Raw genomic sequence first — 72,089 nt, 5'->3', positions numbered from 1 at the left:
AAGAAATTTGACAATAAAGTGCTTGAGCACATAGCTCAGCAAATTGCTATCCATCAAGTTGAGCTTTCCTCAATTTTGACCAATCTTGAAACCTCTTGCACTAATGTGACATCACTTTTTGGAAAGTTGTGTGATGTTACCGAGTTAACAAAGGAGATAAAGAGAAAACTGAAAAATATTGATGAGGATCTGAAAGCCAATGCACAACAATTGCAACTTGACTCTAGTTCAAACTCTGCACATCATATGAAGATCAGATTTTTGACAGGCATGCAGGTAGAGTTGTTGAGAGAAGAAGCAAGGATCTAGTCTACATTGATAGATATTCAGAATATGATCCTTCCTATCATGGATACAATGCAGAAACATATTGTTTATTCAAAAACTTTGATACATGACAATAACTTCTCTATTGCATATCACATGATAGAACTCTCAGCAAAAGTTCAAATTGCTCTACATAAATGCAAGATTTTGCAAGAAAATTGGGATAAAACCCTGGCACTTATTCTTAAGGTACATTTTGAGTTTCTATCTCATTTTTGTGTCTCCATGTAAATAAGTTTGAATACATCTTTGGCATTATTGTCAAAAAGGGGGAGAGACTATGTATAGTGAGACACTATATATATTTTATGGGGGAGAATCATGCAAAGGGAGAAAATGTATATAACAAAGGAGAATTTTGTAGATATGTTGTATAGTATACTGTATATACTTTCAAAGACAAATTTTGAAAAATCTCAAAACGTTATACCCTACCAAGCCAGTATCACATGGTGATGTATATAATTTTTGGCTAATAAGTGTTTTTGTCACTAATGCCAAAGGGGGAGATTGTTGACATATCAGTCAAGTTTGTAATTAGTGACAACACTTATTCAGATTTTGTATGGCTACTAAGCTCATTGAACAATCTACAATGTTTTCCATGTAATTCTGTAGCCACTGAATTCTACAGTTGTAACTGAGTCTTCTGGACTAATTTTAGTAGCCACCAAGCATTCTAGTGGTTACTAAGAAAATTCAGTTAGTGTGAAGTGCAACAGTTCAAACCGAGTAGAATCAGGGAATGTGAAGTCTAGCAGTTCAACCCGAGCACTCTAGCGGTTACCGAGATTTGCAATTTCTACTGAGCTAGCAGTTCAAGTGATACGAAGCTAGTGTTAACCAAGCCATATGCGAAGTTAGTATTTACCGAGTGAAGTCATGGTAAACTAGTAAATTAGTTTATGCCAAGTGACACAATATCTACTGAGTCACCATTGAAGACCAAGTTCGAGACTACTTTGAGGTGATTAGTATGAAACAAGCTTCTACTCTTACCGAGTGCATGACAATGTCGAGTAATGACAGTGGGTGCTGAGTATCAGAACTTCACCAAGTCAGTCTTTAGAACCCGAGTGCCTTCATATGGGCCAACTTTGTAATTTTTTAATTTGGATTGGTATATATATGTAATGTATTGTATCACATAAAAATGTAAGATAATGAAAAAGTATATGAAATGCAAGTGCATGAATGTGAATATAAGTAGCAGATAAAGATTTAAAGGCCATATCAGCATAAGGAGCAGCAATGAAAAATCTATCACAAAAAGGTGATCAGTGTAATCAAGGAATCTCTATTAGCAATCCAATTGTAAGTCAAAGATTTATTGTTTCATCCTAACAAGTGAATCAATCAAAATCCTTTCACAAGGTAGACTTTACAGTCTTTCTTAAATCTCTTAACAGAGTGCATACTTTATTGTGTTTGTAAAAACCTCTAACGAGGTGGACCTAGCAGTCCTAATTACTCCTAATAGGGTAGGTCATTAGAAGTGATCAATCTAAGCCTTAACAGGCCAACTTATGTTGCAGTATTGAAGTTTTGTGGGTATCATCCCCACCCCAGTTTTACTTTATATTTGGAAGGTTTTTGGGTCACCAAATTATTGTGTTCAAGTGTTATGAATGTTTTATGTTTTTAGTTTCTCATGCATATGATTATATCAATAAATGATAATTGGTATATTGCTATAAAGTGTTGAGTTTGATAAAGTGTTAGAGGTTACTGATTCACCCCTCCCCTCTTAGTAACCTAGCATAGTATTGAATATTTCCAACACCTAGGTGTCCTTTTTGTGGCCAACCAGAGTCTTTCCTGCATATTTTTTGGTTTTGTAGACATGCTCCAAATTATTGGTATTGGATTCATGATTTTCTTAAGTCTTTTCACCCTAAACCCTTTTCTTGGCACATGGTTATTTTGAGGGATTCCCCTAGGATCCCTAGGAAATTTACCCAAATCTGGCATACCTTTAGGATGGAGATTTTGTTCACTCTATGGAAAGATAGAAATGTTGTTCTTTTCACTCATAGTTTTCTTGATATTAATATTGCTATGTATACGAAGGTGTGCATTTATAATAATCTAATGATGTAGATTCAAGTACAAGCAAACATGATGGCCCACCTTCAAGAGCTTCTTAATCACTAGGGAAATGCCCCTTGTACTATTGCTAGGGTACCTCCAAATGCCTTGGTTGATACCTCAACACCTAGAGGCTGCCACCAAAGGTGCACTTCTTCAAGGCGTCGCTTGCACACATCGCATTCCTAGGCTTCCTACCACCACTCTCCTAGCGGTGGCGATGGTGGGTGGAGGCACCACTTGGTTTCCCTACCCCATGGTGGCACTGGCTAGTCCCTAGCTCCTCCTCCTGGTACTCATTGGAAAGTGGCCTTTTCACCTAGAATTGGCCATCTCTCCTCCACGACCTGATACAAAGGATGCTGATCTAACCCCTGATGATGTTGTTCATAGCTAGACTGTTCCCAGCCCACCTACCAACCCCAAGGATGACTAGAGATTTTATGATTGAGATGAACCACTCCCCTTAGCTGGCACTACTTTAGCTGCCCAAGGGGTTTCTTCTTATATGTTTTTTTGATGAATAGTTTCTAATTCTAACTTCGGCTATGTGAACTCTTGCGGGGTGATCTAGTATCCCCTGGCCCCTTTTTTGTGAATTGTAATCTTAGTATATTTTTATTAATAGAAAAGGACTATTCATCAAAAAATAACAGTATAATGCATACACATAAATTTTATATTAAAAATTGAACTTACAATATATATATAATTTATAAGTTAATATTTTTAAATCTTCAAATTTAAAATGGAGTCTAATAAATCATAGACTATATATTTTGTCCCAAAAAATGTAATATGAGAAACTTCCAAAAAAAGACTCATATAACACAAATCAAATCAACTTATTGTACTTGTCGCATGCAAATACTATTGCATTTAGTTTGCCCAAAATTTAATTAGTTTTACCCATTCACATATAATTAGTTTTAAATTAAACATTTTTTCTAAAGTTTTATTATTTAATTATATATTTTATAAACTATATAAATTATACGATTGGCTCAATTCAATTTGTCTTATAGGAGCCCTTTTATCGGAGTTCCTCCATACTGCATTTTTAGCAGAATTTTTTTTGGTATGTAGAGATTATAAACTATTTTTAACCTTATAATAATGTTTTTCATTTAATAGAACTCTACATATTCTTTACTAGTTTTTTTGTGTTTAACCAATTTTGGAATAATTTTTTTACACATAATTTAATATCAATTTTTTTTAAAAAATACAATTATATTTTGATTTTGCCCCTATCTTTCATTACAACCTTAATCATACAAATCAATTGTAGTTAATTTTGTAAATCATCATATCTCTATTATATTTCATTAATATAATATGTATATGAATCTTTATATATTAATATAGTTGTATGAACGAGATCAATTATATACTATAATACTTATATCACCTTTTCAATTTAATTGTCTATTATTAAAACTTTGAAAGCTAATGTATAGTCACTTGCAATATTCAATGTAAAAATAAGTTGATGTCATTTATTATTATTTCATATATTACATTTAATATATTCAAGAAAATAATTAGACCATCTATAACTTATAAAATAAAATTTAAAGTATTAACTATAACTACATTTGTATTTTCTTAAGTAATAACTACATATGTATTCTATTAACTATAATTACATTTGTATTTTATTAATTATAACTACATTATAACTATATGAAAAGTACACGCCACTACTTGGCACTTGTTATAATTGAGATTTTTTTTTGATCAGTAATAGTTTTTTATTTTATTAATAAAAGAGTTTTTACATCATTTCAAAATTGCCTCCATAGGTTAGCCTTACTTTCTCCTATACACTTCACTTAAACAACTCCCACCTAAACCTACTATAGCTTTTTACATCAAATACCACTTTAACATCTATATCATTTACATGGTTCATAATTTCATCTTAAATTTACAAAAACAAAAGGCTTTAAGCCTTACGCCAACTATCCTTCTATTGTTTCCCCGCTGCTGCCACTTGCAACTCGCACGATTCTCATTATCTTCCATGAGGTTGCACTGCACTTCCATCATTTCTTCACACCTTTGGCCTCTATGAATAAAAATGCCCCACCATGCTAATTCCTGTTCTACTTCGCCAAAAAACTTCACAAAAAAGAACATTTCCAAAGCGATGTTGCATAAATTCTTTGTTTATCACTTGCCGTTTTCAAATTTCCTTAGCATTGTTTATAGGCTCATGAAAATAAAAATGAAACAAAACAAAATTTCATCACCTCTTACTGCCACCCTTCCTTTCAATCCTACACTCTTACTAGGAATCTAACACGCACCACTCGTCTTCTTTTCCTCTTCCCCGCACTTCTCCACTGCTTCAAATAGGCAATAAGGAAACCCAACACCTTCCTTCCTTTTCCTTCTCTAAATTTGTTGATTTACTCCACGAGCTTTGTAAGGAAACTTGAAACAAATAATATAACCATTTCCACATAACCCATAAAAGATCTGAAATAAATATGCAATTGAAATCCACATGCAAGATAATAGACAACATACCCACAAAAAAATGTGACACAAGATATACCTTGGGAAACCCTCATTGAGGGAAAAACCCAGCCTCCAAAAGCATCCATCACCATGTATTATTCAACAAAAAAACCATTGCAATACAACCATGGAAGCCTTCAAAGCCATAGCCACAACTGAGCAATCTATGTGAACAAGCATGAATCCACAAATCCAATGCCATGCTTCCAACCTTCACAAATGCTCCTTTGGCTAACCTGTCAAGCCTTGTCCCACTCAACTCTTTCCCTTTTGCCCTTATGTCTTGTCACTCACACCAACAACTACCCTTGTGGTTGCTTATATAGTAGCAAGTCCCACAAAACCACCAAGTGTTATTACACAAACCATGTGCTACCTAACCCCTTGACCCCACATTTAATATTGGAAATTTAATTATTTTCCCCAATATTAAATAATTACATGAAATATTATCACAATGTCATAATACAACTCATCAAAAAGTATCTCCCATGGGAATCTTTACATGTTGCACATCCATCTAGATGCAACATTACATAATATAATACTATAATACAATAAACAATATTATGCAATGTGTGCAACACCCATTATTTCAATAAGCTTTACCCGTGCCCCTTTAATCTTGGCTTTATAGGTGTCTTTGTCAACCCCCGTTGGCCACTAGACAAACCCAAAATTTTCATACTTTCTGCCTTCCTCCAAATTCTCAAAGCATTCACTAAAGTCAAAACCCAGTCCCGACCACACCCATTCTAGCAGGGAATCAATCCCTACAATTAGGTCCACTAGAAATAACATCTTCATTACCCATTCAACCTCCTCCATAGGAAATGCCAACTCTAGGCCCCAAGCCATCACCATTGTTGCTATGTTGACATTAATCTTCCAATGGTGAGAAGATTTTTGAAACAAATCCCCCACCACTACCTTCACTGAATCTACAACTCCTTTCATAGGGCATTTTAGCACAATTTCAACCTCATATTCTAAACTGGGCCAAAAAGAGCTTTCAGATATGTTGACATTTAAAAAGTAAATGTAGCTTCCATCCTTTTTTTTTTTTTTTTTTTCTGTCACTTTCACCACTATTTTGATTTACTATTCAAAATGTTGAAAAGGACCTTTCTAACTCCTCTAATTAAAATTTGTCATTGGTTTCCTTTCTTTTAAAACTTCCAAACATCACTTCAATTAATCATGCTTTTTTGTTTGTGTTTCCTTTCATTATGAGTTCATTTATTATAGATTTCCCAAATGCGTACTTTTCACTTTTGCTAATAGTCCTTCATGGCATTAGTTTAATAAATGCCTTAGTTGTTATCACCTAATCCTTCCCAACAACTACACCATTCAAAACTTGACATTCCTTCCACCAAAAAGCTTGCCGCCCATTTTGAAAGGGTGTTCGCTTCCCTATTAGCTTTTCTGTAGACATAATAAATTTTAAAATATGCCAGTACATTTAACTCTTCATTTATACAAACTAACAAATTTTCTAAGTGTCATGCTAAAACTGAGTTGTTTCTTATAGCTTGCACTACAACCATCAAATCTCCCTCCAAAATCACTTTACCTCCTCCTACCATTTTTGCACATTTTATTGCCAAAAGTGCAGCCTAAAACTCTACTTCATTGTTTGTTCCATTAGGTAAGCTTATTGCACCAAACACCAATGTCTCCCCTAAATGGTCCCTAATAATACATCCTGCACCTAATTTTCCAATATTTCCCTTTGACGCCCCATTAAAACTTTGATCCAACCTTCTTCTGGAGCTTCCCACTTTGCACATTCCCTTTGATTTACCTTAGAAGAATTTTTCCCCTTCACTCCTGCCACTCTAATTTTTATCCCAAGCCACTCTTTCTGAATATCTCTATCACAACTCATAAACAAACATTTTGACATGTTTTTCCTAAACACTGTAGCACTAACAACTTCTTTTATTGAATGATTGATCCTTTTCATTAGCCTGTTAATTGTCTCTATTACTTTCTGAAAGATCCGCATATTCCTCTCCTTCCACACTTCCCAAATGACAATTGAGGGACTCATCCCCATCCTTGGCCATTAGATAAAGAAAGCCTTAAGAGAAGGGCTCCATGGTTCAAACCAACCCAATTTTCCTTGAATATAACTCCTACAAGTAGCTGCAATTTCACAATTCAACAACAAATGATCAATACTTTCCTCCTCTTTTCCGCACATAACACATTTTGTAGGTCCCTAGAAACCAAATTTCCTTCTTCTATCCCTTGTTAGGATTATGCCTTGTATTGCTAGCCATGAGAAGGTCCCAGCTTTTGGAAGTGTTTCTTTATTCTAGCATAAATCCACAGCTTCAAAATACACTTCCTCTTTATTTTCAATTATTTCATAACCAAGTTTAGCTAAGAACTTACCAGATGCTGTAGCACACTAACTTATCCTATCTGCATGGTTAATGATGCACACTTTTCTTCTTGTGAAAATCTCTCTCAGAGATTGTTATTGTCCTTTAGAAAGACTTTCAACTCTCCAATCTTTCCACTCCCATCCTTTACCAAGGATTCCATGTTTTTCCATAACATAGTCCTTTACATTCTTTCCCCATAAATCACATAGTTTTTGTTTTAGCTCTTTATCCACACCCTCCTCATCTAAAGATTTATAACCATTCCAAGAGTCCTCCCAAAATTTTGCACAATTACCATCGCTTATGACCAATGAAATATGGTCTGTTATGGCATGCCTGCATGATAAATTAAAGTTTCATATTGATGAACCTCTTATCTAATTTTGAATTATTAAAATCCTTATGTTCTCATTTGAATCTAAATATTTGGCCTTCAGGATCTTTATTCACATTTGGTCTACATCATTTGACATGTACCAAACCAACTTATCACCTAGGGCAATGTTCATAGAGTTCCAATCTCTAATTCCTACACCTCTAAACTTTTTTGGTTTGCAGATTTTCTCCCACTTCAGTAATGGCCATTTTTTATCCTCTCTCACACCACTTCAAAAGAATTCCCTCATTTGCTTCTCCACTCTATTAATCAACTTCTTCAAGATTTTTAAGTGCATCATTGAGAAAGTAGGCACAATTGAGACTAAAAATTTTAACATCAATATTCTTCCTGTATAAGATAACTATTTACCCTTCCATCCTTCCATTCTTCTAAAGCACTTTTCAGCCAGATCCTTCCACACTTCACTTCTATTTCTCCCTTGAAATAAAGGGATCCCCAAATACCTACTTGGAAAATATCCTTGTTTAATATTCAAAATTCTACCAATTACAAATCTTTTATTAATAGTAGTGTTAATGAATTTTTTTCCAAATTTTGCCCAATTGATTTTTTGTCCTAAAACTTTCACATAGATTTCTAAAGTCTTTCTCATCAGTCTGGCTTCCTACTTTGAAGCTTCCCATTAAAAAAATTGTCATCCATAAACTGCAGATGTGAAATTGGGTCCACACCCCTAGCAACTTTAACCCCTTTTCATAATCCTCTCACTCTTTTTTCTCTTGTCAGTCTCCCTAAAACTTCTGCCTGAATTATGAATAGGAAAGGGGATAAAAGGTCCCCTTGCCTATTACCCTTTTATAGCTCAAAGAAACCTTGGGGACTTCCATTTACCAAAACAGAGAATTTGATAGAGGTTAGGCATCCCTTAACCCACTTTATCCATTCCTCATTGAAACCAAATTTTTTTTAGAACTTTGAACAAAAATTCTCTATTTACCTCATCATAGGCTCTCCTTATATCCAATTTCACCATCATTTTTCCAAGTTTTTTATTCTTATAGAATAGATCATTTCATGAGCAATTATCACTCCTTCAAAAATAGATCTTCTTGGGGAAAATCCACCCTATTCCTCTAAAATGACATCATTTACAACCAACTTTAGCCTATTGGTAATCACCTTCGAAATGATTTTATATGGGATGTTGCACAAAGATATAGGTCTGAAATCTTCAAAAGTTTCGCACTCTTTTTTTTTTTGGAACTAGAGAAATAAAAGTATTATTTATATCTTTTAGAATGAAACCCCCTCTTCTTGACTCTTCAACCATCTCCCAAATTTCCTCCTCTATGCAATCCTATATTAATATGAAAAAACTCCTTGTAAAGCCATCCAACCCTAAGCTCTTGTCTTTCTCTAAACCCCATAGAGCCTTTTTAACCTCCTCTCTTGTGACTTCAACACTTAATATTGAATTCTTCCTATCTATTACACAAATTGGAATGCACTCCAAAACCTCATCTACTAAGGCCTCCCCCTCAACCTCCAATCTCCCTCTACCTTTGAAAAAATCAACCGCTTCTTTCTTTATCAACTTTGGATCACTTAGCACTACTTCTTTCATGCTCTTTATGGAGAAGATCTTATTATGAGCTCTTCTAATCTTAACCAAGTTATGGAAAAACCTTGTGTTCCTATTGCCCTCCTTCAACCATGTTTCTCTAGATTTCTACCTCTAGAACAATTTTCTCAGAAGGATTTCTTCATATTCCTTTTTTAGCTTCTTTTCTTCTTGGAAAACCTCCTCATTCATCCCTTGCTAAATTATTCTTTCATTTAGAGTTTTGAAAGATTCTTCCAATTTACCTTTTCTCTTAAAAATATTTTGGAAAGACTCTTTGTTCTAGACCTTCAACTTACCCTTTATATACTATAGCTTCTTGAAAATTTTAAAAGCCTTATTTCCTTCCCATTCAAGGGCCTCTTTGCACCATTGTTCAACCATCTCTTTAAACCCATCCACCTTGAGCCACATTGTCTCAAATTTGAAAGGGCATTGTTCAGGAGCACATTCTTCCTACTTTCTCAGGCTTATAAGAAAGTGGTCTGAAGCATAGATAGGTAAAATTTTAACTTCAACCATCCAATCCATCCTCGTCCAGACCCACCATAAAAGGAACATGTCAAGTTTTTTAGCTATATTAACAAATCCTAGCCTCCTATTATTCCAAGTGAATTCCCCTTATTTAAAGGGAATATTAATTAGACCATTTTCAATTTGAAAAATCTTCTTGTTTGGTCTTTTTCCAACCCTTGCCCCCTTTTTCTCTTTCGAGTAGAGGATAGCATTCAAATCCCTCCCCCTTCGAAAATAGTAGTTTCATCTTGTAGATTTTCTAAAACATCTGTTAAGGTTTTCCATGATTCTCTTTTCTCTTGGCTTTGAACTGGGCTATAAACATTAAGAACATTAAATTCAAATCCTAATTGTTTTGAGGTTACCTTAATCCATTGCCAATCTACATTACAGTTCCAACTATTGTATCCAAATTCCATAAGACACAAATCCCTCCTGAAGCTCCTTCTGCTACAACCCACTCTCTCTACCATCTTCCAAACTTCCTCTTAACACCTTCCACATGTTTAGCCTTTATCTTTGTTTCTTGCACTAGGACCACATTTGGTTTTTCTTGACCAAGACCTCTCTTGAATAGGCACATTTTGTTAGGGGCATTACATCCCCTGATATTCCATGGAAGGATCTTCATCCTTTTCGAGAGGGGTTTTTTCTCCTTCTCGTTTTCAATTTACTTTGGCCCATTTGGATCAATGCATTTAGTGTTCTTCTCCCCCTTTTTTGGCTTTCCCCAATTTGGGCTTTATGCTTTTTACTTTTTATTTTTTCAATAGTTCTTTTTTCTTTGAGGTATTCTCCTTTAAACCAAAAAAATTATCTCCCCCTTCAGCCCTCCTGTCTGAACCTTCATCATTCAAGCTTTCCTTCAAGCTTGTGTAATGTCCCCATTTTAGCAGTTGACCAAGGGTGTGTGCGTTAGCCTTGTTCTACATGGTCCCGAGGGCTAACGAAGGTTTTTATGGGATCTTGGAGTGTTTTGGCCTAGTCATTTCCAGTTTGGGCCAAAACGAAGTTGATTTACTCAGTTTCAGGCATACTTACTATTTTTAGTAAGTCGACATGACACAGTGCAGATCAATTTTGGTGATTGGATTCGATACTCCTCGGTGAGAGCTTTCCGATGAGCTATCACTCGCATTATTCGGAGTTCGATTGCTAATATATTTTAATGCCTGAAGTTTTATTAAAGTAACGTCTAATTTAATTGTAAAATATTAAAGTGTTACTTTAATATTTATTTTATGGTGATGTGTACCCAAGGGAGACATAAGGGGTATTTTAATATATGTTTTATATTACACATCTTTTATCCCACATTGCCCATATGAGTTGAGCGGACCCGTGGGAATAGAATAAAAGGAAGCATCTGTGGCTTCATTAGGCAAAGGTTGAATATGAGAAGAAATTGGTGTGTGAGTTGCAGCTTTGTTCTTGGCATTTGAGGACGTCTATCCTCTCTTGTAACATTCTAGACGTCATTCCCTTGGGGTTTGGCCTTTGGAATTCTTTCTTATTGGCTTTAGTATCAGGCAGTTTAGTTGCATTTCCGGCTACAGGCAGATTTGATATTTTGCTCATATCTTCTTCACTACTTGTCCGACGCTTATGCCGCTTGGAGGGAATGGTATTATGAAGGTAGTGGACTGATTGGAGGACAAAGTATTGTAGCAGCAAGTTCGTAAGCATGGGCTGGAGTATTATGACAATATTGCTGAAGTAATTAAGTTATAAGGGGTTTTAAGAGGTTGCATGCAAACTGTTTGACAAAATTCATTTCAGCAAATTGGTTTAGTTTTATGGGACATCCAGGGGTGTCCATTACAACTTGACTCCCTCAAGCCTCCTTTTAGGTTTCAAATTGGAGAGATTTCAATGTCCTTAAAATTGTCTCCCAACCCTCTTTCTTTTTCCCCTTTCGAAACTGTCTCATACCCTTCATCTTCCTCCCAACCCTTATGTGTTCCCTCCATCCTTTCAAACATCTATTTAACATTTCTACCCTTGACATTAAAATAAGGTCCACTATTCAAAACCCAATCTCTATCTTGAGCCATTTCTACCGTAATCATGCAAAAACCATTTTCTAAAGTTTTGAACTCTTTCACCTTTCCTCATTTCTCATCACACCAAATTTTAATCTTACCTATTTCTAGCTGTGGTCCTCCCCATTTCAGGAAAAAAACATTTCCCTCCAACAAATCTTTCTTCTGCTTCATAGGACTGCTATCAAGCACCACCCTTTCTACTGTGCATCTTGTCATTTGTTGTTCCTCTATCAACTACTTCTCTTGGTTTTCCACCATCTGTAGTTTTTGCAGTCTTTTGGTAATATTTTCAAAAACCACATTGCCCCCAAGATTGATTGATGTGAATCTTTGCATTGGGTGACTTCTGAGGCCATTTGAACCATGTCTCTCTCTATCCTTTTGCCACTTACCTCCATTTTGTTGTCCCACTCTTTTCCACTAAAAACTTCCTTGAAAGTTTTGGCTCCCATTCTACCATCTCCCATTTCTATTTCCCCAGTAGTTCCTGCCTTCATGTCTTCTAAATGACTTTGAGCATCCCCCATACTGACCAAACCTTCCATTATTTCTGTAACCCTTAGTAAACTTCTTCAAGAAACCATTTCCCCGACGCTCCACCATCTCCATGACAACTATGTTGAGATAATTTTTATATAACATATTTAATTATAAATAAATATACTTGTCTAATAATTACTAATTGTAATACTTTGATTGAGTGCTTATTGTTGAATCAAAATTTATTCATATTAATGTTTCTTGTATAATATCTTACATACAATTTGATATATACAAAATGTATATCCTACCATATAATTTGAAATAAACTTGACCTACTTAGTTGCTAGCGACTATTCAATTTAAATTTTAAATTTAATGTCTATGGTTTATAGACATAAATTTGTATATTTAGCCACAATAATAAGAAAACAAGATTAAGACAATATCTAGATGCAACCTTAAATTGTGAACCTCTCATAGAGGAGGTTGAATCTACTCAACATTAACACATCATACTAATTAATCTTTAACAATAATAAATAATCTAGCCTTCAACAATTGCCTATAAAGAAAAACAAACAAAACAAAATTTAAATAAACAAATTCTAAACCATTGAAACACAAAAATATTATTTTTATCTCATATAATAATTTTATAATAGTTAATAATTTTATTATGATTGGTAAACTCAAAATGAAAGGAAGAAAATAGAGTATCCATATTTCATCATTACATTTTTTCTTTTAAAACTATTTCTATAAGCTGCCCAACATTATTATTATTATTACATAAAGCCTCCTAATTAATTTGGAAATGCGACTAGATACATGGGAGCATGATTGAGACAATAACCTAGGAAAAAATCCATTATGGGCACTACTCGAGACCGACAAATCAGCAAGATTTCTAGCTTACAAACTAAGGTTCCTACCAAACTCGGAGAAATCGATGGTCATAGTCAAAACCATGACCAGAAATAAACCTACCTTTCCCTCTCGCCAACGAAAAAGTTAAAAGAAAAATTAACGGCCAATGAAAAAGTTAAAATTAACGGCCAACGATAAAGGCGACGCTCCGATCGGAACAAACGACACTTTCACCCCTAATCGAGCACCACGTGTACTTCTTTACACACTTTAATCCCTTCACGTCTAGTTGTCATGATTTCATGAATATTCTCGTTGTTATGCCCCTATAAAACCATTAACAGCATATACTATTATCGAGAAAATCTCGTGATTCAGCGGAATGCACTGACATTCACAGTGGGACAGAGATTTGTGGAGTATTGCACTAAAAATTATATAGAAGCTTGTTGATATCTTGGATTCGTGATACCTAAAAAATGGAGGGCGAGGGGAAGAAGAGTATTCTGGTAACTGGTGGAGCAGGTTATATTGGGAGTCACACTACTTTGCAGTTGCTCTTGGGTGGTTACAGAGTAGTTGTTATCGATAATCTCGACAATTCTTCAGAAGAAGCTATTCGAAGAGTTGCTCAGCTTTCAGGAGAATATGGCCACAATCTCAGCTTCCATCAGGTTTGTTTTTATTTTCTGAGTAGTTATTTCCCTTGAATTGTTACGTTGTTTTTGGAATATGAAACCTTTTGTTTGCATACTTTTTGGTAAGAAAAATTTCTGGGTACAATTGCGTAGTGCAATTTAGTTCTGGGCTTATTACTAGTACTTTCCCCCCCTTCTTTTCCCTTTTTTTTCTTCTATGTATAAACTGAAACCTTCGGCTAAAATGGAAATAGAGTCTAAATTTAATGTCCATATGGTCGTAATTAGGTATTTGCCATACAACTAAATATTTAGCAAGACTAAATCACTCAAAGCAGTAGATTTCAGATAGATCACCGACATTTGTACAGTATTATTTTCATTTTAATTTTAAATTATAGTTTGTTTTTCAAAATAATGTCTATTTGTTTATTTCATTATTTTAAGGGCTGGCATGGATAATTATCTCAAAGAACTGCATGACAGGCAACGCCAATGTCAAGTTGAGGCCCTGGATGGAATTTTTTAACCTGTTTTCTTTTTTCTTGCAGTTGGTAAAAATATTTAATATAGAGGGGAATATTCAAAAAAATTATGCTTTTTTGTTCTTTTGGCCAAACCTTCTTTTACCCATCTTTTTGTTCCCTGTGGACTGTCAATAACGTTGGTAGTATGATACTCTGCTGTACATATATCATTTCGGGTAGCACACTAGGGAGAATTTTTTTGGACTAGGTGATTACACCCAAAATTAGATCCAGTACAAGATTTTAAAATAACTTGTGCCCTTGTCGAGAAGTCTTGGTTTAGATGGCTACGCCCGGAATCGGATTGAATATCACCCAACTTGCAATTTCATTTTTTAATACATATTTTCCCTTCTAAGAAACCTTTGTTCTAGGGAGGTGTACGCAGAATTGGATGAGATTAAAAAAAACTCAATTTTGAATGTTTTTTTAAGTACCTTATCAATTGGCACTCTTGCCGAGGAGTTTTTCTTTAGATACCACGAAGTTGGGTTAGTCCATTGAGGTTACTCAATTTTACATATGGTGTTTTTCTTAGTAGGTATAAGTTTGTTATGGATTCCTGTCTTGCGGGTATCCATGTGTATCCATAAATGGTCATCTATCCTATCATTGGTGTGAATATAGAAGGATGGGACAGTCATTGTGAAAACTGTTCCAAGATCCATAACATGGAACATTATGGAATCCCTGTATATTAGATGGTCCTAAAAGCTGACTATGGCTGGACTTAAATGTTCCTCTCCTATTAGGGCTGATAGTTTCAACATAAATGATGTTAATGATGCTGGGCTTGCCTCTCATTTCCCTTGCCTAAGTCTCATTTGATTGCTTCAGAGTGATTTAGGATAGAATTGAGTGTGCAGTACATTTGCAATCGGTGAGCAAAGTTTGAAGGACAAAAAGAGGTGGTTGAATGTGGGTGGTAAGCAGTTTGTAGTTAGCAGTCTAGTCTGAGTGGTGGCAGGTTTTTTTCTAGATGTACACATTATCTGCAATAGACAGTGGTAGGCCACTCTGTTACCAGAAACGAGAAACAAGAAACGTTACGACAACGACAACGTGATGAGAAACGCAATATCCAAAAGTTGTGAATAAGAAACGTGTATATATATGTGTGCGTCTGTGTGTGTGTGTGTGTATATGTATGTATATATGTATGTGTGTGTGTGTGTGTATATATATATATATATATATATATATAATAATAATAATTTAATAATACCTTTTTTATAAATTCTAAACAAATTATTATAAATTTTGAATTTATTATTAAGTTTGAAAATGATTTAAAAATTAAAATCCTATATGTCATATGGAAATCTACTTATGTTGAAGTAATAATTATAGTTGAGATTAAACATCAATATTACTTATGTTACATAAAAGAGCTCCAAAAGTACCAGAACCTTATAGAGATAAATATGTACAAAATTATGGAGATAAACATACATGGTGCATTGATGTTCACCTAAAAAATCAGAAATGCAGAGATTTAGGGAAACAAAACTTAACATAGTTTAATTACAGTTAAAAATCCTTAAAAAAATACAAGGAATTTGAGATGAAAGTGCAGAAATTCCCGGCCAAATCTGTAAGTGACTAGCTGTGAGTGAACTGCATAGAAACGACTGTTTTGCTTTAAGAAACCCGTTGCAGTTGTTGAAACGCAAAACGTGATGTAAACGTCACATTTCTGGTAACTATGGTAGGCCGTCATTTTTTAAGTTTCATTTGATCTGTCTTTCCACCTAGAATGTTTAAGGCTTTGTTAATTGTTAGTATTGAACTATAGTATGATGCCAAGCTAGGCTTGAATTTTTATATAGGCATGGAGAACAGAGAATTCTGGGATTGTTCCTTTCACATGACATTCGTCTTTTTGTGATTGTAATTCCCAAGTTGGTTAGGATCTTTTGGCATTTGGGAAGTGGTATATACTATATACCATCTGCTGGATAGTTTTTTAACATCTGAGCATTCAACTCTAGCTCTCTGATAAGCATTGGATACAACTTGAGCCTTAAGTGTTTGCAAAGGCTGTGGACAGACTTTGCTACCCTTCATATATCGTTATTGTTTACCTCCATACATTTTAGGCTGTCCCTTAACTTGCTCCAACCTTGTCTGGTTGCTTCAAGGATTTTAGGATTCAGTCTATACTAGAGGGTGTGCAGAGTATTGCTCTCTACAATTTGTTTGTCCCTGACCTAGAAATTGCAAGTACATCTGTAAGTGCCAAGCATTGCACTTGGCTCACCCTGATCAAGAAAATTTACTTTATCATTGGTCATGAAGAGATTTTACTTCAACGTTGATCATTAAGAGAATTTACTTCATCATTGATCAATGCCAAATGCCAAAGTGGTAGTGAAAAAGATAAATTTTTCAATGCCAATGGATAGCTCAGAATTTCAACATTATGTCATATGCCATATAATATATATCAGCTGCCCTTCAAAATGGCAAAATGAGAAAAGAGAGAATGAAGAGAGTAAAATGATTTTTTATTGGGCGATGCTTTTAGGGATTTTGGATGCGAAAAAATAAGGTTAACATATATCATGTTTCTGGTTACTTTTTGGTCCTCAGTGCCTTTGGATAGCTTAGGTACACCCAAGTTATACCCATGTGTACCCCTGCCGAAATCAGTACCTAAACATGCTTGGAATATCTCCTTTTTGGGATTGCCCTAATTTTTGCCCTAGAATCACAAATTCCATTAGAATAAGATTGTAATACTGTTAGAAATGTAGCTTTAAATGCCTTATAACAAGATATATCCTAATTTAGGTCCTAGAATCACCAATTAAGGAACAACTGCATGTATATAAACTAATGTAAGATAATTAGCCTTAAGCTTTACAAATCAATCAATAAAAAGATGTATCTGCCATAACTATAGTGAGGAGTGAATAAGAAGAGATGATGGGGTACCTTTATTGTCATTGCCCCAGGCCCAAGGGTAGATACTTTGCCCTCCTTGGCCTCATACCTTATAAGGTTTGTGTACCTAGCTGAATCATAACGTTGTTGTCCTCCATCATTTGATCTTATTCACTTCACATGGGTAAGGTCCTTTAACTATTGTGTAAGGTTCTTTCTTTGCTTTCTTGTTTGCTCTTCTCGGACACTGTTTGGTGATCCTGCTGGTTGTTTTGTAATGCTGCTGTATCTTCCAGTCCCTTGGACCCTTTGTTGGCCTCTTGTTGGACATTAATATTGTTATCTTATCTATCTACCATATGGGTTGGGGGACAGATTATAATAGGGTGTACTAACTCAACCGTAGGCCCAAGAGTGGAATCTCCTGTCCCTCTTGGCCTCATTCTTCATGAGGTGGTGTACAAGTGAGGCCTCATTGTGCCCCCTTATTGCAATTACTTCCCATCCATATGGACTATCATTCACAACTAGTGACTTTGTATGACGTAGCCCATGCCCATTCCACTGCAATCCTTATCCCCTTGCCTTTGTCTGATGTAGCTCATGCCCATTTTACTGCAGGACTTATCCCTTGCCTTTCTATGATGTAGCATGGCTGTAATATCCCCCTAATAATGGAATTTAATTATAATAGTCAGAATAAAAATATATAAACACTTCAAAATTGGAAGAGACAATAATTATAATATAACAAAGTTATTAGTAAGAGACTATGATAACTATAAGATATTATATATATATATATTAGACATGAAATAAACATAATGGATAATATTGAATAATATTATTACATTTCATAGATACTCAATATAGTTTAACTAACATTTAGTATATAATATAACAATCAAAGAGTCATATCCCCTCGATGAAGGGACATGAACAAATTCAGGCCATGTATATCACAAGGATGGTAAGGGGGGCCTGGGGGCGCGGAGAATAGAAAGATATTGATGGAAACCTATCTAAGGCAAACAACCAAATATCATAAGGATCGAACATTAAAAGCATAGAAGAGACAAGAATATGTAGCTGCCAACGTGGAAAACAGTAGAGCCCAGTGTAGAAGGCATGAACGGAGAACAAAACGTAGTCAAAATACAAATTTCATAAGTGGCAGAGTTATACCCGACAGGAGCCATGTCAATCCTCAATTCATCTCACATTAAAGACAAGTACAGTAAGTAGAAATATCGAGAAGGGTATTATATGTGATGACGTAGGTTCTCATTGTGCCACGGTGGAAGACCTGTTAATGTAAGAAAGGAGATATGATCAAGTATGGCTTTGAATCTGCACTATGATTGCGTCAACACTTACAAATATAGCTGCAAATTGCCATTTGAAACACATCTGGAAAATCACAAATAGGGCTGCATGCTACAGGAAGCATATCTGAATATGTGAAGTCATCATTGAACATGATAAAAGATGATGAGGGAATGTGGAAGTGAGAAGCATCTTGATACATTTAACAAATTCAAATGATGGCAAAAATCATGGAAAGGAAAGACAAGAAGGGAAGGATATGGAGCACAACTATATAGATATACAGATAAGATACAACTATTACAATTAGAACCTACTCGGATAAAACAGAATGGTGATCATAGAGCGCGTGCGCGCACACACACACACATGTTAAGGAGCAAGTGAAATAAAGTTAAGCAACAGCAAAAGACCTGGCATCAGAATTACTTCAAATATTGCATGGTATTCGGAGGAATAAGCACCAATTTAGGAAGGAACATCGATAAGGACTAAGGCAGTGTCTAAGAAGTAGTGAGATCTGAATGGTAGCGAAACATATACTTCGACTAAGTGATAAAAGATACATGAGAAGAGGACTACAACAACCAAATTCATATTCAGTAGATACACCTACAAGATATGTTACAGTAAGCCACATAGTGGATAATTAATATCTAAAGAGAGAGGACTGTATACAGTGAATGGGCATACATAGTTGCAGACTTTAAGGGGAATTTTATATATATATATATATAAAACAAATCAAGTGTAGAGGATGTATACCAATTAAACATAAGAGAACGTTATAGTCATTATAGAGACCAAGTTAGTCTTGGTAGAGGGCATCAAATTATGAATGTCAAGTTTCTCATAAAGAGATCTGAGAGTCTAGAGGGCATTCTTAGTTGAATGTCGGGATCCCAAGTTGGAACCCAGAGAGAGATTTGTAGAGAATCTCTAGAGACAACATATATTGTAGTGGTCAAACATATACATCTGTCAGAGATAAGAGACTTGGTAGAGGTGGGATCTCTACCAAGTAATGTTTCCAAAGATCCCAAAGAGGCTTAAGAAAGATTCTCTTTTAATGATAATCATCTAATCGAGACACGGTTCTCATCAGAGGGTTAGGTGGTTTGAGAAAGATCTCTTCCGAGGGATTAGGTGGGGTAGTTTGGGTAGAATTGTAGATTAATATTTACTAATTCAATGTTTCTAATATGTTTTACATGCAATTTTTGATTTTGGACTAAACATTTGTTGTAGGGTATAGCATTCGATCCTAATCCAAAAAAAGGGGACATTACAATGGCCCATTCCACCACAGGACTTATCCCTTGCTTTTGTATGATGTAGCATGGCTATTTCCACTATGGGACTTACTTGTCTTTTGAGGTATTCATATAATGCAATTAAAAATATGAATACAAATAGTATTCTACCCAAGTCATATATTCCATATGTCCATATATCAAACTGTAGATATGAATCAACAATTATCTAAATATAAACACAGTGCATCCTATCTCAGAAGTACGATACCATATGGATGTTTGTTGTGAGTAACATAAGCAGTGAAGTACTAACTATACACACTTAGTGATGAGCACTAATAATTAGCATGTCATGAATATCAAATACTCATACCAGATGTCACAGATAATCTATTCTAATGATTATTGTCCATTTTTTATTTTCATTTGTTCTATTCAATGATTATTTCCATATCTCTGCTGATGGTTCTCCAGCAACCTCTTATTTGATATCTTTATCTGCTGTGTTTTCTGGATTTTCCCTGCTTGGCTTCCTGTCCTTCATGAATTTCTTCTCTGTTATATCTCCTGTGAGTGCAAGGAGTCACACCCTTCCAATTGTAAATGCTCTTATGAAAGGGTCACACCCCTTATTTATGAAAAGATATATATGTTTGACAGCTACTTCCCTTTTCACTTCCTATCTCACATTTCTCAAATCTGTGTTTACTACTTTTCAGATCTGCAATACCCATTTAAGATCTTCTTCTAGATCTTCACATTTTATTTTCTTATTTCCTTCTCCATTCTTATCAGATCCCTCCTTATACTTCTTCTCTGAATCTGGTTTTGATCTCTTCTACTCCTTTCTTACTCCTTCCATTTGGCACTTCTTCCCCTTTATATCTTCCCATGTGAGGGTGAGGTCGCACCCCTTCATTATGTCTCCCTTTTGGCAAGTGTCACAAGTCACAACCCTTTATAATTGTCCCTCCTTTGAAGAGTCAAAACCCTTTTGAAGAGCCACAGCACTTCATAATCACAACCCTTTGAAAGAGTTACAACTACAACCTTTCATCATTGATGTCTTTTGAAAGAGTCACTTTCTTACTTTCTTCACATTCCTTTGGTCTTCTACTAATCCTTTAATTCCTTGCTCTCCTCTTCTTCTTTTCTCCATACCCCTTTTCAAATGAACTCTCCTCCCTTTTACATATTATTTTGAGGGATTCAGAACTCTTCATTACATATCTTTTGACCTTTCATTAAATTTAGTTAATCTATAATATATAATATTAATTGATTCATTTACATTTCAATTTTAATCTTATTATTTATTATTAATTTCTCATTTCAGACAGGAGACATCACAGTGCCTTCACACCCATGATGATTGCCATAAAACTAAGTTGTGATATCATGTTTATATCTCCTTGCTGGTTTCTTTTTCCTTGATTTCCAATGTTCAAACTAATTTTGCTTCCTGTTAAACCATTTTCCTTGAGTCAAAGATGGGAACAATAGAAATATGCAGCAGATTTTATATAAGTTCGATTTGTCTTTTATCAAACTGTCTGGAATACTTAATGGAATATCAAATGCACAGAAAAATTGACTTGTGCCAATGTAGCTGTATATTGCTGTATCAGGAGAAAGCATACCAGTCTTTCCTATTGCTGATGCTCAAACAACATTCTCATTTCATCGTTAAAGTATATACAATCTGCATTTCAGTGCAATGTCTTACTGTCCTGTTTGTGGCAAGCTTCCAAAAGAGATGAAGAGAAGTAAAAAGTATAACAGTTATAGAAATGTTCAGAATGGAGAAAAGCTCTTTAAAACTCAAGTATATGAACCATTTTCCCCTTTTCAGATATGTTTTCAGGTAGACAGAAATAACTGAGGATGAGGCAAGCTACAAGCAACAGATGTTTGATCAAACAGTAAGATTGTAATCTTTTGAATCAATCCTGTCCATCACAGAAGTTCAGTAGATATTTTCTTTAAAGTTGCTAGCTTTGCTTTCAGAACTAGACGAGGCTAAGGGGAGGCTCTTTTTCCCAATCAATTAGATTCCTTTGGATTGAGCAGTGTTTTTGTTTGATATCAATTAATGGTTGTCCTACTAAAAGTCAAGGGTAGAAATGTTAAATAGAGATTCTTCTCAGCAAACTGGGAAACCAGAGTATACTTCCCAAAAATCATTGGTTGTCCAATCTAGTTGCCGGTTAATGATATTACATAAAAATTGGCTTTTTTATTGGAAAAAAGCTGAGATTTTTCCCCTTCTGTGATTGATCATGTTTTTCCCCTTATGGTCTTTTGAATATTGAGATGCTAAGCCATTAAACTTGTCAAACACATGGACATGCTTATCCAAAATTTGTTGCAAATTTATAGAACGACAAGAATCAAAACTAGGCGTGAATTGAATGGAGTGCTACTTATTGTTGAGTGATGAATTAAGGAGCTTTTTTTATCCTACGTGAATTGATAAGACCAGTAGATTTAGGGGTAAGACCCTTTAATGTGTGCCCATCATTAGGCAATTGCATCCGAAGTTAAGAGACTTGTCAGAAGATTGGGCCATGTAGCTATTGATTCCTAAGGACTACTGTGATATCCCTTATCCTGAATCTTTTTTAATAATAAATAAGACTGAATAAGGATTAATAATAAAATGCAAAGCAATAAGTAAATAAAGATGAAGACTTTTACTGTAATTTTTTTTAATAATAAATGTCTCCTACTATAAGTGATGATGTGGGAAATTTCAATTGAGGAATCCAGACACTAATTACATGCTTGACTTTCAAAAGGGATTCCATGAGAAGTTTGCATCAATAGATTTTAGTAGTTTTTTAAGAACCTACTAAGATTGAATATAGTGGGAATACGATTCAGTGGCCATAGGATATCTTCCATCCCTAATAGTGGCGATTCTTAGTTCGCCAAGAATAATAGAATGCTGACCTTGTTAAGAGTAGTCTTCCTACAATTAACTTTCACCTAACCAAAACCATAAGAATGGAAAGCAAATAAACAATTATAAACTAGCATGACAATGACCATGAAGACCAATAACCGATATCACGAAATGGAGGGCGCATGCTGTTGACTTGGTGATCAGCACCTTCTTCGGGGTTCACGACATGGCTTAACCTCCTCTCGTGGATCTGGGTAAGTCTGGTGTTTGTGATGTTTGTTGATAGCTCAAGCTTTTGGCGCAATGACAAACATACCAACAATTGGTATCAGAGCCTTGGGTCACAGGTTCAAATCTCAGGAGGTCTCCTTCATTCCGTTGGTGCGGAACCCTCAGTTGGTGCTGATGGGGAGATTGTTGACTTGGTGGTCAGCACCTCCTGTAGGGTTTGCGACATGGCTTAATTGCCTCTTGTGGATCTAGGTAAGTCTGGTGTTTGTGATGTTTGTTGATAGCTCGAGCTTTTGGTGCAACGACAAATGTACCAACACATGCAATTATTAGTGTAAGAATTCTATTTCAGTTCGCATCATCACAGCAAAGGACTAAGTGATCGACTTATGAAGAAAGATGTCAACATCATGAAGGATATTACTAATGATGATTAGGATCACTATATAGATAGACATATTTGAAGATGATGGAAACATTAATATCGATTTATTTGATAATCAATTTGCTAATAAAATATAATACTCTTAGCATCGTACATTATCAAGCACCTTGATCGCTTGAAAGATTATCATTAAGTCATTAAAAACAAATAGAATCTAATGTTCTTGTGATAATAATCTTTTATCAGTGATTACTAATAGTAATAATCAATTGGTGAATTGACTATTGTATACAAATCTGTTTTGGATTAATGCAGCAATTAGTAGTATTGTGGGGATTGGTACTATAAAGAGACATGAGTCATGTCCACAAAAGATATAAGAAGTGGGGGGAAGATATTATCATGGGGGAATATAATTATATTGAATCAACATTTTTGGAGATAGCAAACAAGAGGACATACATTTATATTCACTCATGTGGCAATATTGTGGGGATTGGTACTATAAAGAGACATGAATCATGTCCACAAAAGATATAAGAAGTGGGGGAGACATATTATCATGGAGGAATATAATTATATTGAATCAACATTTTTGGAGATAGCAAACAAGAGGACATACACTTATATTCACTCATGTGGCAGCAAGGAAAGTATTAAGGTAATCTCCCTTACGGACACTAAAAAGTGGGGAGTGTTGTAAGGACAAGGAAAGGAGCATTATTAAGTCTAAAGGAAAATCATACAAGGTGGACATAATAGAACCACTCAAGTCATATAAGGTATATTTTACGTCTTCAATTCATTTATATGCAAAATGGATGATTATGAAATATATGTTATAATAATATACATATTTTTTCATTAATTCATATAAAATGCACACGTGAAACTTCAAATGGATAATATGTATAGATGATGTTATTGCTTATTGAAATATTTAATATTTCATGAAGAGATCAACAGAGTCCCTTATGAAGGGAAGAGAGTGATCTTAAACTCTTTGGTGTCAGTATTAGAGATGGGTGAAATTCCCATTTGGCTAATACGATAGAGATGGAACTTAAACTCTTAGTGTTAGTATTAGAGATGGATGTAATTACCCATTTGGCTGATACAATAAAGATGAATCTTTAGTGCTAGTATAAAAAATGGGCATAATTCCCATTTGCTTCATTCCTCCTAGATGGACGCAATCTCTATAATAACGTTATGTGAGAAATGTCTCCATTTGACCGATAGACTGAGACTAATATAATGGCTAGAATGTTCTGACGAGTCAACATTTGCATATCTGATAAGGCCTTGGAGAGGGAATGTCACTTCCAAGAAGAAACCTTAGGGGGCACAGTCCAAAGAAGATTTTAGAATACCAAAGGGTTAAGAAACTCGATTTGGAGACATCCTCAAGGTTTGGGCTAGAAATTGGAGTAGAATATTATAGCTAGAATTTTTATTGTTTGATTCAAACATTTCTTTTGTAGGTATTATCATTCCAAGCTACCTCCAATAGTGGGGACATTACAACTACATCACAACCACCCAAAGGTACAAACATACTTGAATGGAGGTTTGAGTCCCCTATAACAAATTCAAACATTTCAATAGTTTACAAGGTAAAGTTTCACCTTCATCATCATAACTTTCAAGTTGGAGAAATGATAGAAAAAGCAATCAACTTGTTTCTTGGGTCATTGATCTTTGAAGTCATTTGTGATTTCAGAGTTGATGAGAAGGGAGTCTTCTTGACATACATTTTGACTTTCCTAGTTTGAGGATTGTTACCCCTTCTAGGGCATCTACAAATAATTTTGAATGGAAAGTCTGTCAAAGTGGAATAACTGGTAAGCAATTCTTCTTTGGGTTTTTGGAGCATCTTCCTGATCCTTGATGTCTATAGGGGACTAAAGTCAACGTGATGTAGTCTTTGTTGCACAAAGTCACTTGTGAATGTTTGCATCTCATTTATAACATAGCCCCTTTTATCATTGAGTCTGCATTTTAACCTTAATAAGGTGCTTAATGGAAGTGGCCTATGAATGTTGTGGTAGAAGACGATGTAATGGTGTGGTGTTCTTGAAGGGAGCAACATGTGAAAAATGACATTGAGTAGTGAGTTTATCATCTACAAGTTTTTCCAATCCCAAAGCTTCCATCATGTCATTATGTTTAGACATTTTGACCTTAGAAAAAATGGGATCCTCAAGGCCCCATTAATGAAGCAGCCAGTGAAAAAGAGTCAAACAGGCTTTGAGTGAGATTGGCAAGCCATTCAATTCTAGTTTGATAGTCATGAATTTGCTAGTTTTGTGAAGCTTGGTAACATCACTTATTAAAGCATCATAGCCACTAAGGCCAAACCAATTTACAATATTTTTAAAAATGTTACCCAATTGGGTTGATCACAAGACTCGATATACCTCTAGTACCACATGACAAATGTTTTGTCCAAGTGGAAGGATGCAATAGGGATCCTATCAATGTATAAGCGTCATGGAGATTGAAGTAACATTTGGCTCTATAAATTAGACTAGTAGCAATGGGCCCTTCAATCTAGGGAAATCAAATTTTGCACTAGGCGCATATCTAGATGGGTTTCCGCTCCTAGGTGGTTGTTCATTATTCAAATGATTGTCGAGAGTTGCATTTTGAGCATCAAGAAAATGGATCATTTGTGTCACTTTAGAAATGTAAATCTCTATTTTGGCAAATATCTAGTCCATCTTGTGGGTGTTTGAATAGTTAGACACAACCATGAGGTAGGTACCATGCCCAATTTTTTCCTTTTTGCAAAATTATGTCTTGACATGATGCTTAGTGAGATGGCTGCAACAAGACGATTGGTTTGCAATGGAAAATAAATCAAATTTTATTTTTTTCTATATTTTTTCCAATTCTAGGGTGTCTCTAGGGCAAATCTTCAGACCAATTGTTTTGTGATGCCAAGTTGAAAATTGCCTCCTTTGTTCAAATTTTGCCATTCAAACCCTTTTTCATGCATGCTAACCATGTGCTATATTTTCTCTAAAACTACCTACTTGTGATACTATGAAACCCCCCCACATGTATTTTATCCTTGAAATTTCTTCATGTTGTGGTTGTTAGTCTTTATTGGTGGTTTTTTCTACCTTCTAAATAGGATAGAATGGACAAGAGTCAAAAGGATAAAGAAGGGAAGTTCATTTAAAAACTATTTGTTGTGTGAGCTCATAGGTTTATAGATGGCTTATTAGGCTTGGATTGATAAGCAATTGATGACTTACTAGGGCATGGTTTCAAAAAATGCCTAAGAGATATTTTGATATATCCAAGGGAATAAGGAAGCACAATACCATGTACGGAGGCTTGATAGAAAAATTTGGGAGGGAAACCCCTTTAAACCTCATTAGAATCCAAATTGTAATTCACCTTTTCCTAGAACATCTCCTTTGTGTTTTAAAAGAAAAGCTCTAGTATAGGTTTTCAATCCTAACAATAAGGGGAAAATTTTCACTATCATAATTATTGTAATTTTTGTCTAGTTGCCAAGATCTTGGTAGGGTGAGGTGAGAGCATACAATGGATAGACGTCCAAGCCCTGGCAAAAAAAAAAATTGCTGCAACAAAACTTGGCTTTAGAAAGAGCTTTGATCCTAGATGTTATCATCCTTTCTATCTCAGGCTTTGTCAAGGGGGCAAAATCTCTTGAAGCAATGCTCAATACATTATTCGATACATAAGCGGTACAAAACCCTTTGCCTTCTAATTTTACTAGTTCTATTGAAACGAACTGCTGTTTGCCAAGCATATGGGATAATTCATGATATTTTAAAGATGACTTACAAAGCATACATGTCCAAAGTTCTTATTACAATAAGGAAAGAATTTGGACTATGAGGTCCTAATTTTTTCCCTATATTCCTGTGATGTTTTGTTTCATAAAATTTTGGTAGTGTCTCTAGCTAACTTTGAAAGATGTTTACATTGCATGAGCTTCACCAAAATGCTTATATTGGCCCACTTTAGTGATTGCAATTTCACCTTCTACTCTCTCCTTTTAATTATATGAAATGACATTCTAGGCTATGTCATCAAAGAATATTTTTACAATATCAACTAGAAACAGGTTCTGTTTTATTTTGTGAGATGTTGTTTATGTGGCATGATTCTGGGAAACTTCATTAATGAAGCATGGTAGACTCTGGACCTCATTTATGGGAATGTGATGGATTATATAGTGGTAATACCTGACTCGGATTGAATAACATGTAAAAGTATTGATCAGTTTCTTGCAATAGTGAAAATTTGTGACCATTTCTATATATCCCATAAGAATTCGGTGAAATTAGATGATAAACATATAAACATACTTGATCAGTTTGAAACTTTGATACAGTATTGATTAACAGTAAACTTTCTCATTGTTCATGTCAGAAGTTTATCATTTGCAATATGTCATTATTATATGATTTATGATCTTCTTGTTCATGTTTAAAGTCTGCCTTCTTTGTTAAGCATCTGAACATTTATCATATATTATTACTACTATTTTCAAGCATATTGCAAATCTGAAACTGAAAACAATACATTACAGCTGCAAACTTTATCACTGTTCTTGTTTTGAGAAACCATTGTTATGACTCATATTTTCAGATTTTCTATAAATATCAAACTATATTAAAAAAAAGTTTTACACACCCAAGTACTCCCGTCTCCTATTTAAAAAAATATTCGTACCTGTATGAGTACCAGTACCCTAAGTACCCAAGTACCCCCATCCCCATGCAACCTGCCTAGGTTGCAATGATGCGCATACCCACATCTCTGGACATGTGACCAAATATTGGATACTTAGTGGAAAGCATCATAACTAAGGACCTTGATTAAGATTTCTGATTTTGTTTCAATTTTTTGTTTGTGTATCAGCTTGTTTATCAAGCGTAATTCAATACTTGATCAGTTTGAAACTTTGATACAGTATTGATTAACAGTAAATTTTATCACTGTTCATGTCAAAAGTTTATCATTTGCAATATGTCATTGTTATATGATTTATGATCTTCTCGTTCATGTATAAAGTCTGCCGTCTCTGTTATGCATCTAAACATTTATCATATATTATTATTACAAACATATTGCAAATCTGAAACTGAAAATAATACATTACATTTGCAAACTTTATCACTATTCTTGTTTATGAAAACCATTGTCATGACTCATAGTTTCAGACTTTCTATAAATATTAAATTATATTAAATAGAAAATTTGGACGTGCCCAAGTACCCTCGTCCCCTATTTTGAAGAATAGCCGTACCTGTACCCATATCGGTACCCTAAGTACCTAAGTACCCCTGCCCCCATGCAACCTTGGAGTGATATAAGGGATTGAATTAATAATACAACAAGTTAAATGCAATGCCTTTGCTTGAGATACTCATGTAGATGCAATTCAATTTCCAGTGGCTATTTGCTTGAGAGGTTTAAAAAGAACAAACTAACAGATTTGTTTTTAAAAAGAACAACTAACAGATTTGCTTTTTCTTGGTATGGTTTGAGGTAGTGTTGGTTAGATTGAATTATATTATAAATTGTTGATAGAAGATGTTTCTCCTCGAGTTTGAAAACTTAAAGACAATTTGTCTTCGTAATATTATTTCAACCTTTAATCATAATTGATGAGGTAATCTATTTAGTGAAGATTTGAACCATTTATTAATTATAAATTCAATAAAGTTGATTATATACCTATTTTGTCTCTCTTTTATAGGTTGATCTTCGGGATAAAGACGCTACAGAAAAAGTGTTTTCATTGGAAAAGTGAGTTCTCTTCTTGTTTTCTTCAACTTTTATATTCTGTGTAATACTTCTTATATAGCATCCCATTAATGTTTTTGGCATCTAATTTCTTTGCATTATGTAATGGTACCTATTTGCCTCTGGAGGTACTATCTCGAATTGAATTTCAAAATCTTAAATGGTTGTTCCAAATTTCATTTCAGTGGGCCTGAATTTCCAATACGCAGAATCTTAAAAATTCATATATGCTTAATATCTATGGAATTTACAAAAACAAGGAAGCCCAAGATAAAATTTGCACAATAGAGACAAATGAAATAGATAATGGAAAGAAGAGAGTCTCTTGAACTTTTCTTTGAAATTGATAAGAAACATGAGATAGGAACGCCTATCCCACCTACATGATGAGCTTGCAGTTGCACAAAAATTGGAGATAAGATAAGATAAGATAATAGTATTAATGTCCAACGAAAAACCCACATGGGTTTATGGGATTGAGCATACAAACAAAAGAACCGACCAAAGTAGGAGCACCAAACTGTGACTCAGAGGAAAAACAATACAAGACAAAAAGCCAGAAAAACCAAGGTAAGGACGAAGGGTCCTTCCTTGGTACAAAGAAAGCAGTCATAGAAAGGTATAACCACGAATGATCCAGAGACTTAGAGCCACGCTGAGAATCACCAGATGAGTGTCACTATTTGGAAAGGCTGGTGTAGTGTCAAACAGATCTATGAGTGGTATTAGATGGCCTTCTTGCTCCTCGTGGTGGAGACAAAGGGGAGAAAAAGGTGGTGATAAGCTGAACTGAAGTATGGCCCTGGGGTAGTGACTATAGAGTGTGTTCATGAGAATAAATGGAACACTTAGCACTCATTGGATCTAGGTGATGCTCACAGGTGTGAAGAACAGGATGGATTCATGTTGAATCACTACTCATGAAACATGGATCAATGAGTTTGACTCAAAATCACATAGTTAAATCCTAATAGCAATATCACAATTTGACTTGCTGTGGAAATTATCTCCTACTTATCAATTTAAAGATTGTTAAGGATTTAGAACTTGTTTCATGCAACCTATATAAATAAACCTTAAAGACACAATAGAATCATCAAATAGAAGCTAATTTGATCTCATACACAAGTACACATCAATCGCATAAATATAAACACAAATTATAGCTTAAGGAAATAACATACTTGAATATATAGATATTGTCAAGTGTATATAAAAGCTCATGGATGTGAAAACCATGACGTCACATGTTCAAAACAAAAACTGTAAGTTGTTAGTTTAGTTGTGTTTAGAAGCCAGCATCCTTCCTACTAAGGTGTCTAGGGTAGGTCTTGGATGATGTAGCAGCCACGATATTTTTTAACTATGAATATGCAGAGATTTGCACCAAGGGATATGTATTATATATTTATGATCTTAATTCATCATTATTGGCCTGTTACTTGCTTAGGCTTATAGTTTGGTGGGGGTTTGGGAGCAACACCAAAAAAAGGTGCGGGTAACACCTCTTGTGGGGCTTTGATGGCGAGAAATGTAGAAGACATGTCTAGATCTTAGAAAATAGAGGAGCGAGTGAGATAGAGGGAGGTAGATAGAGGGGATAGAGGAAGAGTGATAGGGAGAGAGATATGTCTAGAATTCATGACAGATTGAGTGAGAAAATGCTGATAAAAGTTTGCTGGTTAAAAAATATAAATCTAATTTCTTAGAATTTGTACGTCTTACTAATCAACATTGTTAGAGGTTTTTAAAGAAAATTTGGGGTTGGAAGTGTTGATGGTTCTTTAGAACAATTGCCAAAGGCCTGGTTCCAAGGAACTGAAATTAGATTTGCTTTAATACCTCTCTTACAGTGCAAATACTTTTGAATTGAGAAAATTGAGTAGATAGTTATGACCCCTCCAAGTTGGGATTCCTAATTTTGTAGTTTTCCGAATATTTGTAGTTTTGTTTATTATTTTATTTCTCAAAACTCTTCAGTTTGATGTTGCTTGGAATCTTATGACTACTAGGATTCTAGATATGTATTTAATACTCATTTTGGAACAATGAATGGTGACTTTTGATGCATACAAAAAACTCTTCTTAAAAGCTTTTCTATTGTCCATTTTCTTCACAATACTTACAAGTTTTTGCATACCTAGTATTATAATTGAAATCATCATTTTAATTCAGATCACCAAGTTTGAGCATTAGGACTCGCTCGAACATAGGGAGTCTTGTGTAGACTTGATCGAGTCCAAGTTTGACCACCTTCACCCCCAGATTCACTGAGGATCACCTAGCTCGCGTCTCACCAAGTCCCAAGAGTTTCTAGATGATGCCGCAAACAATGATAACACCAAGAGCAAATTGTGTAGGAAGGAATTTGTATGCATGAGATAGAAGATTTGTGTAGAAGCAAATGGTATATACTATATCGATAAGGGAGTTGGTATATGAGAGAGGCTGACGATAGTTCGGCACAACAGTAGGTACTTGTAGGTACTCAAAAGTAGTCTAGGACTTGTCAAAAATGCAAACATAAGTTTTGGACACTTGAGTTCAGTCATGGTCGATGTTAGGAGAAGTGCATGAGCTTTAGAGGTTGTTGGTCGAGGAATCTTTGTGTACAATAAGAAAAGGTAAGCAAGGTAAATCACTCCTGCTATTATTGTACAATCATAAGGAAGATGACCCAATGGGCTCAAGTAGGATCCAAGCATCTGATTAGTCAATGATTATTCACAATAATTAATTGATTGAGATGATTTAGATGAAAATGATATGATGATGCAATATAGAAGGCCAGATAAGTGAAACTAGCAAGATTTGGGAAATACAGACTAACAAAATATAAAGAAGTTATAGTGACTTTAAATAGAGACCTGAGAGTTGTACTGACTTAGAAACTGAATTTGAATACCCTTGGCATTTTGTTTATGAGAAAGAGAAGCCCGTGTATTTTGTTCCTAGGGATTTTAATTTTTGGCTGATTTTAGTTGCAGACTTATTGACATATCCTGTACTTGCTGGGTCAAGTTTTGACATGAAAAAAACAAAAGCATGCTGTTGTATAGAAGAGGCTAGATCTAAAAAATAGAATATAGCATATTGTGATAATGGAAATGCTCCTTTGAATGTGATCAAATATGTTGATGCAATATCTTTGACTTAACACATAAACCCTAAAGGAAATCATGAAAGACAACCTTATGTGATTGATGTTGTAGTTTGCCACAATGCTTGATTGAGAAGAAAAAAGAAGACTTGGATTAATGTAGATGTATCTCCTTGCTTGACAGACAACTCCCATGGTAGGCCTTAATTGCTTGGACTTGATTGCTTGATTGTGAATCTGAATGCTTGAGCAGAGGAGAGATAGGGTGGTTATATACCCCTCGCAATATCACAGGGGTTAAAAGACAAGAAGACCAACTGTAGATCCAAAGATGCCATTAAACCTCTGAGATAGGACCCTGAATCTGATTTGTGCTTGATCCTCGGGGAACAAATTGCTCTGCGTGCTATGTTCCTGAGAACAAAATGCCCTAGGTGATATGTTCCAGCGAATTAGAGCTCAGATTGGAACCAAAAGTCCCAGACATTTAGAGGATGGCAGATTACAATAGCTAGTTCCAAGATCAGGATAGAACATGAAGGCCACACATGGTAACATAGGGTATATGTGATGAAATCAATTATATGATTGGAGGGAAAAATAGAGGAGCATACTTAAAAATAAGGGCTTACCTCAATTTTTATACAAGATTGAAGTGAGAGGATTTTTATTTGAGTTTAGGTGTCCATAAGTGCCATGTGAAGTTCTATAATGGAAAACACACTAAGGTGGGTGTTAAATAGTCATGAAATTGTACACCAATTAGGTGCTCACAATTTACAAAGAGACAGATTGAGGTGGCTCTACGAGTACTGGTTGTCAAGCTAATCAAACATGTATGATGGAGGAAAGTTTAATCTATCAAGTTAACATAAATGCTTATTTCAGAAGGGATGGGAATTGAAGTGAAGTGCATAAATGGAGTAAGTGAAAAGTGAAGTGTATGCAATAGATAGAAGTGATGATCCAACAAATGGCATGAAAGTAAGCTAGAGACCAAGGATGGAAGAGGATGCATAATTTAAGATGGGATAGTACTACATAGTTGGCAAAAAGAAAACAGAACCATGAAAGAATCATTGAGGGGCCATTAGGAGGAGAGGAGAAATTTCATGTAAGATGGGATTCAAAGGGGGAATTTAGAGGTATGGTTTCATGGAAGCCTTGTAGGAAAGGTTCTTCAATCAAACTTTGGAAAGAAGGTTGCAAGAGAGCCTAGATTGCCTGTATTGATCTAGCAATTATATTGGAAAACCTACAAAAATGAGCTGTCACTTGTAATAATAAAAATGAGTTTTGGATCTCTTGCAAAATGAGGTCTCACAGGGTTTGTCTTAAGAATAGCAATCGTGAGAGTGACAACTCAAAGAAGAGGATCACCTATCATGGTCCACAAAGACAATCATGCTCAATTGCCATGAAGGTTGATGGAGGTTTGATGAGTAGAGGAACACATGAACACATTAATAGAGGTTGTAGATAGGATCTCATTCTACTGAGGATGAATAAGCATTTGCAGTAATGCGGGATATTATAGAGTAGTTCTTGACTTGATATATTGCACATGGAGTGGGTTGGTGCCCTTTTCTATAGAAGCCTATGCAGCAGAAAGCAAAAGAATTGGAGGTTTGCATCAAGCAAATAAAGAGAGGATCCTTATGGCCCTGCAGAGTCAGTTGAGAGTTAGAGCCATTGGGGTTTTGCATCCTTACCTCTATGTTCGTCTCATAGTATTGTCAAGTCAATTTCCCAATCTAAGACTTAGTCACATTGTAGGATTTTTTAGCACTTATATGGTCCTCTCAGCATACGCTGGCCTCTCATCAGCTCTTCCACAAGTGTCTTAAATCTTGCTTTGCTGTGGATAATTTACCCCTTTAATGCTGACCATGACCACATTATAGCATCACATAGTAATCTGAAAGTGTAAATGGAGTTTAATTACACAAATTTAACTTTAATATAGGAAAAATATGGGAAATTAAATGAATGCTAAAATACTTGTTCAAACATGGAAAAATCAACTGTAAATGATTTTATGTGAAATAATGCGTAGAAAGAGAAACAAAGTCTGTACTTCAATAATAAAACATAGCTTAAGATTCGATGTCATTATATCTGAAATTTTCAATCTTAAAGAGTACAGTTATTTATAGACTCATTTTTCTTAATTCATTTACAAAATAAAAATGGGGAGTGCAACATTCAACATTCAAATAGCCTTTAAGCCAGCCAATGACTAAATACGTGAAGCAGAAGATCAGTATCTTTATGTTAGTAGTCAGCTGCCCCACACTAGAACAGTTACAATCATCCAAAACCTCATTAAAGATATCCAAATCCTCTTCCCTTAATGTGGAGCTTTCCTTGGTTGGGATCCATTCTGAATCAGGATTAGTCTGATCCAGATTGATTGGTTGATTATCTTCAACACTACCTAAGGCTAACAATGATGAACACACAAGTCCTTGACGTCCAAGTAGGTGCTACAAAAATTTCTAAGGTGAGCTGTGCACTATTCTGATAATCACAAAATGGCAATTCTCTCTCAGAAAAGACCGCAAAATTTGCTAAGCTGCTGCCTGAAATTAAAAAATGAGGGGAAAACTTTAATTTTTGAGGTTTTTATAGAAATTTTTTTACTGTCCTTGTTCTTCTTATTAAATGCATTTTTCTGAGAAAAGAATTATTTTTGCCAGTTTGTGGAAAAACCTAGATTCAGATACGAGCACAACATTGGTCTCTGGTATGTTTAAAACCAGTGCTTTTATCTTGTTGACATTTTCTGTTACCATGCACATGACTACTCTAGTGAGATATACGACCATAGTAACTCTCTAAATCATTCTTTAATGCTTTGATGCAACTGTTATTCTTTTAAATGAGCATATGAGTCATATAAAAGCTTCTAAACTTAACTCACACAAAGAAATGGAAGAAAAACCAATTCAGTTTTGTTCTAGCTGCATGGTTCTGAAACTTATTCCCTTATGCAGTGGGTTCATAACTTCATATCAAGTTAGATCCATTGCCTGTGACTTCTCTTCAAACAATGCAGACCCTATGACTCCTCAATTTATGGTTGAGCCTCCATAGACTTGTCCCTTGCCTTTGTTCTTTTGAACTTTGTTACAGTCATTTACATGGTTCTTCTTGGAGTTTGTGAAATAATTGCAATCAATATTATTCATTAAGTATTTTAATTTTATTGGTAATGGGCCAAAGCCTAGATTAATTATTAATTATTATTTGTTGATATTTATTATTATCATGTATTTATTATTATGTGTTAAGCTCGAGTAGATTTGAAACCACGACCTCTTAGATAAGAGGCTCACAAGTTACCATTGTGTTGTAGGCTCTTGCCTATCTTATTCATGAAGTATTTTTTATTAGTCGATGAATAAAATAATCCTTTTATAGCTGACTTAGCTGCATTATTAATTATTTATGCTGGGCAGGGGTAGCCCGTTAATCACTTTCTGGCTATAATTGCAATCTGTCTTATTCATTAAGTATTATAGTTAGTGGATGAATAAAAGAAACATTTTGTAGCTGACTTAGTTGCAGTATTAATTATTTATGGCGGGCGTAGGTAGCATGTTAATCATTTTCTGGCTATGTAAATTTGGATTTGATGTTGTCATAAGTAACTACTATTTCCTCTCGTAGAAAGTAAGTAGATGTAGTGTAGTGAATTTGTATCCCTTTACAATTTCACACTCTATATGGGCCCCTACTATACTGTGCCTGATTTCTGGGTCATTTCTGTCAAATTAGATCCTATGTTTTGGATCTTAATGTTCTGCCACCACTTAAATTGGTCTTTGTTTGAGAGGACTAGGGCTCTCAATGTCCTAGTTTGAGTGGACTAGGGTACTTGCACCCTAGTCCCTCTACAATTATTTGTGATCCAGTCCTGATATTTTCATTTGACCATTAAATGTTGGCCTAAGTTAGTAAATCCTTTGCGGACCCCATATAAAGTATTTTATTAGAAACGCTGATCACAATTTGTACAATGCAGTGAAAAACTTCCTCCTAAAAGGGGCAATTGAATTTTGACCTATACCTATGCGTCTTCCATGGGTAGCAAGATGTTTCCAATTCTGGCTTAAATCTTCTCTTAATTCAGCTTCAGATTTGGTTTTTATTAACCATTTAATCTCATCTTTTGGATTGGCTTTGACCCTCACTTTCACTTTCACTTTAAAATTGCCTTTATGGATCTTTATAATCACACCTTTGCTAATTTTAAAAAATTTATTCATGTTCAATAATCTAGTAGATCTTCTGATTTCTTGGTCTACTCCTCAAGTGTGTTGTCTTCTTCTATTATCTTCCTTTGGTCTCTAGCTTCAATTCCTCCTTGTTACTGTCAATCTTCATAGCTTTGGCCATTCATCTCATTTTTTTTTGGGTGGTGCCAAAAGCCAGTGGATAGGCAACATATATGCACCCCTACCCAGTGTTAAATAGTGGAAGTCTTTTATACTTACATTGAATAATGGTGCATATATGTTGCACTGTAGATGGTGCCATGCCAAAAGGGACCCTAAATTGTTCAAAAGTGAGTGCTAAATAATTTGTCTTCTAATGATTATGTTTTTTTAATAGGTTAATAGAGGGTTCTATGAGTTTCCTCACTTACAGATGATCTAATACCTTACAATGTAATGGAAGTTTCAAATAGCTAAGTTAAAGTACAAAACATAAAATAATTTGAGAGCAAAGTTACCAATCTTGGTTCTTATATAGGTTCGGGTACATGGGTTTGGCAAAAAAAATTTTTGGGTTTGAGTTTGACCATACACCATACATGTTCAAAACTTCAAATGTATAATAATAAGTTACAAGCGTGATACTCATAAGTCCATAATTGCTAGTAAAATTATAAATGCACCTCATACCATAGTTGAAAAACTCAGAACTGGCAATAACTCAGCTGGCTTAAATTTTTTGGAAAACTTGGGATCCCCAAGAACTCGCCCAAAAAATTTGCAACAAATCTGCATTTTTATCTAACATTTGAAAACGTATAATATCTTAAAATATTCCAATAATCACACACAATGCACATATACACCAAATTTGTAGAACACATACTCATTTGAGATTTTCATCATATATTAATCAAAGGTTCTAGTTAAATACATAGCAAATATGAAAACAATGAATGGAAAAACAAATGAGAAAACCATATTTCGCATTTAACTTGTAATGTTTCAAGTTATTCGCGGGTTAACTTTTTGTTGACTGATTCTTCAGAGAAAAAATGTGTATTTTAGTGATTTTCTTGTCCTAAACATCGCATGAAATAATAAAAAATTTGGCTACGATTTTTTGGACAATTATATTGTTTTCTGTAGTGATGCATGGCATATTGCCAATTTAGCAATATATCGCAGATATTTTCAACCATGCCTCGTATATCATATTCATAATTTGCAAAATTCTCAAAATGTCATTACACAATGAAAATACAAAGTTCGTAGCTTTCATCTCATTTTTTTTTGGGTAGTGCCAAAGGGACCCTAGATTGTTCAAAAGAGAGTGCTAAATAATTTTTCTTATCATGGTTATATTTTTTTGACAAGTTAATTGAGGATTCTTAAAGATTCCTCACCTATGGATAATCCAATACCTTACAAAGTAATGAAAGTTTCAAAAAGCTAAGCTAAAAGTACAAAACCCAAAATAACCAAAGAGCTAAGCTACCAATCTTGGCGCTCTAAAAAGGTTTGGGTACGTAGTTTTGGCAAATAAAATTCCTTGGGTTTGGGTTCGAGTTCAGCCTACGTACATACATACAAATATTGATATATTGTAAATTTATAGATACATCATACATGTTCAAAAATTCAAACATATAAAAATAAGTTAAAAGCATGAGACACAAATCCATAATTACCAAGACAATTATAAATAGCTCATATCATAGTTGGAAAACTCGGACTTCAATTGGCTTAATTTTTTTGAAAAGTTCGGAATCACCAAAATCTCAATGAAAAAACTTGCGAAAAATCAGCACTTTTATTGAACATTTGAAAATGTATAATTTCTTAAAATATGCTTAAAAGCACACATGCATACGCCAAATTTGTAGAACATATATTGATTTGAGATTTTTGTCATATGTTTTTTAGCTAAATTAAAATACATAGAAAATATGAAAAAAGAAAACTCTGTTTTGCGTTTAAATTGTTATGTTTTTAGTTATTCACAGGTTGACTTTTTTTTGACTGATTTTTCAGAGACAAGTGTGGGTTTTAGTGATTTTTTCCCCTAAACATCGCCGTGCAACAATGGAAACTTGGCTATGATTCTTTGGACGATTATATCGTTTTCTGTAGTGACGTGGTATATTGCCAGTTTAGCAATATATCTCATATTCTCAACCATGTGTCGTATATCATATTCATAATTTGCAAAAATTTTAAAATGTCATTACATTATGAAAATACAAATTGCAAGCCATATTTATATGTAATGTTCACATTCATCTTCATCATGATCATAGGCATTAAGGTCAGCATTTGGTTCAATTTCATTTGAACAACACTCCATGCTGGGTACCATTTAGCAATATATCGCAGATACTTTCAATCATGCCTCGCATATCATAATCATAATTTGTAAAATTCTAAAAATGCCATTACACAATGAAAATACAAAGTTCATAGCTTTCATCTCATTTTTTTTGGGTGGTGCCAAAGGGACCCTAGATTGTTCAAAAGAGAGTGCTAAATAATTTTTCTTATTATGATTATATTTTTTTAACAGGTCAATTGAGAATTCCATAAGGTTCCTCACCTATGGATAATCCAATACCTTACAAAGTAATGAAAGTTTCAAAAAGCTAAGCCTAAAGTGCAAAACCCAAAATAACCAGAGAGCTAGTTACCAATCTTGGTTCTAAAAAGGTTCAAGTACATAGTTTTGGCAAAAAAAATTCCTTGGGTTTGGGTTCGAGTTCGGCCTACATACATGCATGCAAATTTTGATATATTGCAAATTTATATATACATCATACATGCTAAAAAATTCAAACATATAATAATAAGTTAAAAGCATGAAGACACATACATAATTACCAATAAAACTATAAATACCTCATATCATAGTTGGAAAACTTGGACTTGGCAATAAATCAGCTGGCCTAAGTTTTCTTGAAAAGTTCAAAATCGGCAAAAACACAGTGCAAAAAATTGCAAAAATTCAGCACTTTCATTGAATGTTTGAAAATGTATAATTTCTTAAAATCACACATACATACACCAAATTTGTAGAACATATACTGATTTGAGATTTTCGTCCTATTTTTTAGTTATATTAAAATACATAGCAAATATGAAAAAAGAAAACTGTATTTTGCATTTAAATTTTTATGTTTTAAGTTATTCACAGGTTGACTTTTTGTTGACTGATTTTTCAGAGAAAAGTGTGGCTTTTAGTGATCTTTTCCCCTAAACATCGCTGCGCAACAATGGAAAACCTGGCTATGATTTTTTGGATGATTATATCGTTTTCTGTTTTGACGTGTGGTATATTGCTAGTTTAGCAATATATCTCATATTTTCAACCATGTGCCTTATATCATATTCATAATTTGCAAAAATTTCAAAATGTCACTACACTATGAAAATACAAATTGCAAGCCATATTTATATGTAATGTTCATATTCATCTTCATCATGATCATAGGCATTAAGGTCAACATTTGGTTCAATTTCATTTGAATGACACTCCATGCTGGGTACCATTAGGTATTGAGTGTGGTCGTACATGTGTTACAATAATTATAAGTTAGAAGTGTGATACTCATAAACCCATAATTACCAATAAAATTGTAAATGAAATTCCTCAACTATTGTATTCATAAGTTGCAAGTTTCAAAAGGTTTTTTCAAATGGATGTTTGAGGGTGCAAAATCAGTTTTTAAGGCACATGGGCCCCATTTTTTGGCATGCACACCCACAGGTGTGCCTAGGCATGGCCAAGTGTCTAGGTTCCTACCACAGGAACCTCGAGAAGAACCGAACTAGAACTAGAAATTGAGCTGTAATTGGAAGCGGAACTCGACCTCAAACAAGGGAACCTGCTAATGAGAGCAAAATCACAAGAAGATGAAAACTTGAAACTAATACTTGCCTTTGAAAAAGACCAACTCACTTTCTGTAGGTCATAATTCTACTACTTTGGGGGGGGGGGAATCAGTAGTAGATGCAAACTTTTTAACCTTCAAACAGGAATCTGAAAGTAAGTGTGACTGAAACAAGAAACCATTTCAACTATACAAGAAACAATGCACAAGATTTGACATGGAAACCCAAAATGGTAGGAACCTGGACAGTTAAACTCCAACTACAGTTTTTAAGGGAACTAACCCCAAGGAGTCACCAAACCCCTACCTTAAGAGCACCAACTTTTTCAAATATGAGCACCTACTCAACAGCCTGTGTGCTGAGTCCCAATTACAAATTACAACCGATTACAAATTTTGTGATCAAACACTTGTTCTGTGCATCAAAACAGATCTCTCTGAAAACTGAGTGTAATCTGGACAATGTGTGGATATCTTCTCTGTTATTCAGAATTATCTGAAAATTCAGAATATTTCCACTTGATAGAATGAAACTAAACTCTTATCGCTAACATGGATACTCAAAATCAGACCACTATTAAACAAATCCAGGAAGAGAAAATGATTACTGTTATACCCGTTGATCACCCTTAGATGTTACCATCCTCCTTTAATCTTCAGCACAAGATGAAATCAAAAAACTTGAACTACTTCACAGGAAGGTTCAGAATTTTACACAATACAGATTTCACGAACATAAGATCACCATGACAGTATATGTCAATCACTCACTCTTAAAACATTTCCTTTTAATATCTGCTCTGTTACCATTTCATTCACATTCCATTTTCCCATTTACAAACAATTCGAATGATGGAATATATAGAATGCTTCAAAAAATGAATCAACTAACTGCAATTAGCTGGAAGTTTCACATTGTTACCCAACCAACTGTCAAACAGATAAACAATCAACCTTCAGGATACCCATTGATGCTTATTATAAACAAATTTACTTTCAGAAACTTCTGTTGACTTGGACAAACGGCAGATATTGGTTAGAATGGAATGACAAAACGTATCAAATGTCATTGCCTCCTTAACCATAAAGAGTATAATAGATGCATCCAGTTATCATAAATGTTTTCCACAACATACTTTGTTAAAGACATTCTCTGCATATATAATGTCGAGAAGACAAAAAGATTCCGATTCATAGAGAAATTCCTGATATTGAAAATAAGTTAGAAGGTACACTAAGAATTGTGGACATCATATTATGAAGAACTGCAAAGAATTACAGAGAACACTGTACAGAACAATTTTTTTGTTGCTGTCCAAGTATACACACTACTTGAGAGCTGTATTGTTGCTCTATGTCATTGAGCACAGGGAACTACCATTTCAATCTTGAAAGACACTCAGTCTCATGTTTGGTTGTTTCCATCATTCCATATTCTTGTGCACAGGCGTTTATCAGGAACACTGGATAATATATTTTATGTTGGCTATGTACAAAGTTGACCATTAGGTAATAACAGACTCTTTGCTGTGCACACTACCTTTAAAAGTAATGAAAGTTCACTGCCTTCAGTTGGTTTTCTTTTGTTAGATTTCCATTAATGAAATCACTTTTCCATGTGGTCGCTGCTATGTCAAGCATTCTCTTAAGTCTGGTACTTTATTGGTAGTCTTACTCTACTCAATAATTGCATTGCTTATATCTTTCATTACATTGCTATCTGAGGAGCTCGATATATTGGAATTTGGAATAGAAAGGTTCTATCTGCAATACTTCTGCAATGTCTTCCTTGGATTTTTATATCTGAACTTTGACACCAATGGCAGATTTCAAAACACTTTCTTGCAAAATATAAGAAGATGATATCTTCTTGGAAGAGATAAGAGTCCAATCACTGAATACAAACGATGTTAAATCTGTAAACTATAAAATTTGATCCTTGTACTGTAGCAACACCTGCAGATCCAAGCAATCTTGGTGAGAAGTAGATTTTCCCTTTCATTTTTGAAGCTTTAAAATTCTAAGCGTGAGCCTACTATAAGGTTATATATTTAACAACACTTGTAAACTACTCTAAATTTAACAGGTTCTCTTATTAAACAAACTATATTTGAACTACAAAATTTGGTTCCATAAAATTAGGAAGAGTCATCATTATAAAGTTTAAACAGTTGTTCTTGGCATGATGTTCATTTATTTCCTGGTGTGTGTATTGTATTGCACACACATATATGTGTATATGTATGTACATGTGTAGGTATATGTGTGTGTACATGCACGCGCACGTGTGCGCGCGCGCGCACACACACATATACCTACACATGTACATACATATACACATATATGTGTATATCTATGTACATGTGTAGGTATATGTGTGTGTACATGCACGCGCACGTGCGCGCGCGCGCACACACACACACACACATATATGATGTATGTATTTGTATATTCATACATGAATCTGCAAATATAAGTTGAATAAGCATCTAAGCCAGTTGATACTAATACTTTACATCCTTAAATAATTCCTATTAAAAGCCAAACTGCTAAATCTGGTTTCTTAAGTTTAGGAAGACTTATTATTATAAACAGTTGTCCTTGGTATGATATTCATTTATTTATTTATATGTATGTGTATTTATGTATGTATGTGCATGATAATTTACAGCTATAGCTCAAATAAGCATCCAAGCCAGTTGATACTAATAATACTTCTCCTTAAGAGTCTTAACAAGTAAATAATAATTTAAAAATTCCTAGTAGAAGGAAACTAAGGAAAGACCAAGAATCACTGTGGAGACTTCCACCTTCAGTTTCATTTTGAGGATTTAGGCTTGAGTCTTGACAATAAGAACCCAGCACTTCAATCGCTTGGACATTACATACATTTGTAAAAACATGGCAACAATAATAGAACCAGTGCAAGGAGAAGTGTTATTGGGTAAAGCCTTTATTTGATGCATTTACCATGTTATTATTTTCAAGAAACTCCTCAGGGCCACTGGGGGCTATTGTCATCAAACTAAATTTACCTCTTCATGCTTAACAAGGGTTTTCTTTTTCTTAATTGAATTTGTGAGGTATGCCCTTTTTTTTTGTTTATGGGGAAGCATATTATTTATTAGCATATTGGTAGCTTTATCATTGAAGATAGTTTCAAATAAAACATTTTTATTTCAGAGTTGCTATTAAATGATATCTCCAGTTCAAGGCAAGTAATTGACCTCACCTTACATTATCTTGTGATGCATACATGGTCTTTTAAGATGTATGGCTTTAATATCTTCACTATATTATTGATAACTACTCATTGGTCACTTTTGTTTACCCTTTGATCACTGACCACTTATCATTCTGGTATCCTGCTACTCTTTGAAGTTGCAACATTTGTGAGAGAGTTTTGTTCCTTCTAGATGCCTTTATGTGAGCCCAGAAGTCATTTATTAAACCTCAAATAGTAGAGCGTAGGTATTTGTACATGGATATTTTTCTTTATTTTTTGGGGGTTATGCCTGTAGTTAGTTGTTTTCACTGTTCAAGATGATTAAACTTTGGAAGAAATGACATTTTCCTGATTTAGTCCTTTGACACCAGTCAAATTACTTTAATGAATCTATTTGAGAAGAAGAACTCCGTATATTTATGAAATTTCAAAATATTTCTACTTGAGGAGGTGGTTTGAAACAATTGAGATCAAAACAGTCAAACATTAAGGTATAGTTCTATAGAGGCGTTTCGTAAGGTTTGATGTCATAACCCAAAAATGACATACAAATATATATATTTTAATGCATATATAACATGTTAATAATTATAGAGACCTTTTACAATATATATATATACATATAAATTTCAAATATTAAATATCAAAGGATAAATGTAGGATTAGTTACTGTAATTAAGAAGACAACTAGTAAAGACCCAAAGAACACGTCTCTTCATATATCCTTTTATAGTCAGCAAGTACAGAGAAGACAAAGTGAAATTACTGCAAGTAACTGGCGCTAAGGGAAGAACATCAAATCAGTATACAGAACACATTGTGCATCGTGGGTGCAATTAAAGCATGGAGGACCAATATCATTTGGTGTTACAGAGAGATCATGAACATATCGCAGTCCATGTTCGTTAAGGAGAATTAAGAATCATTACGAAGTCTACAAAGTATAACTACCTTCAGCATGGGCATTGACAATTAACAAGAATGTGGGGGTAACCGGCACAAAACTGAACAAGAACTCCTATTGAATCCACAATTTGATCAGAATCAGCAATATGAATACTAAGGACGTATGCATCAGCAATATACTGCTGTAAACAATATAGCCTCAGAGTGAATGAAGGTTTATGAAATACTCATAGAAGAGTGAGAACAATTTTGGAAGGTATTAAAAGGAAATCATAAGGATACGATCTATTCCATAATAATAAAGATATAGGCAGACCTGAAAATAATAAAGCAATACGGAAGGAAGGAACAATCTCAGATATAGTCAAGGTCTTTGATGCCAAAGGAGCGGTGAAGTTCAGAAGAAATCAAATATATGCATTGATGAGATAATAGAAGAGGCAATCCAGAACTGTCAAGGCTATAGGAGGAAATGAACAATAAATAGAATTGAGGATAAAGGAAGACAGAAATGCATTAAAGGACGACAATCTCAGAGAAAATGATACAGTGAGGGGAATATAAATATAGTGCACTTAAAATAGAAATAAGAAAGATCTTAATCATCAAGAGAGTGTTTAGTAGTGGTATGAAGTATGAACACAAGAAACTACTATTGCAGAGTTATTTTGTAAGAGGATGTAGAGAATAAAGTAATAATACTGAGAAGACAGTGCAGTCGAAAATTTACCAGAGGAAGAATGCATTATTAACATGTTATATATATGGATTAAAATAGATTGATTTGTATGTCATTTTTGGGTTACGACATTAGAAAATCTCACGCTAGGAGTTTCTAGTTTTAAATCAATTCAAATTTCAAAATCTTTTAAATTGTGTGTTTACTCTTAAAAAGTTGCTGATTATGCTGAGAGTTGTTAACAGTGGCAGCAAGGGGTGCAGTGTAGTGGCATGAGCATGTTAACAAAAATTCTTACATTTCATCTTAAATTTAACAACCATTTATGTGTCAAATTATTGATTATTATTATTTAATAATAATTTTGAAATTACATCATTTCAAACTTCAAACTATTTTAAATGTTATCCCTACTCTTTAGATAAGTTTCTGAGATGCAGTGTAGTGGCATGAGCATGTTAACAAAAATTCTTAGCTTTCATCTTAAATTTGACAATCATTTATATGTCAAATTATTGATATTTATTATTTAATAATAATAAATACAAAAATAAATGCAAATGAAATAAAATTTTGTATTTTCCCTTGTTGCCGTTGTCTTTCTTCTACAGAAATGAAAATAAAAGAATAGAGAGAGATGGAAAAAAAGCGAAATTGTTTACGGTTGTAATGTGTAAAATGAGAGTAAAGTAAAATTAGATTTTCATTTTTCTTTGTCTACTTAATTACTTGTTTGTGTATATGTAGTAGTTTAAATCAATAAATTTTTTGTTTTTGTTTATTTATTTATTTTTTCAGAACCATAGAAAGGTCGCTCTTACATGTAACTAAGTAATTGGAAAATTTGTATATTTTAGGAAATAAAATAATATGTTTTTATAGGACATTCACTATTGATATAGCTATATTGTTAAGATAAACAAATGTATTTAAAAAACTAAATACCAGGAGATCATTTGGCAACTTTCAGATAGATGTATTTAAAATGTTTATACTAGTTTTATTCTTCTGGAGAAAATAATTTACTCAGCACCAATCTTATTAGAACTTTAGTTTATATGCTTGTTATGCGTGTTCTTTTAAAGTTACAATTCTTTTAAATTAAAGGACAACACTAATGACAGATAAAAAACATCACTTGTAACAATGATTTGACCTATATGTACATCCTTGAAAATTTTGTCTATTTAGCGATTTACTTCAAATTATCTATTGCAAGATCATGGATTGGCTTTTCCTCATGAAAATATATTCTTACCAATCTCTTTATTGTCTCCGTTAAATTGATTTTCTTATGATTTGTAGATTTGATGCTGTCATTCATTTTGCTGGATTAAAAGCTGTGGGAGAAAGTGTAGCCAAGCCGTTATTTTACTACAACAACAACATAGTTGGCACCTTGAATCTATTGGAAATTATGACTGCTCATAATTGTAAAAAGGTAATGCTCAAATTTTCATACTTGTATATATCCAATTGTTTGCCAGTGCTTTTAGTAAGACAAAAGGTATATGAATTGTATTAAGCTGACTTATTACTTTTGATAATGATCTGGTAGAGATGTTTCTTGGCTTGGATTATTTAGCAGATAGATGATATCCATGAACAATGCCACATATATGATATAAGTGTACTATTAGAGATCTTCACTTTCGGAAAGTTTTCAATTTAAATGTGGTCAAATTTTCTTTATCCAATTTTAATGTGATAAAATTTCCCTAACTCAAAATTTTGTTTCGCAATATTCAGCCTTATCTTTCTTTGACAAGATGGAGCTCATTTTATCATGTTGTTCTGGTATCTTATTTCTTGATTGCCTTTTTTCTTGACACATCATGATTGAGGATCAAACCTATAGATGCCTTTACTGAGTACTCTAATGTCTCTAAAGGATTATATTTCTAACCTGCTATCTATTCCTGTTTGCACATCTTTATCTCTTTTTCAATGGTTTTCACCTTTTACCGCACCAAATAAAAGGTCTCCATTTAATGTGTAGTTGCACAGCTCCATTCCATTGAAACTCTTAGATGATATAGGATTCATTCCCTTTAATCTGCAACTTGACAAATTGTTCAATCTGCCTACAAATACATATCACAATTACAGTGTTCATAGCATCAAAGTCTTCATCTTTGTCATACAGGGTGCACTTCACAAATAAATGGAACAGAGCTTAGAACACACCTGAGATATAACAAATATGAAGAGTAGTTTTCCAGAGTTATTTTTCAATTAACTGAGAAGTCACTTTGTGCCTTACACCCCAAATTAAAAAAAATGCTTTAGGTGTACAAACATATGAAATGAAGTAAATTATATAATACTAATATCCATCTTCGATCTGTATCTGATATGGGTATCCGATGCATAATCCACCAATATGATTTACTTTTCCTTATTTGCTGTTCTAAAGTTCGAACTTCTATCATCTATGCTTTTGAAACAACAATTAAAGGCTGTGTATCCATGTTAAGTACAATTATATGGCTGCCATCACATCTTATAACCATTATGCAATTGTGTATACATCCATTTAGACATGCATACACTTCATAGTCATAATGTTCGAGAATCCATTTGTGCTACTACTAGCCTATGATTCTTCTTATTTCACAATAATGACAGTGCAACAAAATGCATGCTGATTCCTTATGTTATGTCATTTTATATTCAACTTCCATTTAGTTTTTTGTGAAAAAACATTATGCTTGTATTCATTTGATTATGTCAATTCAATTTTTTATTAAGGATTTAAGTTAGTGAAGTGGTTGCATTGAATGGATTTATGAAAATAAACAAAAGGGAAACAAGCTTAAGAATTTACCACAGACAAACCCAGTTTAGGGAAACTCTAGAAGAGTAAAGCTATGCTTCCTAATCTGCATCATCATATTGCAAATTTTCTAGAAGCCAAATTCTCAAGTTAAGCCTACATGTGTTTTAGCTTTTATTTGCACTTCTATGGTACTTTCTTCGATTGCCACATTGAAGATCACTTGCTTAACAAGATTGTTGACTTCTATTTTCAACTATTTCAGTATTGCCTTACGTCAAGACTCCCTTATATTATTCTTGCCTATCCTCTTGTATATCTTTACATCATCCTAAGAGGCAATGTTTATTTTGTGGGATGATCATATGAATCATACATAGGATTTTTGAGGGTTCCTACATGATCAGGTAGAAGAAGAATCTATGAGATTCTGCTTTGGGCACTTGTTTCTGCTATTTTTCCTCATTGAGTAGTTTGTACAATGCCAAGCATAGTTTCTTTCCTTTACTTTACAGAAAGTCACCTATTGTGGGGCCCTTTTTGTCAGTAGAAGGTGGAATTATTCTGTTAAATTTTACAAATAAATAGGGCACCCAAGTGAAATTTCACATCATGGAAGTGTAAGAGTACTGCTTTACAAGTTTGCTCCCATGCTCCATATTGCTTTAGTTTCAATAAATATAGTAAAATCACTGGGCAATAACTTTTATGATATCTAGTTTTTTTCTTCAAAATTAATTTGTTTCAGAAAATTCTAAGGGGTTGACAAATAGTAATGGGGCCACCCATAACCCCTGCAGCCATGTGGTAAGTTTCAAATCCCCCCTCTATAATAAGGTACCCAGCCATTATAGAGATGAGGGAGCGGGGCACTACTATAGAAGGGCTCCTCTCTCCCAGAAACCCAATTGCGGTTAATGATGAGTGATCTCAAATCCGGAGAACTCAAATTAATTCCCCCTGCTGCACAGGATCTTCAAAATTATGATTGGGGGACATTTGAGTGTAACATGTGCTTATAAATCTAAAGAATGTGAATGTGGTTGAAGCACAATCTGTGCCACTTTATAGGTGATTCATAACCTTCCACAAGATATACCATAGAAATAAAGGAATTTCAGAAAAGAAATTCTTCATATAATTAAGCCCAATAAATTATAGTTGTGGATGGGTTGGTGTGTCTTCTATGTTGGTTGTAAATACCATATTTCAATAATCAATACCATGGATAGTTTTGATATGTTCCATAATACTTTAAATTCCTTGACTTTTTTCCAGTACATAATTATTCTGGCTTTCATTACATGTATCATTCATCCTAGTGTTTTCTCACTTTTCCAACAGTTAGAACTTGATGTTTGGTTAACTTCTCCAAAATTTAGAAGGATAAGCAGGTCATGCCTGCTTTTGTTTCTCCATTATTTTAACTGTGGGAGTTCATTCTAACTTGAAGTAACCAAATCCCTAACATTGATATATTTCAAATTTTCAATGTAAACTGATTGATGTGGTGGATCCCTGCAGCTAGTGTTCTCATCGTCTGCTACCGTATATGGCCAGCCAAAGGAGGTCCCATGTACAGAAGAGTTTCCCTTATGTGCAATGAACCCATATGGACGTACAAAGGTAGATCTGTTTTAAATTGATTTACAGAATAATTGGCAAATTATGTGGAACTGTAGCTCACTGTGCATTTTGAATTTTCTGTAAGCTTTTAATCAATTTTTTGAAGGATCATTTGTACCTTAATTGTGATTCACTTCTCATGTTTCTTTACAGCTCTTCATTGAAGAAATTTGCCGTGATGCTCACCACGCAGACCCTGAGTGGAAAATCATGTTGCTCCGATATTTCAATCCTGTTGGAGCTCACCCCAGTGGAATCATCGGTGAAGATCCACGTGGAATTCCAAACAATCTTATGCCATTTGTTCAACAAGTTGCAGTTGGAAGGCGGCCTGAGCTGGTTGTATTTGGAACAGATTACAATACAAAGGATGGCACTGGGGTATGGTTCCATGGCATTTTATAAATTTAATTAACATGCAATTTTTACAATATGCAACTCTGGAGCCATGTTCTTCTCATAGTGGGATACGTATTGTATACTTTGCATGTTGTACACTCCTTATGTTCCCCCACACCATACCTTTTGGGGCCTGGGGCTGCACCTGTATTAGAGCATCCAGGAAAGAGTTTCCTTTATATTGTAATAATACTTAGCAGTTTTTTTTAGTGACGTGTCTATAAATATGTGATATTGCTATCAGGATTCAACTGTGTTGTTTCTTAGTCAGACTCATTGACAAATGGAACACTTAGCAGTCATGCATCTAGGTGATGCTCACAAAGGTGAAGCGTAGGGACTTCCTGGGACGTCACCTATTGCAGTACTACTAAAGCTCAAGCATGCTTAACTAAGGAGGTTCCTCCATGATTAAGTCCAGTTTACTTGCAACCCTATTTGCGAAACCTTCAGCAAGTGTTGTGCCTTATGGACCATTCATTAGAAGTCCCTTAACCTCATCAATTGAAAAGTACGAGATATTTTCCACAGAAAGTCAAATACTTGTAAATGGGTGAGGGTTAAGTAAGAAATATTCTAGATTATTGGAAACTGGTTGAGTTAATACAATAAGTGCTCATTTGGTTGGGTAAACTGCCTTTAAGATTCTGATAATATTTCTTTTCAATTACTTTCCTAGTATATTCGTGTTCAATATGGTATCAATCCTCAACTGTTTTAATGTTGTAAAGTTCAGTTCTCTAATAGTTGCCTTCAAATGCATCAATATATGATAAGAGATAAAAACTAGCCTTTTTAGGTCTGTGCCTACCTCGGAAGGCTATGTGGTGTATGGGACACTCTTGTAGGGACAAGGGAATTTCACACTCAAACTTATATCTAAAAGTGAGAGATAAAGGTTGTGTTTTAGCTCACAACCAAGCTAGGCACAATTTGAGCCAATGAGAACCCTACGTGGAGATCTACAGAGGAATTCTGTCCATTTACCTTATGTATTGATTCTTGACAGATTTTGCTCCAATATGATTTGATTTCATGACCAAGATTGAAAGTAAGTTGAACCTTGCATCTCTGTGTTAACTTGAAGTACAAAAGTGAAGGTTGTTATTTTGGTCAAGACCAAACCACATGTCAATTTGCCCTATAAGATGACCCCTTGTGGAAGCCCACAAGGGAATATCTTTAAATTAACCTTATATATAGCTTAATTTTTGTGCCCCTGGTTTTTGACCTCATGACTAAGGGTCAGAAGTAAACTATATTTTGCCAATCCAGCTATACTTTTTTTGATAAATCCAGCTATACTGTCAGGTTATCTATTCCTTTTGTTCATCTATTTCTCGCCATTGTATATGACACTGACTGAGCTTTGACTTCAGAATGCTTAGGTTGGCAAAATTATTGTGTTAGAAGAGTTTAGTTCATTGAAAATAAGATTATGGTAGTGAGAGCACCTGAGTTTTGTGGAATTCAGTATAAGGTGAATGCTGTATATTCCTGCCGATATTCATACTGTCTTGCTGTGCTTTTGTGTTACCTGTGAGTCTAGAATCTAGATTCCTTGATGATACAAGATAATATAAAAGCACAATAGCACGTTATAAATGGGACAATATACAAAATATTTGTTTTATGTTCAGAGCTTTAAGTATCTATTGTTTCCAAGGCTATAGGATTGCCATCTGTATCAAAATTTACACTGAATGTTGTTTTCTGGTTGGTTTACAAGCCCAAGAGAGGTTTGCCAGCTAGCTGAATCCATAAGACTAACTTTAAAACAAGCAAATGGCTGAAGAATTGGATTTCATTGAAGTCTGAATTTACATCTCTATGCCCTCTAAGGGAAAACTTGAGCATCTTGATGTACTGAGGTTCCTGAGTGTTCCTAACTTTATAATTGGTTAGGTTGCAGTATTTCATCAGCCTTTTCCCAGTGGCCATTTTGGCAATCCCCAGAACCCTTTCTTTACAGTCAGGGGGCTATACATGGAAGGCCAGGGCCCTTCTGGGGCCTCTTTTATATACCACTTGGGTGTCCTGCCATAATTGAACAGTCTAGACTTTCTGTTTAGCTTGGGGCATACATATGGGCAATATCACTGATATTTTGAATCTGAAAACTTTGGTCAATTTTTATCAAGTCCTAAATTTGCACATTTGTTTATGTAAGGTCAAGGAAAATATTCAACTTTTTGGAATGACTTATATAATACTGGAACCTACCATTTTGAGTTAAAGTTTACCAAAACATTGTTATGGTATGTAGTAAATATGCTATGTTCCTGAGCTTGGCAGAAATGGGCTATGTATTGGATCTGGATCTTAGGCTGGAATGGCTCTGGGTTCCTTCTGGATCCGTACCCAAGATAAAGCAGGTAAATAAAAAGATAACATATTTAGAGAAAAAATTAACTGATTTCTTGTCCCTTTGTTGACAGCATTTGTTGTTCCTATCTGATCTTTGGATGGGTGTAATGTTTCATGCCTGTGTTAGAGTTCAGCTTTATAAGCTTTCTGTTCCACTTTTTAAGGTGGGAACCTTAGGTAGATGGACAATAAGTTGAGGAACTGGGAGGGGCAAAAAATGCATGTTATATATGTGCACCCAGCTCTGTAAGTTTTCTGAAATTGAGATGTAGGGAAGAACCTTTTACTGAAATTGGGAACTAAAAGTATCGATCAAGTGTGCTAGGCACCCTAGACCTGAAGGTGCTCCCATCAGCTTAAATTTCAGATTCGGATCGGGATGCTTCTTAGATCATATCCTCCAAAATTCGTCGAAAATGTGTTGGCTACATGTGCAAATTGGCATAGGTAAGGGGTTTCACCTATTCAAAAACTAGAATTATATGTCTCAGTCTTCTGTGAGAAAATGTACAAATTTCAGCTGTTGGATTTGTTACCTACATATAAAGAGTAGAGAAAAATGGTTGTGCTGTATAGGGGCTTGCCTAAGTCAAACCTTGGCTAAGTGTTTCCACTTCCACTACAACTATGATGATGAAAAAGAGAGCTTACCTCTGGTAGGGCAGAGACCAATTCTGAAATGGAATACTGAATTGAAATGATATTAGTTCAGGATTGATAATGGCAGTGATACTATGCTCAATTCTTGCATGTTAATTTATTACAAGATAAATCACAAAAAAAAATCCATGATGAAAACATATTTGAAGAGAAGTTTTTTGTAGCTTGATGTTGCTCGTACTAAGATCTGCTCTTTAACTAAGATTATGAAGGAATATTTGGTCTTGAATGAAAATTGCTAAATGCATGCTTAAATGAAAATGAATTAGAAATGATGGCATGCATAGGGTTCTCATGGTATTTTCATATTCAGGCTGACTCCCAAAAGTCATATAATACAAAAATCAAGACTAGATTTGAAAAGGGGAAGGTTGGCACCAATAAGCGCTGAAATTCGAGGAATTTTGGTCAGTCACCTATTCATACTATGGAACTTAAATAGATCCATGGTGCTCAAAATGGTCTATATAGAATTTTTTGTTGGTATGTTTGCTGTTGTGCCAAAAGCTTGAGCTATCAATGAGCATCACAAATACCAGACTTACCCAGATCCACAAGAGGTAGTTAAGCCATGTCACGAACCCTAAAGGAGGTGCTGACTGCCAAGTCAACAATCTCCCACTTAGCACCAATTGAGCGTTCCGCATCGACAGAATGAAGGAGACCTCCCGACATTCAAAGCCGTGACCCAAGGCTCTAATACCAATTGTTGGTATGTTTGCCTTTGTGTAAAAAGCTCAAGCTATTAACCTCACAAACACTAGACTTGCCCAGATCCACGAGAGACGGTTAAGCCATGTTGCGAACCCCGAAGGAGGTCCACCAAGTCAACAATTTCAACATAGTCTGACCAAAATAAGGCCTTTAAAAGAATAGTTATGAGTGTTGGGGCTTGTGATGCCAAATCAAGTCCTAATTTGAGTATATAACAATAGTAGGACGTGATAGGGGGCCCAAATAAGCTTGACATGACATAAGATAGATAGGGCAAAAAGACAAGGCCCAAAAAGGATTGTAAAATTGTAAAGGGTTTCATTTTCGATCTATTCAAACATATACCAAGAATAACATGCTGATATAATATCACACTAGAATAAACATCTTAAATATATCCATCTAAAGAATGCTGAAAGATATCAGCTACAAGCTATTTATTTATAGAGTTTTGTTTTTCAAACTTTAGAACTATTTTACTTGATTTTTTTCCCACATATATATGCATAGAAATTTTTTATTTTAATTTGAAATTGTTTTAGATATTGACATTGTTAGATTTTTTTGGTGAGAGTAGTGTTACAAGATGTAGACTCGCCTTGGACTTGGCACAATCTTGTCAAACTCAAATTCAAGAAATTCAAAGTTTTTTAAGGTTTTAAAACTTGTTCCGCACACCTTTACATAAATAAACCCTAAAGACAAGAATCTCGTCAAATAGAAGCTAATTTGAATACGCACACAAGTCTACACTGATTATTCAAGTATAAAAGCAAATTTTATCTCGAGAAAAATAAAAAATTTAGTTTCACAAATATTGTCAAATATATACTAAACTCAAGGAATATGAAATCCATGGCACAAAAACAAATATCAAAACTATGGAATTGTAAAAAACAGAATGATAATTGTATTAATAATGAACTCTTAAATAGAGTTTACAAATGCTAATAATAGCATGATCAAAAAAGTTAAGTTGTCATAATAAAGATATCTATAAATAGAACTGAATAAGAAAACTACAAAGAAAACCTAAATGACCATTAACTACAGTTCTAGAAGAGCAAGCTAAATATAGCGAGATACTAAAAATATTTAAAGATATTCTAATACCGCCTCTTTATTATGAAGTAATTGGAAAATATTTGCTTAATATTAACAGTGATCAAGAGTTCAATTTATACAAGAGACTGAACGATGTTTCCTTAAGAAACAATCATAAAGAATAGAAACATTCTAATCTAGAAACAAAAAACTAAATATTAGAAACATTATAATATTTATAGAAGATTAGTATAGATAACCATTAGATATTAAACAAAGATAATAGAAACTATCTATTATCGTAATAGCCTCCCTTAATGGTTAATCTATCTAGAGTATGAAGCTGTCAAAAAGCGTAAAAAGAAGATTTTGTCTACTCAGAGTGCTCTGCACTATTCACTGTGGGCTGCGAACCAAATTGCTTAGATAGGGCAGCTAACCACTTCTGACATTCAATCTTCATATGCCCATACTTGTGGTAATAGTTGCATTGAATGTTCTTCTTCCAAGAGCCTTTTGAATCTGGAGCAAAGGATGTTTGTTGAGAAGACTGCTGATGGTACTTTGGATAATGCTCCAAAACTTTGCAGATGAGCAAAATGCTCCAAAGCAAACTGCAAAAAGCCATGATTTTTAAGAGAGAATCGAAAAAATTGAACACAATTTTTGGGGTGAAAAATCAATCAAAACCCAACACGATTTTTGAGGTGAAAAATCAATCAAAACCCAACATCATTTTTGAGGTGAAAAATCAATCAAAATTTTACATGATTTTTGAGGTGAAAAAAAAATCAAAACCTGACAATACAAAGCTTCGTTTTTTTAGGAAAAATGGTAAAACTCAATAGATAATTTTTGAGGAAAAAATTACAAACCCACAAAGGAATCTCACACAACTTTTCCAATTACAGAATCATAAATTTTTAAGGGAAAATTTATAGAAACCCATAAGAATTTTTTTTTTTGAGAAAAAAAAAAGAAAACTCATCAAAAAAAAATTTGTGGAAAAAAATTATGAAAACCCACTAGAATTTTCAGGGAGGTAAAACACAAGACTTAACATGGTAAAACAACATATGCAAACAACATGCAAGTACATACAACCCTCAAAATGTAGAGACCCAGAAAATTTGAAGGGTGACTCGGAAGAGAGCTCAAAAAACCCAGAAATAATATGCTGTCGATTTTTGGATTGGCTTGCTCCAAAATCAAGGCATGAAAATAGAGGCACAAATAGACGACAACCCAGCTGAGATCTCAAAAAACCCACCAAGAATCTATTAAAAAAATGATCTGGTACAAATAATTAGGGTTTTGAATAAAAATGGCCCTGCTGCAAAAAACTACAAAAAATGGTGGAAATGTGTAGAAAAAATAGACGGATATGGATAGAAATGGGTTCTAGAACTGAACTAGAAGTCAGTGGATTCAACTTTTTCAAAATGGAAACCGTAGTAAGATTATAGAGAGAGTTGGAAGCAAATATGCATGTAAATAATTTCGAAAATAAAAGGCAGATAATTTCAACCAAAAATAGAGGCACAAATAGACGACAACCCAGCTGAGATCTCAAAAAACCCACCAAGAATCTATTAAAAAAATGATCTGGTACAAATAATTAGGGTTTTCAATAAAAATGGCCCTGCTGCAAAAAACTACAAAAAATGGTGGAAATGTGTAGAAAAAATAGACGGATATGGATAGAAATGGGTTCTAGAACTGAACTAGAAGTCAGTGGATTCAACTTTTTCAAAATGGAAACCGTAGTAAGATTATAGAGAGAGTTGGAAGCAAATATGCATGTAAATAATTTCGAAAATAAAAGGCAGATAATTTCAACCAAGAAATTAATTATTTTCGAAAAAATTTAGAGTATTGGCTTAATTGGAAAATATATGCTTAATATTAATAGTGATCAAGAGATCAATTTATACGAGAGATTGAACGATGTTTCCTTAAGAAACAATCATAAAGAATAGAAACATTTTATTCTAGAAGCAGAAAACTAAATATTAGAAATATTCTAATATTTATAGAAGATTACAATAGATAACCATTAGATACTAAACAAAGATAATAAAAACTATCTATTATTGTAAGACCCTTAATGGCCATCAAACAATCTATTATCATAATACCCTTAATGGCCATCCTATCAACTACAATTTGCCCCGTTAATTTGGTAAACTTTTCCAAATTGAGAGACTTAACAAAGATGTTTGTAGTGTTGTCCTTAATGCGTACATAATAAAACAACATGGTTTCATCTTCAATCAGTTGGCAAATGTAGTGACAATGAAGATCTACTTTGGAGAATTAGATGTATTAGTGAGTTTATATAGACTACAATCCTCTAGGCCATCTATAATTGTAGACTAAGTGACGTAGCGCAAGGCAGGAGAATCCCCAAAGGAGATGTCTTAGCCCCCAGCTATACAACCACACAGCGGAAACACAACACCAAGAAACAACAATGCAAGATCTGATACCAAATTACAATTCTTGAATCATAGATATATAATTGATTACATGCAATATGCCCGACTGTAAGGCCTTCCAGGTCAGGGCCAAATACAAATAGCAATTACAATATCAGTTCTGCAAGATCCCTTAAGATCCAACTCACAACACTAATCCTAGCTAGTCCAGATCTGTAACATAACAACAATCTGGAAGAAATCACCAAGGGAATCTAAACTTGTGCTCACAAGCCCACCAAGCAATCTCCTTGTTTTCCAGCCGCGACCCTAGCTCTTCTCCAAGATCCAAGTGTAAATTGCCTCACATTCTGTGCTTTGTCTACACACTCACAACTTCATCACAATCCTGCTGTAAATTGCCTCACATTCAGCGCTTTGTCCACGGACTCAGGAAAACTCGCCCTTTAGTTGCTCCCCACATTCATTCCTCCTCCTCTGAATTAATAAAAGACTCCACAAGACCCCCAACTAAGCCACAAGTTGGCCCAGAACACAAATTAAATACAAAATACATAAATTAAATGCCACAAGTTGGCTTGCAACAACAATTAAATGTCTAGAATTTGATATCCGAGTAAAATCGCGATATCTCCTAGCTCTGATTGAATTAGAACTCATGCTTCGAACTGTAGGTACAAATCTAGGTCCTCTACAACCTCTTAAATGCGCAAAAGCTGATTCCCCAAGGAAAAGTGCGCATCTATCCTGAAAGTCACACACAGTAGATTGTCGTGCGAAACTGCCAGAAATCGGTACTTCGGGAGAATTGCCATATCTCCCAACCTATAATGAATTAGAACTTGCGCCCTTAACCAGAGATAGTACTCTAGGCTCTCTTCAATCTCTGAAGTGTACAACCTCATTCATTAAGGATAATTAGTTATACAGCCTGCAATAGGCACCCAAAAACCGAAAAAACACAACTTCAGCAGCAAGGTTCAAACAGCTCAAAGTTCAACTTAATCCATCCAATCTCTATGCAATCATGAGGAAACGTTCCCCAATGTGTCTCCAACACATCCCTAACCATGAAAAGCATAATCCCACCAAAATCCAAACTCGATGCTCCTGCATCAAACTCCCCAGGTAAATAGAAAAGTATGTCCCATACTTTGATGCCCAAAGAAAGATCTGGAACCAACTTCATCTTTACCAAAGGCTTCCACTTCATCAAAGTCAATAGAACAAATCTGAAAATCCACCATCTGCACTTCATCCATTGAAACATCAAAATCAAATACATATCAGCAACGTAATCAGCATGCTCAGACCCAAGAACAAACTAAACACAAGGCTTCATTAGCAAACCCTCATCAGCACCTAGTGAATCCACACTAGCAACAAACTCCGTATCAACAGCAACATGTAGATTCAAATCCCCAATAAGAAGAACATGTAAGTCCTCAACCATTTCAACCACATATAGATCTGCAGTATCATGTAGATCCAAAACCAAATCAGCAATCTCAACAATCTCATTGCTCACAACAAGATGCTCTACAACACACAACTCATCACCAACAGCAATTGGATCATCCATGACCAAGTACTCTACATTTTCCATGTCGGATTCAGCCAACTGATCATGAAAACCAACCTCTGTCCCAGCATCAACAAGGTTAGGAATATCTTCAGCAACAACCTTGAGCTGCTTTGCAAGTTCTGTATTAGACTTCACAAACTGATCAGCAAAACCAACCTCTTCCACCTCGACCTTGCTATGCCATCTTCTCTCACGAATAGGTCTCTTAACTGGCCAAACAACTCTCTTCTGGATTAGTAGATTCCAGCTCCACAAACATCTACGAAATGCCTTCCTCATCTTGTCCTTATCTCATTCAACCAAACTAGCTTCAAACCGAGTAGACAACTTAGAAAAATTCCTCACCACCATATCATGGAGATTTGCAATCATCTCAAGGTCCAATCCTCTCGAAGCCATCTCCCAAGATCTTCATAAACCCTCTGCAACAAATCCTTTCCACACTCCTTGTGACAATCTTGAATTGTTTGCAAGTCAGATCACAACTTGCCACCTCGCATGAACAATCAGGAAACACATCACAAGTCTAGGACCATGGATCTGCAATCCACAACTCTCTATGATCATGCCTCAATAAGATCAGTCTTCCATCTTCGCATCCATTGATCTATTTGCAAGCCCTCTGCAATTGCAAGTCAGAACCATGATCTACTACCTCGCAACCAAGAGATCTAGGACTCTAGAAAGAAAATCCACCAACAAATCAAGATCAACTCAGATCTACTTCTCTAACCCAAGTCTTGGTGCAAATTGCCTCAGCTTCGACGATCTATCAACGCACTCAGGAACAACCTTCGCTCTAATACCACCTGATGCAGCACAAGGAAGGAGAATCCCCAAAGGAGATGTCCAAGCCCCCAGCTATACAACCACACAGCAGAAACACAACACCAAGAAACAACAATGCAAGATCTGATACCAAATTACAATTCTTGATTCATAGATATATAACTGATTACATGCAATATACCCGACTGTAAGGCCTTCCGGGTTAGGGCCAAATACAAACAACAATTACAATATTAGTTCTGTAAGATCCCTTAAGATCCAACTCACAAGGCTAATCCTAGCTAGTCTAGATCTGTAACATAACAACAATTTGGAAGAAACCACCAAGGGAGTCTAAACTTGTGCTCGCAAGCCCACCAAGCAATCTGCTTGTTTTCCAGCCGCAATCCTAGCTTTTCTCCAAGATTCAAGTGTAAATTACCTTGTATTCAATGCTTTGTCCACACACACACAACTTCATCACAATCCTGCTATAAACTGCCTCACACATTCGGCACTCTGTCCACAGACTTAGGAAAACTCGCCCTTCAGCTGCTCCCCACATTCACTCCTCTGAATGAATGAATAAAAAGATTCCACAAGACCCTCTACTTATACCCAACTAAGCCACAAGTCAGCCAAGAATACAAATTAAATACAAATACATAAAATAAATGCCACAAGCCGGCTTGCAACAACAATTAAATGTCTAGAAATCAATATTTGAGTAAAATCGCAATATCTCCTAGCTCTGATTGAATTAGAATTCATGCTTCGAACCGTAGGTAGAAATCTAGGTCCTCTACAACCCCTTAAATGTGCAAAGGCTGATTCCCCAAGGAAAAATGCGCATCCATCCTGAAAGTCACATACAGTAGACTATCGTGCAAAAAAGCCAGAAATCAATACTCCGGGAGAATTGCCATATCTTCCAACCTATAATGAATTAGAACTTGTGCCCTTAACCAGAGATAGTACTCTAGGCCCTCTTCAATCCTTGAAGTGCGCAACCTCTCATTCATTAAGGATAATTAGTTATACAGCCTACAACAGGCACCCAGGAACCAAAAAAAACATAGTTTTAGCAGCAAGGTTCAAACTGCTCAAACTTCAACTTAATCCATCCAATCTCTATGCAATCACGAGGAAAGGTTCCCCAATGTGTCTCAACACATTCCTAACGATGAAAAGCATAATCCCACCAAAATCCAAACTTGATGCTCCTGCATCACTAAGATTGCTTGTCAACAATTGTACACTAGTGCGAATTGAAAACATCCAGCCGAGGAGAATCAAGCATTCTTTGACTGGCTGATAGTAGATTGAGCTTCATGCCTAGAACAAAGTACATAATGAAAAATGTCAAATCCCTCCCACAAAGTGAAATATGTGCATTTTTTTTTAATGACAACTGGATACTCTTCTCCAGAAACAACTAAATTAGAGAAAAATGTGAACTTGGTGAACCAATCCTATCGATGTGTGAAATGTTGAGAGGTACTAGAGTCAATCTACTAGGTTGAGGACGTGCCTTAATTTGATGGTCATGTGGCCATGAATGAATAGGAGGTAGGCTCCTTTTGATTAGAATGAGTAGCAACGTGAGCCTTCTGTTGAGACCCTCATGTTGAAGATTGCACGATTGCCAATCGTTTCCTACAATCTATCTTTGGGTGACCATACTAGTGACAATAATGTTACAAGATTCAAGAATTGGCAGATTAACGGATTTTCTGATGATTGATTGATTAACAGAGGAACAAATGTGCTACTTATAAAGAATTACAAGGACGTTGTTTCTAAAAGAAACAACATAGACTGAAGACGAAATTAGAAACAAAACTAGAGACAGGATAGGAAACATTCCTATCTGGACTGAAGACAAAAGAGACAGGATAGGAAACATTCCTATCTAGACTGAAAGACGGACTACAGACAAGTAGTTGACTATTATAGAAAGTATAAGATATTATCTTAATACCCTCCCTTAATGGTCAACGTACGGATGTCAGAACATTCTGTGATAACTGAGACCCTCCCTGGATCTACAGAATGCTGAAACCAAGAAGCTTTGCCAAAAGAGTGCTATGACTCAAAATATGTTGCAATTACAAAACTTCGTTTTTGTGGAAAAAACAGTGAACCCAGAATCTCACGCAACCTTGCGTATTATAGACAACTTGAAATGATTTTTGAGGAGAAAATCAACAAACCCATAAAAAACAAAAACAGATTCAGAAGGCGAAAATGCAACTTCGCCTTGATCAGGAAGCTCGACAACTTGTGCTGTTGGCTAGGAAGCATTTTGCCTTGCTTGGGCAGCCAAACGTTTCTGGCACTCGAACTTCATATCGCCGAACTTGTGACAATAATTACACTGCACATTTTGCTTCGTAGAACCATCCAGAGGTTGAGAAGAAGGTTGATGCTGGGAAGGCTGAGAAGACTGATGGTTGCTGATGGTCGGTTGAAAGGATTTTGCAGCAAATGCCTGCTTTGAGGAGGCTATAGAAGCACTATTGCCAAACTGTTGTTTCCAATGATCTTGCTGCAGAAGTTTGGTGCATAATTCTGGAAACTTCAGATCAACATTAGTTGACGTAATGTTGAGTGTTTCTATGAAGTGCTCATAGGACGATGGTAGACTTTTTAGAGTGATGACTACCATATCCTCCTCCTCCATTTTCCGACCAATAGCTTCGAGCTGATCATGAATGTCCTTAATCTTTGTTAGATGCTCTTGTAAGGACATACGTTCATCCATCATAATGGAGAACAACTGATTCTTCAGAAACAATGCCCGACTTTTGTCAGATGTTTCATGCAGCTCCTTTAGATATTTCCAGATTTCTGCAGCTGACTTGCCTAAAGGAATCTGCGGTAGCTGATCATTGAGAACAGAGAGCTTAAGAAGCATAACAGCCTCTCGATTGCTATCATCAAACTTGTCCTGTTCTGCTTGGTCGGAGGTCGGACGAGTCTTTGTGCCTAGAACAAGCTCATCCAAATGACGATATTCGAAGATTGTCAACATGTGTTGCTTCCAGTGATTATAGTTGTGGCCATTGAATCGTAGACTGCCCTCCAACATCAGATTAGTCAAAGATGCCATTTGCACAAAGTTTGGGGCAATGCTGAGGCTGACCCAAAAAAAGACAAGTGCCTAGAAGAGTAGACAGAAAATCCAGAATGAATCTGCAGTCGCAATGTAAATTCGTCGACTCAAAAATCGAGGCACGGAAAATGAGGTACCCAAAAAATTCTGACAAAGACCTAGATTTCTTGATAAAAATGGCGGATTTTTTCCAGGGAGAGTGCAAACGATGAAGAATGCAGACAAAATGAACTAATCCTTGACCCTACAATCACGATTTTGCTGTCAAAAGAGCTTGAAAATATATGGACGCAAGTTGCTTCAAATGCGTGTGATTTGGATGCGATTTGTAGAAAAAAATGGCAAATACAAGCAGATTTTGGAACAAGCGGATTTGAGATAGGCAGATCCTTATCTAGGCAGATTTGAGACAACAGATTTGTACTAAATGATCACCTGAACCAGGATATATAAAAAAAACGAATTGAACACGTTTTCGGTAGATGATCAAATCCCTGCATTTTTATTCAGACCCGTGCGGTAGACCTGTGCGTTTTTATCGTAACCTATTATTCCAACAAGCTATGATTTTTGCAAAAGAACAAGTCGCGATTTCTATAGAAGAAAACCCACGATTTCAAAGGAAAAAAATATGCTATGGGTTGCAGAGAAGAATCACGGATTGCAGGTAAAAAAACTTTCAGACAAAAAACCTCAAACAAAAACTCTAGTGGAAATCTCAGGGTTTTTAGAAAGCAAGGATCATGAAATAATTTCGAAAACTAGGCTCTGATACCATGTTACAAGATTCAAGAATTGGTAGATTAATGGATTTCCGGATGATTGATTGATTAACAAAGGAACAAATGTGTTCCTTATAAAGAATTACAAGGACGTTGTTTCTAAAAGAAACAACGTAGACTGAAGACGGAATTAGAAACAAAACTAGAGACAGGATAGGAAACATTCCTATCTGGACTGAAGACAAAAGAGACAAGATAGGAAACATTCCTATCTAGACTGAAAGACGGACTACAGACAAGTAGTTGACTATTATAGAAAGTATAAGATATTATCTTAATAAGTAATTGCACTAAACACTCCTCTTCTTAGAATAAGTTGGAGGTTTACCTGACCCTTTCTATGGGGTGGACCAAGGTGTACCATTATTCTTGTTGAAGGCTTTAGCTGTGAAGGCCGCCCGTTGCAAAGTGGAGGAACTGGCATGACTTTAAAACTATTTCTTCCATCTATCTTGCTACAAAAGCTTGTTGTAGAGATTAGCGAATGTTAGGGCAACACTAGTAGAAGTGATATTGATCATCTTTATGAAGTGCTTGTAGGATCGGGGCAATCTTTTCAATGTGATCACTACCATATCTACTTCCTCCATCTTGCAGCCAGTAACCTTTAACTAGTGATGTAGAATCTTGATTTTTAGCAAATGTCCCTAGAGAGTTGTCTTCTCATCGATCTTGATGGAAAACAACAAATTCTTTAGAAAGAAAGTATGGCTCTTGTCAGATGTTTCTTAAAGATCTTTCAAGATGTCTCATTTTTTTTAGCTACTTTATCGAAAGACACCTGATTACCTATAACAGAAAGTTTAAGCAGCATAACAACATCTCGATTACTTTCATCCCATTTATTTTGATCTATCCGAACTTTAGTAGGATGTGCCTCCATACCCATAGCAATCTTATCAAGACAACAATATTCAAATATCATAAAAGAAGATATTTTGTAATATTTTTTTTTGAGCATTATATTGAATTATCTAGGGTTTTCTAAAAGAGTATAAATATTAAATATCAATATACTTTTAGGGCACCAACACATTCTTCATAATTTTTTACATATACAATGCCTCTTCAGTTATTAACAAGTCAAAAAAATAATTACTTATTTTAAATGGTTACACATTTCATTGACAAGACATCAATAAATGATTTGGCATTGTACATAATGTTCAAGTTGGTGTTATACTACAACACAAATAGAATCTGGTGATGTGATTAGTTGTACAAAACATAATCATGCTCCAAAGCTTGAGATGATCAATGCTTAACACAAATAGAATGAAATAAAAGACATAGTTTGCTCAACTCAAGATCATACAAGAAATATCATTTCTTCTTTATGTTCTAATATTTCATTACCTGTAGCAGGAGCAATACCATCAACCAATGCATTATCCAAAATGATTCAAAGAAAAAGATTAAGATTTAAAGCGTTGCCACCAAATTCTCAGGCATTGACAGATCTTATCCTACCAGTTGAATATACAATTACCAATAGAGGGGAAAAGTTTCTTTTTTGTGTCAGTAATTATTTGAATTGTTTTTTTAATATAAACCACCACACAAAATTTGTAATTACTGAAAGAATCTGAAAATTGGTTTAGTGATGGTAAATTTAAAATAGTGCCACACATTTTTCAACAGTTGCACACTATTCATGGCTTGAAAAATGATGCAATATCTCCAATCATTTATATTCTTATGACCAACAAAACAAGAACCACTTATATGTGAAAACTTGTAGAATTAAAACAACTTCAACCTAATCTAAACCAAAAAAGTTTATGATTTTGGATTAGGTTTCATGGGAGCTATTTTTCAAAATTTTCCAAATGTCACTATTTGAGGATGTTTTTACCATCTCTCAATGCATGTGCAGGAAAGTTCAAGTAGAAGATCTACAACACATTAGAGTGTTGATGAAGCGTGTGCATTTGAGATGAAGATACTTGTTGCATTAGCTTTTGTGCCTCATATGGACATAATTGATGCATTTGGAATACTTCTACAATCTCCCTATTATACAAAACATGAGGATAATCTACAACCCATTATTGGTTATCTTGAAGACACGTGGATTGGCAGACCAACTAGAAGAGGCCACCGATGATCATGCAAGTTTCCAATTACAATGTGGAGTTCTATTTGGCTATTCAAGATGATCTTCCAAAAACCAATAATACTATTGAGGCATTGGCATAGAGGATTTGGGGAATTGCTTCAAGCATCGCACAACTCAGTTTGGAAAATCATCAAAACATTAAAAAAAGATCAGGGGTTTTTTTGAGAATAAAATAGAGAAATATATGGTTGGAGACATTGTGCAACCAAGAAGGAAAAAATGTCATGAATTCAAAGAAAGACTAAAAGGACTAGTTGGTGGTTATGAATAGCATAACATTTTAGACTATATAAGGGAGTTACTCATAATTCGTCACTATAATTGAACATTTGAATAATAAACAATGAAACTCAGGGACTCGCAACAAACCCACCCGCCCACCCAAAAACCCTGAAGTGCTTGTCCTCGAGACATCCCTGCACCGATACTTATAGTGCCCAACTATCCCCACCTCCAACATTCTGCAACCACGCCGCCACCAAGAAGGATACTAGAATCTCTATTTGAATTTTGATTTTTTAATGTTACTATTGGATATGTACTATGTTGAATGTTCAATGGTTCTAGTTTGTGTTGCAATTTCGTTATGTTCAAGTATTTCAATTTGGTATGTTGTACTGAAATATCATTTCATAACTAATATTTCAAGTTTCATATGTATAGTACACAACACTTCCCCATCCCCCGCCCTCTGACAACTGTCCCCCCACCATCCCGAAATTGAGGCCCCTTGTCCCCTCGTTCCAAAAACTCATCTTGATGTACTACATCCTAATGTACCCCAGTGTTGATGTTACACAGATAATAAAGATTTTTAGCAACATATATAATTTATAAATTTTGTTTACCGTTATATTCTTACGGGGGTATTATGTCCATGGGTTATTTTGACCACGAGTTATTTTGACTTGGATTATTATGACCCTAGGTTAGTTTGCCCTTGGGTTATTATGGTTAGGTTATTTTGTCTAAAGTTCTTTTGGCTGGGTTATTATGTCCAACCATTTTAAGGCTATTTTAGGGCTATATAATGGATATATGATCTAAAAAAATGACCTAAATAGCATCCATGGTGCTTCACAATCCATTCATTTATCTTAAGTCTAACTGCATGATCCAAATTCTAATGTCCGAATTTATTTTGTCATATCTAGTTTTACTAGCTTGATCTAAAATGACCATGGGTTATTCTGCCTATGGGCTAATTTGACCATGGGTTATTTTGTCCATGGGTTATTATGACACTGTTATTTTGTCCTCAGGTTATTATAGCGGGGTTATTGTGTACAGGGTTATTATGTCCGGATACTGTGTTGATCTAGCTATCCTAAGTAAAATTAGTTAGAGTAATTTATATTCACTCCAATAGTATTAGGAGTATGAGATAAATCTAAATGATAGCTAAAAAATGAAAGCATCAGCAATGGATGACAGCATTGGTAACTCTTTTTGTGACTGTTTGAGATGGCCACTCTATTAATTGAAACTAACTAGAGAAGAATATAGAGTACATGGAATTTTACATTTCAACAGATTAATAAGAAGAGTTTTTGGATTATTTTATCCATGTTTTGGTTATGGCAAGATATGTCTTGCCATAATCTTGAGTTCTTAATTACAGAAGTATTGGCTCATCCAACTCACCCTTAGGCCATCCAGACATTTGCGGTAGCAACCACTAACTCTAGTCATACAGTTTGTACTTGGGTTATATAACAGTGTGTTTGGGAACAGCCATAAACACACGAGAGTAACAGTTAATAGTGTTTTAGGGATGCTATATTTTTTTTTATAATTGCTAATAATCATTTGCACTCAAATGGGGAATTCTATGGTGACTGAGTATTGTCTTTCAAGAATTTGGTACAGTAAGATGCTTTTTTTTGTTGTATAGATAATATTACTCAAGTTTGAGGTCATATCTATTTCACTTTCTGACTATTATTTTTATTGATTTGTGTAGGTCAGGGATTATATACATGTCATGGACCTGTCAGATGGCCATATTGCTGCGCTCCGCAAGCTATTCAAGACTAAAGATATAGGTATAATTTCCCTTGATTTTTTAGTCAACAATATTGGCTGGCATTTTTCCTGGTTTATGGTTTGGTAAATGGTTATTTCAAGTTTCCATACACCATGTACACTAACTTCTGCAAGATGATGATTGATAAGAAAAAGATGCATGGAGTTACGAGGATAAAGTTCCCCAGGATGAAAAAAACTTTCATCAATGTTTGATGATTTGGTGGTGCTTCTGATAGTTTATTTTGTTATATCTAGATGCCTCCGATAATTGTATATATTTTTTGATGCAATTTTTTGAACTATATATATGTTCTTGTGTCTTGAATATTCAAGTTTTCTCTTAAAGTGATGTGTATAATAAAATGATAGGAGGGGAAGACAGGTTATCTATTTTTGGAAGAATTGTAAGATGAGAACTTTTGATTTTTGTCACTGTATAATCTGTTTGTCACACTTGAAATCACCCTCTAAATTCTTTACATTATGTCGTTTATAAGTAGTGACATGTTACCAAATAAAATAATACTAAGCTAGACTGGTGGTTTTCAAGCTTTGTTTTCCGTAGGTCACCAGGTCCAACAAAGATGCCCTCTTTTGTAATATTGCATATAATTGTAGTTGTTTAGTTGATAATTGAATGCAAAATTGCAATGAAATATCTACCTATACCTTCGCTTGGTAGGATGTGTTCGTATTAGTAATAAGTATTGGTATAAACTTATAACCAACAACTCCATTACCAAGTGCAAGTGAAAAGTAAAGAATTACAAGTATTATAATTATGTGGAGTTCACACCATTTTAAACTGTATTTTGAGAGCTTTCAGACAAAAATAACAAGTTTATTTTGTAGTTGATTAACAATATTTACCTAGCACAGCACATAGTGTAGTTACTATCAATGATTAATAATAATTACTTGTGCAAAATACACATTGATAGAACCTGCATTTTTTTTGCCTGCAAAAATGCTGCTGCCCAGCAGAAATAGGACACACCCTTTCTCTTTCAGTTGTGTTTTAGTTTAGGTTGGTATTTAAGGCTATACTCTAGGCTTATAAATATAAACTCAAGCATGAGGCTATGTTGAAAAAAGCTCTTGAGTTTATTCCAAAATTATACCAACCATTTTCAAGGAATTTGGAAAAATCATGTTTACTGAAAAAGCCATGTTGAAATTGGTAGAAAAAATTGTTCAAAGAGATGAGTTATCATACTTTTATTTTTAATGTGTCTAATGTTCTACCAACAAACAATTATGGTGCTCTTTTTTCATTTCACGACAATGGGTGTTAAGGTAATAACATTCATCATCTATGAAGGTTGTGAAGTCTATAATTTGGGAACTGGACAAGGCACTTCTGTTCTTGAAATGGTGGCTGCATTTGAGAAGGCATCGGGAAAGGTTCGAGGACTGAGTTATTAATCATTCTATATCTGACATAAATAGATTTGTTTTTAGAACTAATCATGAATAAATCTGTTTTTTTATTTTTAGAAAATTCCTCTGAAGCTTGCTGATCGTCGGCCTGGCGATGCTGAAACTGTGTATGCATCTACGGATAAGGCTGAGCAGGAATTAAACTGGAAGTATGTATCTGACTTTTTTGTTTATTCTTAGATTTTACAGCTTGGGCTAAAATTTTCAGCTTGCTTTACACGTATATGAAGCGAACTTTGAGATCGTTTGTATTGCAGAGCACAGTATGGAATAGAGGAGATGTGTCGTGACCAGTGGAATTGGGCAAGGAAAAACCCTTGGGGCTATGGATCACCTGAGACCGATTAAATTTAAATGCTGATCAAAGGGTGTTGGCAGCAGCTAATGGGATTTGATTATACTTGTATAAAACTAATTCCCATTGTATCATGGTATGATCTGGCCATATTTTCCCTAAGACCATTTTTATCAACTAACAACAAAGTATCGGTTGTAATTTGGGATGGTGGAACTATTTATAATTTCAGCATGGAATTATGTAAACATCACTAGCGGCTGCTGGAAAAAGCAGCTCACAGGTTCTCTGAAGTGAATAACTGCAGTAAATGGCTATAAAATCAGGGTGGTTTATGGTTATAGATGCAAATTGCTGCATCAACTGTGATATATGGTCAATAAATCGGGAAGCGTGTAAGGAAGATTAGCTAGCCATGATAGTGAAAATAAGTGATGACAATTTGTGTCATCGACTTTGATACTCATTGGAATGACACATTTGTTGTTTAAAATATGACCTTATCAATCTTTTGGATGACAGACAGGTGTGCATGTCACAGTGCATTAACGTGGTCTAACAAATAAAATCATAATTGAAGTATTAGTACAGCTCTTAAATTATGTTTTAACTCATTGTGTTTCTCTTTTGCTTGGAGACAATTCTGTATTAGTACTAGAAAAATATGTTTTGAATGTATGGTTTTGTAACAATGTATAATAAAATTAAGTTGAATAATGTATGATCAGACAGAATCTTATTTACCAAATCACGAGAAGTTGCAAAGGATCATGCCTTTGAATGGTTTTTGCGGACGGTATAAGTACAGAACAAATAGGAAGGAGATTTATTTACCATTAATATTGCAATTTTACTGTAATCTGTCAGAGGCTTGGGAACTCTCAGAGTGGCTAATAATTGAGGACAAATCTTGTTGCTGTACTAGGGAGGCTTTCCTGATTGCCATTACACTTACACTTAATACCGTCTCCCATCTCTATGGAATTTGTAACTGCATTGGTATCTAGGAAACATCCCCATATTGATGACAATCGAGGTGTGATTTGCTAGGGCATTCTAGGTGCTAAAAATGCTCTGTTAATTCTAAAAGCAACACGGTGCAACTCTCTAGGCAGTGTGTTATAGGGCCTTTGATTCTTCTAAATTGGTGAATTTAACACTTTCATCATGAGAGACATATGGAGAGTGCACCTTGGCATGCTTATTGAAACTTGAACAGTTGAACCCAGAATATCATGACACTGACTGCCCTAACTTCCAGGAGATTAGGACTGCTGGATATTTTTTCGCATTACAATTCATATAAGATAAGTTTATCCAGTATGGCTTCCAGGACTGCCAAATATCTTTTCTCGTTATATTCTTACAAGAAAATTTTATTCAGAATGGCATTCACCCATGGTATGGCAGTTACAAATGATGTGCTGTTTATTAGGTGATAAACACCATAGCAGCACTAAAACAATATAGTTGTGCATATACGGCATGTCATAGCTCCTCCCTTCTTACCTGAGTTTTTCCTAACATGTTTTCACGAACAGGTGGACAAAATATTGGCTGCCTTGCGTCGTTGCTGCATTTTATTTAGCCCACCTGTTTTCTCAGATAAGATGATGCGTAAAATAGTAAACGATGAAGCAAATGTTGGTCTCCATTAAAGTTTAGATGCAAATATTTTAACATAACATAGTTGAAAAATTAAATTTCTCCGATTTTATTGGCTGGGAAATAGTATCGATATGGTGATTATATCACTGCTTCTGCAATTACTGTAATTATTAGGCAATTTTCTATTTGTTTTGCTTTTAGTTTACGTTCTCAATCTCTGATTCGCATGTTTTCAATATTGACAAGTTAGAGGAATGGCTAAACAAAGTCAATGGAGAGAGAATTCGGTTGGTTGAGTATGTCATCAGATTACTTTTTTATGTTGATGATCTTATTCTCATTGCTAAAACAGCACAGGGGCTGAGGGAACATTTGAAGAACCTAGAAACATTTTGCACATAGGTAAGGATGGAGTTCAACCCTTCTAAGAGCAAGATCATGGTCTTTTCGTTGAGGAAAAGAAAACAACAATGCACTTCCATATTTAATGACAAAGCGCTAGAGATTGTAGACAAATACAAGTATCTGGGGATAGATTTCCATTACTGACTAAGTTGGGAAAAATGCAAATAAAAAAGGATTGAAGGGGGATAGAAGGCATCTTATCTTCTTCAGACAAGGTGCAAGAGAACAGAGTTATGGGCTTGGAAGACTAAGAAAACCCTCTTTGGGTTGATGGTGATACCGATTATTTTATATGGCAGCAAGGTATGGGGGAGCAGCATATAAAACCATAAATAGCGGTAAATTGAAAGAATTCAAACACTTCATCACAACTTATCTCAAAATCAAATCAAGAGTTCCCTATGAGATTATTTTGGCGAAGGTGGGCATGCTCCGGTGGAGGCCTCCATAATTGTTAGATTGTTGAGCTATCTAAATAAAGTGGGTAAAATAGATGCACATCGCTGGCCTAGTAAGGTGGTTGACGGAAAGCTGGCTCGTCGAAAGAAGACATGGAAGAAACAAAACGATAAATGGTTCAACAAGTGGAACATTGACTACCAAGAATGCTTGAAAAACAATTTTGCTAAATTGTCAGGAGGAGGAGGGGGTTTTTGGTACGTCTAGGTACATCCATACAAAAAAAATATGAAATTCAATAGTATATATGTATGCATGTATATAGCCTAAAAAATAGAATGCAAAATTAA

General features: G+C 34.9%; 1 protein-coding gene across 1 annotated transcript; it reads left to right on the top strand.

Annotated features, from left to right (window-relative positions):
* Positions 1–13,567: 13,567 nt before the first annotated feature.
* LOC149541479 (UDP-glucose 4-epimerase GEPI48-like) lies at positions 13,568–69,926 on the top strand. Its single transcript, XM_089796735.1, has 9 exons — positions 13,568–13,883; positions 29,110–29,159; positions 46,477–46,612; positions 49,472–49,573; positions 49,727–49,954; positions 67,528–67,609; positions 68,914–68,996; positions 69,090–69,181; positions 69,290–69,926. Exons 1-9 carry the CDS (start codon positions 13,689–13,691, stop codon positions 69,378–69,380), a joined length of 1,059 nt encoding a protein of 352 aa, XP_089652861.1. The 5' UTR covers positions 13,568–13,688; the 3' UTR covers positions 69,381–69,926.
* Positions 69,927–72,089: the final 2,163 nt, after the last annotated feature.

The sequence above is a fragment of the Cupressus sempervirens genome, chromosome 8 (assembly GCF_028749045.1).
Source record: "Cupressus sempervirens isolate cs-2001-9-10 chromosome 8, ASM2874904v1, whole genome shotgun sequence".
NCBI classification, from domain to species: domain Eukaryota; kingdom Viridiplantae; phylum Streptophyta; class Pinopsida; order Cupressales; family Cupressaceae; genus Cupressus; species Cupressus sempervirens.
Note: the sequence above shows the minus strand (reverse complement) of the source record. Positions and strands in the feature narration are given on the sequence as shown.

Excerpts from the sequence above, each read along its gene's own strand:
- LOC149541479 (XM_089796735.1), top strand. The coding sequence starts at position 13,689 with ATGGAGGGCGAGGGGAAGAAGAGTATTCTGGTAACTGGTGGAGCAGGT. Across the intron at positions 67,610-68,913 it reads ATTCAAGACTAAAGATATAG|GTTGTGAAGTCTATAATTTG; the intron begins GTATAATTTCCC and ends TCATCTATGAAG. Across the intron at positions 68,997-69,089 it reads TTGAGAAGGCATCGGGAAAG|AAAATTCCTCTGAAGCTTGC; the intron begins GTTCGAGGACTG and ends TTTTATTTTTAG.